Source organism: Hylobates moloch, unplaced genomic scaffold (assembly GCF_009828535.3).
Source record: "Hylobates moloch isolate HMO894 unplaced genomic scaffold, HMol_V3 SCAFFOLD_2, whole genome shotgun sequence".
NCBI classification, from domain to species: Eukaryota; Metazoa; Chordata; class Mammalia; order Primates; family Hylobatidae; genus Hylobates; species Hylobates moloch.
The window spans coordinates 82,565,137-82,637,225 of record NW_026652277.1 but is presented as its reverse complement, the minus strand read 5'-3'; the positions used below and the strand labels follow the sequence as shown (position 1 = coordinate 82,637,225).

Here is a 72,089-nt window from a genome sequence, read left to right as displayed (position 1 = left end):
AAACAAATTCACAAGAAAAAAACAACCCCATCAAAAAGTGGGCAAAGGATATGAACAGACACTTCTCAAAAGAGGACATGGCCAGGCATGGTGGCTCATGCCTGTAATCCCAGAACTTTGGGAGGCCAAGGCGGGTGGATCACAAGGTCAGGAGATCGAGACTATCCTGGCCAACATGGTGAAACACTGTCTCTACTAAAAATACAAAAATTAGCTGGGCATGGTGGCCTGTGCCTGTAATCTCAGCTACTCAGGAGGCTGAGGCAGGAGAATCACTTGAACCAGGGAGTCGGAGGTTGCAGTGAGCCCAGATCACGCCACTGCACTGCACTGCACTCCAGCCTGGTGACAGAGAATGACTCCTTCTAAAAAAAAAAAAAAAAAAAAAAAAAAAAAAGACATTTACATGGCCAACAAACATATAGAAAAAAACTCAACATCACTGATCATTAGAGAAATGCAAATCAAAACCACAACGAAATACCATCTCATGCCAGTCAGAATGGCGATTATTAAAAAGTTAGTAAACAATAGATGCTGGTGAGGCTATGGAGAAATAGGAACACTTTTGCACTGTTGGTGGGAATGTAAATTAGTTCAACTATTGTAAAAGACATTATGGTGATTCCTCAAGGATCTAGAACCAGAAGTACCATTTGACCCAGCAATCCCATTACTGGGTATATACCCAAAGGAATATAAATTATTCTACTATAAAGACACATGCACATGTATGTTTATTGCAGCACTATTTACAATAGCAAAGTCGTGGAACCAACCCAAATGCCCATCAATTATAGACAGGATAAAGAAAATGTGGCACATATACACCATGGACTACTATGCTGCCATAAAAAGGAATGAGATCATGTTCTTTGCAGGGACATGGATGAAGCTGGAAGCCATCATATTCAGCAAACTAACACAGGAACAGAAAACCAAACACCCTATGTTCTCACTCATAAGTGGGAGTTGAACAATGAAAGCACGTGGACACTGAGGGGAACAACACACACTAGGGCCTTTTGGGGGTGGGGGATGAGGGGGAGAACTTAGAGGATGGGTCAATAGGTGCAGCAAACCACCATGGCACACGTATACGTATGTAACAAAACTGCACGTTCTGCATATGTGTCCCGTTGTTGTTGTTGTTGTTGTTTTAGAATAAATTAAAAAAAAAAAAGAAAGGGAAGATGAATGACACATCAACAACGCAAGAGTGAGATGCTGATGGTCCAAGCCCTAATCCTGCTTGAAGAAAAGCATGCCCTGCTCCATTTATGAACATTTATGGATAGAGGCCCTTTCAATAAAGAATAAGCCTCTGAAAGACATGCGCCTCACTGTGAACACAACATTTGATTAGCATGGAGACCACCTGGATCATTTCTGGCACTGTCACTGTCTATGACACTCAGCAGGTGCTCTGGCCTTATTTTGGTCCCCTAAGGCACCAACACAGCTCACTGGTAACTCAGAAAGTGACTGCTGGATTTCACATGAGCATCCAGCGGATCCCTCTGAGATCTGCTGGGCACTCCTGAGACAGTGTCTCCAGCACCTGCCTGGTGTCCTGATCCCCCAGGCTCTTCAATAGAAACACTCTTGGTTTACAGGTTTGTGCTGTGATGCATGATTAGAGATGATTTTCTTGTCTCATGGACAATAGGAATCAGAAAATTAAACAGGAGTTTGGAGTTCTTTATGAACTCACTGCTTCCAAAATAATTGTCAAGACAGTTGTGTCTTGAATAATTTGGGGTTTATTTCAAACTGCATTTATTAGCATTTCGTGAAGTAGTTACATACTTTCAGTTCATATCCATAGATCCTTTCATAGATCTTTACATATTGATTTCTGACTCACTTGGTCCGTGTGCATGCCACACTCTCATATCCACCACTGCCCTGTCACATACAAAATGTAGACAACATTACTTAATAATGAAATCTGAATTTCTTATTCATAGAAACATAGTGGCTCCCACAATTTTTTATCAATTGAATTAGTAAAAACATCCCTATTCTTCATATTCTCACTATTAAGGTATTTATAATCCTAGAAGCCCACTCTAAAAAATAGTTCTTATTGCCTTAATTTATATGAATGCTTCAGATATAATAGTGTATTTAAGGGCACATCAGCAACTTGAACACATATTTTGGCTTTTTTTCTGACAAAGGAAGACCCAGCCCCTGAGAGGAAACCTCCTCCCCGGCCTCCTGTGCACCTGCTCTGGGGCTGGAACCCATAATGGGTGGCTTCTGAGTGCTCCCTTTAGCCCAGCCCTTGCCTTGCAAGGAGGTTCCTGTCAGGGCTCACAAAGCATTTTCCCCCAGCTTCTCTAGCCCAGCATGAAACAGCTGTGTCCTGCTTTAGAATACTCCTTTGGTGACACCATACACTGCTGACACCATCTTTGAAAAAATTTATCATCTTTACTAAACCTATTGATCTCTGCAGGAAGACCCAAAGCAAGGATTCTGACACAGGAGGGAGCCCCTTCTCTGAAGTTCCAGATGCACTGAATCAGTGGTGGACCCAATATGAATCCAAAAATGTGTAGGAGTTTTGGGAGTTCCTTGTTTCTTCATTGATCTCTTGCAGTTGAATGTTATACCTGAGAATACCAGCAGGTGCAGATACATTCAGATTAAAGCTCACTCCATGTCTTCTATTCCAATAACACACATTTTCCCTTCTTCCTAGTATCTAGCCTACAGAAAGTGCCTCCTACACTGACACTAGGCCCAGGTACCTGACTTCTTTCTCCTAGAGATCTAAAGCAAACAGGTGACAAGTGATGACTTGGGAAGTGCATGCAGGTTGTTATTTTCCTTTTCTCAGCTAGGACCCCAGAAAAGGCCCCGTGACAAAAGAACCTAAGGTCAATGAAGAAGTTTCCAAGACCTTGGTCTTAAAAATGTTGATGTCAGGGGCTTCAGATTGCTCTATTGTCCTTTTCTTATTCTCTGCCATTGTCTTTCTGTTCCCTATGTGTTCCTCCTCAGATAGAGTCTGTTCATTGTCACACTTTCATCTTTAATCCAGAGACATCATACTGGTGAGAATGTATTGTACAGTGCAAGTAAGCACTGTCTGTTCTTACAATGGAAACCTAGAAACTCGATCGGCTTCCTCCCCTGGGCTGTGACATTTACCAGGCGTCTCCAGGGGAAAACCTCATTTGGGGCCGTTACTCCCTTTTGTGGTTTCAGAGTCCTTGAACTATTTAATTACATCTTACTCCTACTGGCTAACTACTCATTCATAAAATAATGGAAGAATGGGGTAGAAATCTGAAATCTGGAATGAAGTTATTTTTGTTTGTTTTTTGTTTTGTTTTGTTTTGTTTTCCACACAGGATAAGGTTCTGGAAACGTCCTTCCCTGTAGATTCTTCTGGGGAAAGCTCCTGATATATTTCTCAGTAATTAATCTTCTCCAGTTCTTAACCATAGGAAATGTATTTGGATTGTATTTTGTAGAGTCTGGGGGTTTCTGGAGAGAAAGTCCAGAAAATTGAGAAGTATAAGTCTCTGAAACTGCCACCTTTACCTAGTCCACATCTGTGGTTCAGACATCTATAGTGCTTAGCATGTAGGTGCCCTCAACAACTTGTGTCTTCTGCAGCTTACGTTCCATTTAAGCAAGTGTCAACTGCAATTCTGGACATGCCTATCTCTCCAGTTTTGGGAGTGGGTAATTTTTCTTGCAATTTCAGTTATTTAATAGATTCCAAAAGGTATTGACATTCAGATTGTGCAGATGTTTCTTGACATAAAAATGAATTTTATAATTTACATGTAGGAGCAAAAACCAAAAATACAATCATAGGTCATCTTTGATGTGTTACTGGAGGCAGAATTCTGATCTCATTACAAATAAGTGCACCTGGTCTGACATAAATGAACAGGCAAGGGCACAGAGGAAGGACATGGCACAACATTTATGAAAAAGTCTTAGCAATTTTAATATTCTTCTGAGGAAGCTGAAATTGTGAAAGTAAAACAGTGTGAACTGGTCATGCCTCAGGTGATGTTGCATTCTGGAAAGTATCTCCAGGCCTGGGCTGGATCCAGTAGGTGCACCTGGGCACTCAAACCTGAAACAGGGACTCTTATTCCTTAAACATAAGACATTCCAATGAGAAAGCTGTTCTCAGGTGAGTTGCAGAGCAGGGAGGAGGATATGGAGGTGTCCTTGGCTTCCCAGAATTGCTGAAACTGAAAAACCAAGGCCATCTCTGAGGGGCAGAGATCCACCTATGAGTACATCACATTAGTGCTGTCTTCAGGAATCTTTGGCTGTGGGGGAGAATAAGGAATGATTTCTTTCTTTCTGCTAACTAAATGTGCTTCAGAAGAAATGAAATGAAAATTCAATAAATATGTTTGTTGCCATTAAAAAAAAACCAGAAACAAAGCCTTTAACTTTCTTCCAGTCAGTTGAATAAAGATCAAGGCTGTTAATATGAGAGTTTAATATAATTTTATGTGACATTTAAATCAATCTATTTTCTAAATAAAATATGGACTGTGTAGATTTGTAGATTTTTATACTTGAAGAATACAGAAAAGAATTTCTAGTGACTATGGACCTCCCTTTAAGAAAACTTAGTCCTTACCTCAAGTGATCCGCCCACCTTGGCCTCCCAACATGGTGAAACCCTGTCTCTACTAAAAATACAAAAAGTAGCCGGGCTACTCAGGAGGCTGAGCAGGAGAATTGCTTGAACCCGGGAGGTGGAGGTTGCAGTGAGCCAAGATTGCACCACTGCACTCCAGCCTAGGCGACAAGAGCGAAACTCTGTGTCAAGAAAAAAAAAATACAGAAAAAGAAAACTTAGTCTACTCCCAGTAGCTGAATATCAAGACACGCCACACCTCAAGTATTTTCAGCCAGAAGAAATCTCCTCACATTTTGATTATGTTTCATGCAATTTATTCATGCAATGCCCCTAAAGATGGAGGGTAATGCCAGAATATTGTCTTAGATTTTTTAGTGAAATTAATCTTGATAAATATAATGATGTCATGAGAAGTTATTTTCCTATATTTTGGAATTTTGAAAAATTTTATTAACAAGGACTGCTTTTGACTTTTTTCACTGATATTTAATAGTTGTACATATTTATAAGAAACGTGATATTTTCTTCTTCATTTTTCTCTTCAACATTCATATTCTTCTTTAAAATCATTATTTCATAATGGTTGTATGCCCTGCTAGTCATTGGAAATACAAAGGGAAAACAAATATATCTGAATCCAAGCTTAACACTTCATTCATTATTATCTACTTCCATTCTCCATCTTTTCACCTACTACTAGCTGACCTTTAAAAAAAAAAAAACTTTCCTGGTGTTATTTTAAATTCACAAGTAAGGTCCAGAGTTCAGCTAAGCTTTGATGATAGGGGAGAGATTTCAACAAAAAGGGTAGAATCACTCACAACGATATACTTAAAATGAATGAGTAACAATTTTTCCAGGCTTCTAATATTTCCTTTCATGTGAAGGGAATTCCAATAGACAAGAAGAAACTCAACCTGAAGCAGTACACTTAGAAGGAGAAACTAAGTGTGTGTGACTCTTATTCACTTTTTCCTAGAAGCCAAGGTGCCGAGAGAGCTCTGTTCTTCCAGGTTGTATGGCCTCTAAGTTGTCTACATGTGGAAGCCTACGATTATTAGTGCAGCTTGTGCCAGTGACCAAGCTATTTTATGGAGGTTTGATGTTAAGAATCATACGCTAAGTCTATTCTCCAATATTACTTTTATCAGTATGAAGCTAACTTTTTTGCCTCATTTATCAGTTGGTAGGAAACTTGAGTGGATGGATAAAAACATAGAATATATTGAGCCTTCTCAAACAATACATTTTTCTTTGATCTTTAACCCCACCCCACCCCACCCCACCCCCATTCAAAAGTTTAGAACTAGGCCTCCAGAAACAATCTTCATTTATATTTTGAGAATACCCAATTGAAGTTTTAATTCTTCAATGTGAGATTACGTTACATTTCAGTACAAAATTCCCACCCACCACCACCCAAAAAACTCATAAATATCCCAGATATTCTCTCTCAGTTATAAAATCAGTAGAACCCTAGTTAGTCAGGGTATCTCATAAATGAAAAGTGGAATTCCAAAGATTACTAATGTTTGAAACACTAAATAAACATTTACTTTGTAAAGCTGACCCAGCCAGCATATATCTAGGTGACCTTATGAGCTCTACACTTCTACCAGCTGTAGTTTGAGACTGAAATAGCAATCCCATTAGAAAAAAATGCAGGCAAGTTAATATTTATTATTTTCTGTGGTATTTCTTTTCTCTTTATTTCATTCAAATATGTCACATTCCAAAGATAGTGTCCATAATCTATTAACATAGGTATTAGAACAAACAGATTACAACCATAATTGAGGGATGGGGGGTTTGGAGGAGGCCAGAATCATCATTGCTTCTATTATGAGCTTTTTAGACCCAAAACTATGGAAACTGGAAAATGCTATTGACATGTATGCTGATTGGTAAGCCAATATCTGTTTATTCTCATTGCCAATGACTCTTTAGTCAAAAGGGTAGAAACTACCACAGAGGTGGAAGGAAAAGGAAAAGACAATTCCATTCCTCTGGCTTAGGGAGTTTGGGGAGAAGGAACATTTTTTTAAAAAGAGTCAGGAATGAGACTTTATTTATTGGATTACTTACTTGCCCCTCAGATTTATATCAGAGTGAATGAAGATCATTCTTCATTCTTCATGTTACGAGAAATAGGGCACGGGTTGGGGGAGGGAGTTGACGGGGGAGGGAGTTTTAGTCTGCTATGAATGTGGAAGCCTGGGAGAAGTTGGCCTCATGGGCTGCCTCTGACCCATGTGGAACCAGGCAAGAGGAGGAACATTAAAGCAAACTCATAGATAGAGTTAAGTAGGTAGTTGTAGGATCTGACTTAACTTTCCCAGATTCTCTTCAATCCCATATAGCATGCATGAGACACTAAACTTCTCTCTCTGTTTCCTACATAGATGCACATTGCCACAGTTGTATTTTGTGTTTGTTGTTCTATATCTGCCATCTGTATGCTTCATTTTACTGACATGCTAGCTCAGTGTTTACATTTTGAATAATCCTCATGACATTTCTACCTTAATAGGCAAATCTGGAGTTGTTAGACGTTAAACATCTTTTTCTCCTATCTCTTCTCTCACCCTAGCAACCAGTTACCTATCCTTAATTTTGCTGAAAATACCAAGAGGGAAGAGTGTCCAATCCAGAGTCCTCCTGAATGACTCTGTGGTGACTTAAGCACTTAAGGTCAATTATTTCTAAACATGAGTCCTTCTATTGCCTCTAAAACAGAAAAGCCCTCATGTGCCCTTGAGACTATTCATTAGTCGGAGGTGTAACTAAAAATGTGGGCACTCAGAGCCATTGGTCCCTCAAATTTCACAAGGACATATACAAGAGCCAATAGATCATAAGCCTGATGATTCAGTGAAGGTCACTGGGATACCAGAGTTCACATTACTTTACTTCCGAATTTTAGTAACTCAGCTGAGAACCACTTGCCAATGACAGCCCTGAGACGGCTGTACAAACTGAAGGCTACTAAAAAGAGATCCTGCAACTTCCTTTAGGCAAATGCCAGCCTCCCAAGGGCTCACAAATGTTACATCTTCTTTTTGTCACACTTGACAAGGGTTTTTAACATGTATATATAAAAATGCCACAAGCCTTATAGACTTTGGTTAGCAAGAGCTCTGAAAATTTATTCTGAAACTTCACTATCAGCTGATACCTGAAATACTCTCTATTTTCAGTAAAATCTATAGAAATTAAAAAAGAAAGACAAAATATTTCAACATTTTAAGTGCTGATTTAAAAATTCTTTGGATGACTTAAAACACCAGTTTCCCCATGATTAGTTTCTCACTGGAAAGCAGGTGGAAGTTCTTAAAATGTCTTCACCATTCCAACAGCCTCTTGGCTGCTTTCTGTGCTTCCATACTTGCCCTGCTCCTGGCTGTTTTCAGTATGGTAGCCAGTGCTTCATTTCTTTAAATATAGGTCAGATTAAGTTGCTACTTTACTGAAAACCACCTCACAGCTTCTTATCACACTTAAAATCTCGAGTTCTTACCACGACCTACATGGTTCTACAGTAGCTCCCCTGACAATTCACCACTTATCTCTTTGCTGTACCTTTAACACACCAAGCACACTCCACTCTCAAGCCATTTGTACTTGCTACTCCCTCTGCCTAGAATTATCTTTCCCTAGATATGGGCATGCTCACCCCCTTACTTTATTTGGGTCTTTGTCCAAATTATCATCTCAAAGAAGGAGATCCTGACCAATGCCCTTAAAAGAACATACTCCTCTTACTTTGCTCTATTTCAATGCACAACCACTGTCTGACATTAAAATATATGTATTTTTTTAAATTAATGTATTCCCCAAAACAGAACAAAAATTCTGTAGATCAAGAAATTTATTTGATTTCCAGTGTATAAAATAGTACAATAGTAGTCACTCAATATTTTTGACTAAATTAATTTTAGTTTACTCAAATGTAAATAAAATCACTGTATTTATGTGATGTGATCTTGTTGCCTGATTTGTAAAGTTTCAAGCATTTCTACCATTGGTAGACATAAGAGCATACCATCTGTACCTTATCAAATCAGTTTTATAAGTGGCAAGTCAATTTGCCATTTTTTTAAAAATTATAACCTTGATGGCATTTGTGATGAATTCAATAAAGAATTGGTGATGTCAATTTACACATAGATTTTTCCATGGAGAATCTGTGTCTTTTATTTTAAAAATTGTGAGCCAGAGGTTTCATTTGACACAGTAAAAGAATATAAACCAGAGAGTAATCAAAAGAGACAAAGAAGGCCATTACATAATGGTAAAGGGATCAATTCAACAAGAAGAGCTAACTATCCTAAACATATATGCACCCAATACAGGAGCACCTGGATTCATAAAGCAAGTCCTGAGTGACCTACAAAGAGACTTAGACTCCCACACAATAATAATGGGAGACTTTAACACCCCACTGTCAACATTAGACAGATCAATGGGACAGAAAGTTAACAAGGATACCCAGGAATTGAACTCAGCTCTGCACCAAGCAGACCTAATAGACATCTACAGAACTCTCTACCCCAAATCAACAGAATATACATTTTTTTCAGCACCACACCACACATATTCCAAAATTGACCACAGAGTTGGAAGGAAAGCTCTCCTCAGCAAATGTAAAAGAATAGAAATTATAACAAACTGTCTCTCAGACCACAGTGCAATCAAACTAGAACTCAGGATTAAGAAACTCACTCAAAACCGCTCAACTACATGGAAACTGAACAACCTGCTCCTGAATGACTACTGGCTACATAACGAAATGAAAGCAGAAATAAAGATGTTCTTTGAAACCATTGAGAACAAAGACACAACATACCAGAATCTCTGGGACATATTCAAAGCAGTGTGTAGAGGGAAATTTATAGCACTAAATGCCCACAAGAGAAAGCAGGAAAGATCTAAAATGGACACCCTAACATCACAATTAAAAGAACTAGAAAAGCAAGAGCAAACACATTCAAAAGCTAGCAGAAGGCAAGAAATAACTAAAATCAGAGCAGAACTGAAGGAAATAGAGACACAAAAAACCCTTCAAACAATTGATGAATCCAGGAGCTGGTTTTTTGAAAGGATCAACAAAATTGATAGACCGATAGCAAGACTAATAAAGAAGAAAAGAGAGAAGAATCAAATAGACCAATAAAAAATGATAAAGGGGATATCACCAGCGATCCCACAGAAATACAATCTACCATCAGAGAATACTACAAACACCTCTATGCAAATAAACTAGAAAATCTAGAAGAAATGGGTAAATTCCTCGACACATACACCCTCCCAAGACTAAACCAGGAAGAAGTTGATTCTCTGAATAGACCAATAGCAGGCTCTGAAATTGTGGCAATAATCAATAGCTTACCAACCAAAAGGAGTCCAGGACCAGATGGATTCACAGCCGAATTCTACCAGAGGTACAAGGAGGAATTGGTACCATTCCTTCTGAAACTATTCCAATCAATAGAAAAAGAGGGAATCCTCCCGAACTCATTTTATGAGGCCAGCATCATCCTGATACCAAAGCCAGGCAGAGACACAATGAAAAAAGAGAATTTTAGACCAATATCCTTGATGAACATTGATGCAAAAATCCTCAATAAAATACTGGCAAACCAAATCCAGCAGCACATCCAAAAGCTTATCCACCATGATCAAGTGGGCTTCATCCCTGGGATGCAAGGCTGGTTCAACATATGCAAATCCATAAATGTAATCCAGCATATAAACAGAACCAAAGACAAAGACCACATGATTATCTCAATAGATGCAGAAAAGGCCTTTGACAAAATTCAACAATTCTTCATGCTAAAAACTCTCAATAAATTAGATATTGATGGGATGTATCTCAAAATAATAAGAGCTATCTACGACAAACCCACAGCCAATATCATACTGAACAGGCAAAAACTGGAAGCATTCCCTTTGAAAATGGATACAAGACAGGGATGCCCTCTCTCACCACTCCTATTCAACATAGGGTTGGAAGTTCTGGCCAGGGCAATTAGGCAGGAGAAGGAAATAAAAGGTATTCAATTAGGAAAAGAGGAAGTCAAATTGTCCCTGTTTGCAGATGACATGATTGTATATCTAGAAAACCCCATTGTCTCAGCCCAAAATCTCCTTAAGCTGATAAACAAAGTCTCAGGATACAAAATCAATGTACAAAAATCACAAGCATTCTTATACACTAATAACAGACAAACAGAGAGCCAAATCATGAGTGAACTCCCATTCACAATTGCTTCCAAGAGAATAAAATACCTAGGAATCCAACTTACAAGGGACGTGAAGGAACTCTTCAAGGAGAACTACAAACCACTGCTCAATGAAATAAAAGAGGATACAAACAAATGGAAGAACATTCCACGCTCATGGGTTGGAAGAATCAATATTATGAAAATGGCCATACTGCCCAAGGTAATTTATAGATTCAATGCCATCCCCATCAAGCTACCAATGACTTTCTTCACAGAATTGGAAAAAAACTACTTTAAAGTTCATATGGAACCAAAAAAGAGCCCGCATCGCCAAGTCAATCCTAAGCCAAAAGAACAAAGCCAGAGGCATCACCCTACCTGAGTTCAAACTACACTGCAAGGCTACAGTAATCAAAACAGCACAGTACTTGTACCAAGACAGAGATATAGATCAATGGAACAGAACAAAGCCCTCAGAAATAACGCCGCATATCTACAACTATCTGATCTTTGACAAACCTGACAAAAACAAGCAATGGGGAAAAGATTCCCTATTTAATAAATGGTGCTGGGAAAACTGGCTAGCCATATATAGAAAGCTGAAACTGGATCCCTTCCTTACACCTTATACAAAAATTCATTCAAGATGGATTAAAGGCTTACATGTTAGACCTAAAACCATAAAAACCCTAGAAGAAAACCTAGGCATTACCATTCAGGACATAGGCATGGGCAAGGACTTCATGTCTAAAACACCAAAAGCAATGGCAACAAAACCCAAAATTGACAAATGGGATCTAATTAAACTAAAGAGCTTCTGCACAGCAAAAGAAACTACCATCAGAGTGAACAGGCAACCTACAAAATGGGAGAAAATTTTTGCAACCTACTCATCTGACAAAGGGCTAATATCCAGAATCTACAATGAACTCAAACAAATTTACAAGAAAAAAACAAACAACCCCATCAAAAGCTGGGCGAAGGATATGAACAGACACTTCTCAAAAGAAGATATTTATGCAGCCAAAGAACACATGAAAAAATGCTCCTCATCACTGGCCATCAGAGAAATGCAAATCAAAACCACAATGAGATACCATCTCACACCAGTTAGAATGGCCATCATCCAAAAGTCAGGAAACAACAGGTGCTGGAGAGGATGTGGAGAAATAGGAACACTTTTACACTGTTGGTGGGACTGTAAACTAGTTCAACCATTGTGGAAGTCAGTGTGGCGATTCCTCAGGGATCTAGAACTAGAAATAGCATTTGACCCAGCCATCCCATTACTGGGTATATACCCAAAGGTCTATAAATCATGCTGCTGTAAAGACACATGCACACGTATGTTTATTGCAGCACTATTCACAATAGCAAAGACTTGGAACCGACCCAAATGTCCAACAATGATAGACTGGATTAAGAAAATGTGGCACATACACACCATGGAATACTATGCAGCCATAAAAAATGATGAGTTCATGTCTTTTGTAGGGACATGGATGAAAGTGGAAATCATCATTCTCAGTAAACTATCACAACAAAAAACCAAACACTGCATGTTCTCAGTCATAGGTGGGAATTGAACAATGAGAACACATGGACCCAGGAAGGGGAACATCACACTCTGGGGACTGTTGTGGGGTGGGGGAAGGGGGGAGGGATAGCATTAGGAGATATACGTAATGCTAAATGACGAGTTAATGGGTGCAGCACACCAACATGGCACATGTATACATATGTAACAAACCTGCACATTGTGCACATGTACCCTAAAACTTAAAGTATAATAATAATAATAATCATCATCATCATCATCATAATAAAACAGACAGTGCTTGGAAAGGATCATTGGGATCATTGTTCTTTGACTTTAACATAAATTTTTTGACATGTTTGATGGCAGATTTCCTTCTCATTTACATTTTTATTTACTTAATATTACAAATAAATAAATATTTTTCCAATTCATATTAGTTTACATAAAGCAAAGTCTTTGGAGATAGGCTAATTCTGTATTAGGGACTCAATTCCAGCATGTAGTGAGTTGTATATTTCCATCTTCAACTCCAGTCTGTTTTCTCATCTGTTAGATGGGGATCAAAATACCCACATTGCAGTGTTTGAGAGTGGATAGTTACTGAATTAACTTTCTATAATGAATGTAGCCTACTACCTGACTTATGGTAGGGGCCAATTTCTTTCCCCTTCTCTTCCATTTCTCTTTCCCTTACCTGTGCCTAACCCAAACCTTGTTGGGAAAGTAAGAGCAGACTCACTCAGAATTTTTCAGACACTATAGAAAAGTTACTTCCTGTATTTGAATGATATGAGAGTCATGTATTCCTAAGTAACTTGAATCATCTTTTTTCTAATGTGTTTGCCTTTTTAGAGTGAGAAGTTTGGCACGTTGATATCAATCTTTTTTTTTTTTTCCTACATCCATCTTCACAAATGCAACATTTTCTGTGGCTTTAAAGTTGTCAGCAGATGTTACAGTAAGACTTGATGTATTGGACACATTTGGTGACCTTGGCCATCCACATATAATTCTGATTAACATATTCTGGCTAATCCACTGCCCATGTTCACTGCTAGAACTCAAAATCCAAGTACATACCATTCCACTGTATCATTCCAAGAGATTCAAGGGATTATATTTAATTACAGGAAACATAAATTTTCAGTGTCGTTGCTCTTAATCTGTTGAAGTTTTGCTAGATATTTTAGATTGGTTGCTTTGCCTATGATTTTGAATGTATGCAAACTTAATCTAAATATAAATGAAAACTGTTAAGTATTAGTTATATCCCTTGTTCTACAAAAACAGTATCTACTTATAATGAATTAAAATTGAACTATACTAGTTTGATATGCATCAATAAAATATATTATAACAGTTCTACTAGCCTGTTTCTATTGATCTAAATTACTTAAAATTAATAAATGTATGTAGGAATACAGAAAATTGAGCATGATATATATTTTTAGTGAGAAAAAGGGAATTAATACTCAAACTCAGCTCATTTTAAGTACTTTGTGATTCATAAGTGTGTGCATGTGTCTGTGTCTGTATACATATATATAAAATTAGATTAAGTTTGCATACATTATATATATCTATATATATATATGTATAAAATTAGATATTCTATGTGCTAAGCCAAGAAGAAATAATAAAGAAATTATTATGGTCACTTTAGAAATGAGAAAATTTTGGTTAAAATATGTAAATAATTTATTCAATATTATATATTTCTGAGTGCAAAGAGGTAAGCTTTCTTATCCAGTGCTCTTTCTAAGACACTAATGGCTTAAATATCTAGAATCTAAAAAATGATAGGAAGGCAAAAGTGTGATGTGGAAAAATACAGGAGTATCAGAAATCACTTCTGATTGTAAGCCTCTTGAGGAAAGGGAGAAAAAGGGCTGTCATCAAAAAGAATAACACACACACACAGGCACACACACACACAGACACACACACATTTGTTAGTTCTATCTATCTGCCAAGAGGGCTAGAAGCAAGTGACATTCTAAAAGTACAATCACACCCAGATCTTGGGTTCTAAATGCCACTTTTAAATAAAGGGAAGTAGGCCTGCTTGAAGTATGGCTTGATACCACAGTTGAGAGAGGGAAAATACAAAATGTGCTTGGAGCATCTTATGGTGCCAGAAATAAAGTACTCTGAAAAAATCAAAGAAAGAAAGAAAAGAAAAAGGGTAGGTAATGAAAAGACACAGGAAACAACCTGAACCAGCTTCCAATGGTCAAGATCATTAAAACAAAAAGCAAGGATAGAATGAGAAACTATCATGAAATTATCACAGGTTGTACAAGCCCAAGAAGATATGAAAATGAAATGCAATGTACTATCCTAGATTTGTATTAAATCCTAGATAGATAAGGAACTTAACTTAGAAAACATTGTGAAATCTGAGTAAAGTCTGTAGTTTAGTCAATAATTTTGTACTAATGTTAAATTTTTAGTTTTGACAAATGTACTGAGGCTATGTAAAATGTTAACTTTAGGGGAAGCTGGATGAAGGGCATGTGGAAATTCTATTCTATTTTTACAATTTTTCCATAAACATAACATTGTTCCAAAATAAAAAGTTAAAAATCATTCAGCTTTTTTTTCTTGCTTATTTCTGTCTAAATGACTCATGATTCTAATCAACAGATTATCCACACTCTCATTCAATGGAAGACTGTGCCCTCACATTGGAGAATTTTATTGCCCACCATCCTGAAAACACAATCTCAAATACTCTGAGTGTTTAACCTAATGTTGGTTTATGGAACTGGTGGAGAAAAGATATAGGTTGTTTCCTGAATGCTATGTGGACTGAGTCTACGGAATTTTAAACATAGGTATTTCTAGCTTCCCTAAGGCATCCATCAAACATAACATCCTGCTGTAGAGGAACTCATTGTAATAGTACATAAAATAAAAGAAAGTCACATTTTAAATACTTAAATTTCTCACACAATTAATATTTATGAAGCATTTGTTATGTTCCAAGTACTCTACTAGAGAGTAGGAATATAGTGTTAAGTGAAGCAGACATTGTTCCTATCTTTAAGCAGTTTACTGTAAATAGAATGACTGTGAAATACCCTTCACTTTAGTCTCCAAGGCCAGAAGCTATTTTGTTTATGACTGTTGCACTCCTCTTGTCTTTAACTGAGAGTCCAAAATCTATTTAATATTAATCAATTTAAAGGCAGAACTAGAAATGTGAGGGACCTACCTGCAAGGTTGAGTCAATCTTTTCTTCATTACCTTTCCCATAATATTGCTGATTCACTGTTTATTAATGCCAACCCAGCTAATTTCGTTAAAAATGTTACTCCTGCTGCTGCTTCAAAAAGTATGGGGAGCAAAGTTCATGAGACTGTAGAAAAAATTTAAATGTTAAAAGTTAGCTTTTACTTTCAAGGAGAAAGATCAATAAGAGGAAAATTTGATGCCAAGTATAGAATTTCCTTAATAAACAAAGTTTCATTTAAACTACATACTTCTTTCTAAGATAATAATTTCAGTGGTTATTAAACATATATAATTGGCTTAATTCTAAAAAGTTTAGATTGTGTTGCCATGCTATTATTTCTATATGATTGTATATGCCTTTTACAATCTTCTGGTTTTTATAAAAAGTTAAATTTTTAATTATTTTGGGTACATATAGTTGCATTTATGAGGTAGGTGTGATGTTTAGATACAGGCATGTAAATAAGGATAATTGGGTTATTCATCATTTCAAGCATTTATCATATCTTTGTGTTACAAACATTCCAATTCCACTATTAGTTATTTTACAATACACAATAAACCATTGTTAACTATAGTCACCCTATTCTGCTGCCAAATACTAGATCTTATTTATTCTAACTATATTTTTCTACCCATTAACCATCCCTGCTGTATTTCCCCATCTCCCTACAATTCCCAGCCTCTGGTAACTGTCATTCTATTCTCTATCTCCACAAGTTCAATTTTTAAAACTTTTCATTGCCACACATGAGTGAGAACATGTGAAATTTCTCTTTCTGTGCCTTCCTTATTTCACTTAACTTAATGTCTTCCAGTTCCATCCAGGGTGCAAATGATAAAATTTTATTCTTTTTAGGGCTAAATAATAGTTTTTTTGTGTATATGCACCACATTTTCTTTATCCATTCATCTGTTAATGGATATTTAGGTTGATCCTATACACTGACTATTGTGAATAGTGCTGAAATATTAAGGAAATGCAGATATCTCTACAATAAACTGATTTTTTTTCTTTTGAATTTCTTTTGACCCAGCAGTGGGATTGCTGGATCATATGGTAGTTCTATTTTTAGTTGTTTTAGAAACCTTGATGCTGTCCTCCATGGTGGCTGTACAAATTTAATTCCTACCAAGAGTATAAAAGGGATCCACTTTCTCCACATTCTCATCAGCATTAATTACTTGTCTTTTGGATAAAAGCCATTTTAAATGGGGTGAGAGGATATGTCATTGTAGTTTTGATTTGCATATCTCTGGTGATAAGTTATGTTGGACATTTTCTAATATACTGGTTGGCCATTTTGAGAAATATCTATTCAAATCTATTGCCCATTTTTAAATATGATTATTAGATTGTTTTCCTATTGAGTTGTTTGAGTTCCTTTTATTTTCTGGTTATTAATCTTTTGACACATGGGTGGTTTACAAATAATTTATCACATTCTCTAGGTTGTTTCTTCATTCTATTGGGTTTTTTTCCTTATTATGTGAAGCATTTTAGCTTGATGTGATCCCATTTGTCCATTTTTACTTTGATTGCCAGGGCTTTTCAAGTCTTACTTAAGAAACATTTTCCCGGACCAATGTGCTGGAGTGTTTTCCCAGGGTTTTCTTCTAGTAGTTTAATAGTTTAGGTGTTAGACAGTGTTAGATTTAAGTCTTTAATCCATTTTGTTTTATATATATATAAAATATCATATATATTATATATAACATATATTATATATTATATATAAAATATATATTAAATATATATTTAATCCATTTTGTTTTATATATATAACAAAATGGATTAAAGAGATATATATATATACATATAATATACATATTTCAAGAGATAGAGATCTAGTTTCATTATTCTACATTTGGATATCCAGTTTTCCCAGCACCATTTATTGAAAAGACTGTCCTTTCCCCAATTTATGTTCTTGGCATCATTGTCAAAAATGAGTTCACTGTAAATGTGTGGATTTATGTATGGGTTCTCTATTGCGTCTCATTGGTCTATGTGTCTTGGTGTTTTTTTTTTGGCAGTACCATGCTATTTTTGTGACTACAGTTTTATAGTATGATCCGATGTCAGGTAATGTGACTCTTCCAGTTTTGTTCTTTTTGCTCAGGATGGCTTTGGCTAATTCTGGCTCCTTTGTGATTTCATAGAAGTTTTAGGATTTTTTTTATTTGAAGAATGTAATAGCTATTTTCATAGGGATTACATTGAATGTGTAGATTGATTTGGGTCATATGGACATTTTGACAATATTGATTCCTCCAATCCATAAACATAGACCATATTTTCATTTTTCGTATGTATCCTCTTAAATTTCTTTCATCAGTATTGTATAGTCTTCATTATAGAGATATTTTACTACTTTCTTAAGTTTATTTCTAGAAATTTTATTTTATCGCTATTGTAAATGGGATTATTAGGGGGGTCAGATTGTTTGCAGTTGGCATATAGAAATACTATTTTTTTGTATGTTTATTTTGTAGTCTGCAACTTTACTAAATTTATTTAACATTTCAAATTGTTTTTTGAAGGAGTCTTTAGGTTTTCCTAAATGTAAGATCACATTGCCTGCAAACAAGAATAATTTGACTTTTTTTTTCTTTCCAATTTGGATTCTGTTTATTTCTTTCTCATGTCTAATTGCTTCATCTAGGACTTTCTGTACCATGTTGAATAACAGGGGTTAAAGTGGCCATCCTTGTCATGTTTCAGTTCTTAGAGGAAAGGCTTTCAGTTTTCCCCCATTTTGTATGATATTAGCTGTGGATCTGAGGTATATGGTTTTTATCATGATGAGGTATGTTTCTTCTGTACTCAAGTTTTTCGAGAGCTTTTAACCATAAAGAGATATTGAATTTTACTGAGTGCTTTTTTAGCATCAGTTGAAATGATCTTATGGTTTTTGCCCATCATTCTGTTGATGTTATGTTTTATGTATCACATTTGCTGATCTGCATGTGTTGAGCCATGCTTGCATTCCTGGGATGAATCTGACTTGTTCATGATGAATTATTGTTTTAAGGTTTGTTGAATTAAGTTTGCTAGTATTTTGATGGAGATTTTTTGTCTATGTGGACTCAGTTGCCATTAATAAAAGCATAGGTTAGATGTCTCACATTTAAGCCCAATTTTTAAAAAAAGAGGGGGGTGGAATTTGTCATAATAATATTTGAATGTCTCTCATATAATCAAGTAATAATATCTGGTCTTCAGGACCTCTATACCTTTCTGCATGTCTTCTTTCTCTCTCTCTCTCTAATCATGGCTACCAGTGGCTTCAAACTTGGGTTTGAACATGGTGCTGCCATTTATCAGCTTTTTCCCCTTGAAAAAGTTATTTAATTTCTCAGTACTTAATTTTGTTAATGTATAAAATGGGTTTGAAAATAGTAGCACTTACTTGATTGGGTTATTACAAAGACTGAATCAGTTGCTGCATATAAAACACATAGAACAGTTGCCTGGCATAGCAAGCATTCTAGAAGTGTTAGTAATTGTTATTTGTATTCCAAGATCACCACCAAAATTTTACTCATAGCCATTAACTTTTAAAATAAGAAAAATAAAGATTTTCCTGAAATAGTTCCCTAAAGGATGATGATTACCACAATAATTTTTACTATCTAATTTAATTAGCAAAATTAAAGCAACATTTTATTTTTTAAAAAATTGATGAAGGCTCTAGAATGTGGACAGAGTCATTCTACATTGTTATGTCAATGTTTTGCCATACTAAACATCTTCATACAGCTGTCTGGATCACAGTAACCTTGGGACAACCTTGAGTGGCTATGAAAAATCGGTGCTACAGCATACACTAGAAGTTAACTAAGTGAATGAGAACAAATAGAAGGCAAGAACAGGAATGTAAACTAGATGCCTCACCTGCCACGTATGTGCAAACTATGGCCACAAATTCTAAAATGGGGCATCAGGAAATATGGAAAAACAAAAATTGGTATTTTGCTCTGTTCTGCTTTGTTTTTGTCCTTGTGTTCTTCCCAGGGTTCTGTCTTACTGAATTTGATCCTTTACTTAGCCCATTAAATAACTCTGAAGGAGAAGCAATAGGGCCTCTTAGATTATCTTATGTCCAATCTTATGTACATTGTCAAACCTTGTATTTTACTGTATTTCACTGTATTTCTTGACCGTTAGTTTAAATATGAATATTTCAAGTATAGCAAAAATAATGAACAAGCAAAATAAAGAGGCTGAATGAACAAGTCAAAAAAAAAGGGATTTCAATAGTGGGTACATTAAGGAATGACAGAGTTAAGAGAAAAATTCAGGTTGAGAAAAGGAGACAAAAAGAGAACATTATAGTTGTTGAAGGATGCTTGCTACTTAATTCAAATGTTTTATAGGGTTTGACACACCTAGGATTTGGAGGGAAAGTTATAAAGCTAGCCACATGTATTGGCTCTTACAATGTCAAAGTACTCTTCTACCAGCTTCATATGTACCAATTTATTTTATTCTCATTACTTTATGCATAATACCTCATTCCCACTACAATTGAGGAAGCTAAGCCCAGAATAGCTAGGTAAGTTTTATAAAGTCACACAGCTAGTAAGAAACAGAGCCAGGACTTGAAAATTTGATAATATATAGGAAGCCCAAGGCCTTTAAATCTATCTTTTATTATTCTACTTTGAAAAATAACTAGATTGGAAGCCGAATATTATCAAGTAAAACTCAAGAGCTAAACTAAAAGCATGAGAATAAAGGGAGCCAAAAATTGCTCGTATTTATGGCCAATAATTATGAAACAGAGTGTGAGGAGATATTAATAAACAAAAGCTTATATTCTGTTCTATTTTGTTTTTGTCCTTATATTCTTCCAAGGACACATTTAAATGAATGCTATTGAGGTTTTTTAAGAAAGTCCTATACGAGAATGAGAGTATGACCTCTATGATTACATTTGCCAGCATAAGAAAAGACATAAGTAGGTATTATTATAGTACTTTTTTACAAGGTCTTGGATTTAAAAATAGAATTCTCTTAAAAAGAATAGAATTTTTTCTTATCATGTTTAGAAAAACACTATGGAATATTTTTAGCTTTTGAGAATCATGGATTCAACTAAACAGAAAACTCAGAGACAATTGAATAAATGAAAACAAGATATTTGCATGATTCATTTCAAGTTTCAATTTTAAATAAAAACAGCAAAGACTTAAGGAGAAAAATAACATTATATTACCAATAGGCAGAATTTACCCCCTGGTATAGAAATATGGATTAAAATTCAGAAGGTACAGAATATCAATATGTGAAAGTATTTTTAAAAATCATATGATAGTCATAATATATGCCACAAGTTATTTGGTAAGATCCAATATTCATGACTAAAAACAACTGTTAAACATTATAAATGAAAACATATTTTAGCATGTTAAGAATTCATGTTTAAAACCAATAATCAGCATTCTTCCTAATAAAGAAAATACTAAGAATGTGATGAAGCACTTAATATTGTTTTAAAATCAGGAAGAACAATAAAATGCCCATGGTGTTGTGAAATAGAAACTAGTCATATGATTGTTGATAACTGATATGGTTTGGATTTGTGTTCCCACTCAAATCTCGTTGAATTGTAGGAGGGGCCCTGATTAGATCATAGGTATGAATTTCCCCCTTGCTCTTCTCATTATAATGAATGAGTTCTCATGAAATCTGATGGTTTAAAAGTGTGCAGCACTTCCGTCTTAGCATTCTCATTATCCTGCTGCCATGTGAACAAAGTGCTAGCTTACGCTTCACCTTCTAACATGATTGTTAAGTTTCCTGAGGACTCCCAGTCATGCTTCCTGTTAAGTCTATGGAACTGTGAGTCAATCAAACCTCTTTTCTTCATAAATTACCAGGCTTCAGGTAACTCTTTATAGCAGTGTGAGAATAGACTAATTCAGAAAATTGGCACCAGAAGAATGGGGCACTGCTATAAAGATACCTGAAGATGTGGAAGGGACTTTGGAACTGAGTATTGGGCAGAGCTTGGAACAGTTTGGAGGGCTCAGAAGAAGACAGGAAGATATGGGAAAGTCTGGAACTTCCTAGAGACTTGTTGAATGGTTTTGACCAAAATGCTGATAGTGATATGGACAACGAAGTCTAGGGTGAGGTGATCTCAGAGAGAGATGAGGAACTTATTGGGAAATGGAGTAAAGGTCACTCTTCCTATGCTTTAGCAAAGAGACGGGTGGCATTTTGTCCCTGCCCTAGAGATCTGTGGAAACTTGAACTTAAGAAATATGATTTAGAGTACCTGGTGGAAGAAATTTCTAAGCAGCAAAGCACTCAAGATGTGACCTGGCTGTTTCTAAAAGTGTTCACTTATATGTGTGGACAAAGAGAGGATCTAAAACTGAAATCTACATTTAAAAGGGAAGCAGAGGATAGAAGTTTAGAAAATTTGCAGCCTTGTCATGTTGTGGAAAAGAAAAATTTGTTTTCTGGAAAGAAATTCAAGCCTACTGCAGAAATTTGCATAAGTAAGGAGGAGATGAATATTAACAGCCATGACAATAGAGAAAATGTCTCCAGGCCATATGAGAGACCAGCAGCCCCTACCATCACAGATCCAGAGGCCTATGAGAAAAAAATAGTTTTATGGGCCAGGCCCAGGATCCAGCAGCTCTATGCAGCCTCAGGACATGGCACCCTGCATCCCAGCCATTCCAGGTCTAGCCTTGGCTAAAAAGGGGCCAAGGTACACATTGGGTCCCAAGCCTTGGCAGCGTTGGGTGTTGGGTGTTGGTGCTGGGCCTGCACGTGTGCAGAAGGCAAGAATTAAGGTTTGGGAGCCTCCTCTTAAATTTCAGAGGATGTATGGAAATGCCTGGATGTCCAGGCAGAAGTTTTCTGCAGAGACGGAGCCATCATGGAGAACCTCTACTAGGGCAGTGTGGAGGAGAAATGTGGGGTTGGAGGTACTACACAGAGCCTCCACTGGGATACTGCCTAATGGAGCTGTCAGAAGAGGGCCACCATCCTCCAGACCCCAGAATGGTAGAGTCACTGAGAGCTTACACTGTGTCCCTGGAAATGACTCAGGCACTCAATGTCAGCCCATGAAAGCAGCCACATAGGCTATATTCTGAAGAGCAACAGGGACAGAGATGCGCAAGGCCTTGGGAGCCCATCTCTTGCATCAGTGTGCCCTGGATGTGACACCTGGAGTCAAAGGAGATTGTTTTGTAGTTTTAAGATTTAATTACTACCCTGAGGGTTTTCAGACTTGTACAGGAACTGTAGCCCCTTTGTTTTAGTGGATTTCTCCTATTTGGAATAGGGGCATTTACCCAATTCCTGTACCTTCCTTGTATTTTGGAGGCTACTAAATTGTTTCTTATTTTGCAGGCTCATAGGTGGAAGGGACTACTTTGTCTCAGAAGAGACTTTGGACTATGGAGTTAATTTTTTGAGTTAATGCTGAAATGAGTCAAGACTGGGGGACTGTTGAGAAGAGATATTTGTATTTTGCAATATGATGACATGAGCTTTGAGAGGGTCCAGGGGCAGAATGATATGGTTTGGATCTCTGTCCCTGCCCAATTCTCATGTCGAATTTGAGGAGGGGCCTGGTGGAGGGTGATTGGATCATGGGGGTAATTTCCCCCTTTCTGTTCTCATGATAGTGACTGAGTTCTCATGAGATCTGATGGCTTAAGAGTGTGTAGCACTTCCCACTTCGTGATCTCTCTCTCTCTCCTTCCACCACATGAAGAAGGTGTTAGCTTCTCCTTCACCTTCCACCATGAAATTTTTTATAGCAGTGTGGGAACAAACTAATACAATAACTATAGACATAAATACACTAGAACTTCACCATTGCCCACTAAACCTCATTAAAATGTTTAGAGCTAATAAAATAATTTGGTAAATTATCTGGTTATAATATACAAATATCAATAGCTATCTTCTGTATCAACAACAATTGATATGACCTATTTCGCATTGGCAACCATAATCCTAAATCATCTAAAAATTAGCTTTCCTTAGAGGCTGGTAGGGAGAAAACTATAAAAGTCTACTGCAAGAGATAGAGCACTTTAATAATTGGAGGCATATGCCAAGATCCTAGAGAGTAAGTTTGAATATTTTGAAGATATTATTTTACCAAATTAATTTTATGTTTAATATGAGTCTAATAAAAATTCCAATGGGATTGTTTTCGGTCTTGATGAAATGCTTCAAAGTTCCTATGCCACAATAATGGACAAGATTTTCTAAAATATTTTTAAAAGATAAGTAACTAGGGGGAACTAGCTTATAGCTATTAAAAGATACTGGAAATCTATATTGTCTTTTATGGCTGCTCTGTTTTTGATATTTAGTGATAATTCACATATTTTATAGTAAAGTTTTGTTCATAAAAATAATACTGTGTATACGATTTTGTCTAAATTACTTACATATATTAAAATAAAGTGACCAAAGAGTTAACACACAGAAAATTAGTATTTCAGGCATTATAGACTCACATTGATTTGAAATATATGCCACTTAGGAATAGTATATAGAAATGCATCATAGCTGTTTTTGCTACTGCCCAAATTCAGGTACCTTTCATCTCTCCCCTGACTATTGAAATAATTTTTTAACTGTTATACTCAGTTTCTGCAATACATCATTCACAGAGCTGAGAAAGTTACCTGTACAAAAATAAATAACACACTTCTTCCAACCATTGGTGTTTCCCTGTTAGCCACTCAGCTTACATCTGTCAGTATGGCTCATTGCACAGCTCTAACCGCACTCCCTCCACCTTTCTGCTATGAACTTATGTCCCAGCTGCCCAGAATATCTTATCCACATTCTTTTATTTATATCATGGTCACTGTTCTTTGCACATAACTTTCCTTCTGACTAGAATGCTATTGCAATATTCTATTCAAACACATCCCAATACTGTGCGTCTTAATTTAGATGTCAAATTTTTCATTATTTTTATTTTTATTTTTGCTATTTCATGGAAGGTCTATGAAGGCAGTGGCTAGGTGGCCTCCCTCTCCATCTCCAATACCTAGACCAGGGCCTGCCACATAGTAAAAGCTCAGTAAATATCTGTTACGTGAATGAACATCTACTACAGCTATATCACATTTTTTATAATTATTTGCTTAATTTTTTTATGCTATTTGAGAATAAGAATGTGTTTGGAGGGTTTCTTGTTTTAAGTTTGTTCTCAATGCCTGAGCACGTGGTCAACTATTGCTGAAGTGGAGCAGGTAGTCTTAAAAAAAGGTTAAATGACTAAATAAATAAATTTAAAAATATAATAGTACAACAAAGAATACAGGCATTACAACTAGCACAAACTAAATGGTAACTATTTGTTAAAAGAGCCAGTGAATATGAATATATATGTATATATACATATATATCAGTAATATATAGTTATATATATAGTTATTTATATATTATTTTATAATTACTTGATATTTGTTGCTATTGCAGGCAAATATGCTTAGATATTTTCACAGCATTCTTTTTACATATTACATTATAACAAAATGACAATTATGACTCTTCAGCAGTCATTTTCTACTGTAATGCAAGTGTTAAGCACTGATGCTGTTTCATCACTTGCATTACCCATTTTAACCTAATAAGGGCTTTCTGGAGAGCAGCCTTTCTTAAGGGTCCTTTTATTGTACAGAATCTTGAGCTTCAGTGCTAATTTTGTAATATCTTTTTGTCAAACACTTAGCATTACTTGTATATCACTCCCTAGGGAATTGTTTCCTGAGTAAACAAAAATGCAAATTAACACTCAAGAAAAATGTTAAAAATAACATTTTTGAGCACTCTCAACAATATCGCATATATATGTGTGTATATATATATCAGTCTAATTACAAATCCCACATATATCTTTTATAAAAATTTTATTAAGATATCTCTGTACAGAAAAATGAATATATTCGCTTTCTATCTGTATAGTTATTTGGGGGCAATAAGTCTGACAGTTTTTTAAAGAATTCTGTCATTAAAAAAACCAAACACCGCATGTTCTCGCTCATAGGTGGGAATTGAACAATGAGAACTCATGGACACAAGAAGGGGAACATCACACTCCAGGGACTGTTGTGGGGTGGGGGGAAGGGGGAGGGACAGCATTAGGAGATATACCTAATGCTAAATGATGAGTTAATGGGTGCAGCACACCAACATGGCACATGGATACATATGTAACAAACCTGCACATTGTGCACATGTACCCTAAAACCTAAAGTATAATTAAAAAAATTGTCTTTAATTCAGATTATTCAAATCAGCCTAAATTACCAATATTTATTTTATAGACATACCTTGTTTTATTGTGCTTTGCTTTATTGTACTTTGCAGATATTGTGTTTTTTACAAATTGAAGGTTTGTCACAATCCTGTGTCAGCAAGACTTTCCTGTAAGTGCCATTCTTCCAACAGCATGTGTTCATTTCATGTCTCTGTCATATTTTGGTAAGTCTTGTAATATTTTAAACTTTTTCACTATTACTGTATCTGTTATAATGATATGTGATCAGTGATCTTTGAAGTTACTACTGTAATTGTAATTTTGGTGCACCACAAACCGTGCCCATATAATCGATAAATGTATGTGTTCTGAGTACTTCATTGACCAGCCTTTCCTCTATCTCTCTCCCACTACTCATGCCTCCTTATTCCCTCTAAAACAACAGTATTGAACTTAGCCCAATAAATAATTCTACCATGGCCTCTAAGTGTTCAAGTGAAAGGAAGAGTTGCATATAATTTACTTAAAATAAGAAGCTAGAAATAATTAAGCTTAGTGAGGAGCACATGTTGAAAACCCAGATAGCCAAGAGACTCTTGAAGGAAATTAAAAGTGTGACTCCAGTGAAGCCATGAATGACAAAAAAAATTGAAATAGCCTATTACCAATATGGAGAAAGTTTTAGCAGTCTTAGTAGAAGATCAAACCAGCTGCAACATGTCCTTAAGCCATAGTTTAATCCACTGCAAGACTCTAACTCTCTTCGATTCTATGAAGGCAAAAAGAGGTGAGGAAACTGAAGAAAAGTTTCAAGCTAGCAGAGGTTAGTTTATGAGGTTGAAGAAAAGAAGCCATCTCCATAACATAAAAATGCAAGGTGAAGCAGCAAAGTTGCAGCAAGTTATGAAGAAGATCTAGTTAAGATAATTGATCATTGAAGTTGGGTACACTAAACAACAAATTTCCCACTGCAGATGAAACAGTGTTATATTAGAAAAAGGTGTTATCTAGGATTTTCACGGCTCAAGAGGAGAAGTCAATGCTTGGCTTCATAGCTTCAAAGGACAGCCTGACTTTCTTGTTATAGGCTAATGTATCTAATGACTTGAAGTTGAAGCCAATGCTCGTTTATCATTCTGAAAATTCTAAGAGCCTTAAGAATTATGCTAAAACTACTCTGCCTATGCCCTAGAAATGAAACAACAATGCTTGGATAACAGAGCATCTGTTTACAGTATGGTTTACTGAATAGTTATAGCTCATTGTTGAAACCTAATGCTAAAAAACAAAGATTCCTTTCAAAATACTACTGTTCATTGAAAATGTACTAGGTCACCCAAGAGCTCTGATGAAGATGTACATAGAGATTAATGTTGTTTCCAAGCCTGCAAACACAAGGTCCATTCTGAAGCCCATAGATCAAGAAATAATTTTAACTTTCAAATCCTATTATTTAAGAATTACATTTTGCCAGGCTAGAGCTGCCATAGACAATGATTCCTCTGATGTAGCTGGACAAAGGAAATTGGAAATCTTCTGGAAAAGATTTGCTATTCTAGATGCCATTAAGAACATGTGTGATTCATGGGAGGAGATCAAAATATCATTACAGGAGTTTGGAAGAACTGGATTCCAACCTTCATGAATGACTTTGAGGGGTCCAAGACTTCAGTGGAGGAAAATAACTGCAGATGTGGTAGGAAGAGTAAGACAAGTAGAATTAGAAGTGGAGCTTTGAAGATGTGACTGAATTGATGCAATCTCATGATACAGCTTGAATGATGAGGTGTTGCCTCATATAGATGAGCAAAGAAAGTGGTTTATTGAAATAGAATCGATTCCTGGTAAAGATGCTATGAATGTTGTTGAAATGACAACGAAAGATTTAGAATATCACGTAAAGTTAGTTTACAAAGCAATGGCAGTGTTTGGGGGGACTGACCCCAACTTTAAAAAAAGTTCCACTGTGGATAAAATGCTGCCAAACATCCTTACATGCTACAGAGAAAACTTTTGAGAAAGAGTCAATCAATGCAGAAAAGTTCATTGTTATCTTATTTTAAGAAATCGTCATTACCACCTGGTTTGCCTGTATTTACAGGATTCAGGTAGCTTATCACTCTTTGTTACAAATTGTTTTTTCATGTGGCAAACTGTTCTGTTAATGAGCAGATTTATACATCTAGATTTTCTTTTTTTTTTTCTTTGAGACGGAGTCTTGCTCTGTCGCCCAGGCTGGAGTGCAGTGGCGCGATCTCAGCTCACTGCAAGCCCTGCCTCCCGGGTTCATGCCATTCTTGTCTCAGCCTCCCCAGTAACTGGGACTACAGGCACCCACCACCACTCCAGTTTAATTTTTTGTATTTTTAGTAGAGACGGGGTTTCACCATGTTAGTCAGGATGGTATTGATCTCCTGACCTTGTGATCCACCTGCCTTGGCCTCCCAAAGTGCTGGTATTACAGGCGTGAGCCACCGCACCTGGCCTAGATTTTTTTACTTAAAAAAATATTTTACGGGAGACACGACTATAACACGAGTTTGAATTTGGGATTAAGTTTGCTCATACTGAAGTAAATAGAAAGCAAATAAACAGAAAACGTCACACAACATTCAAATAAAAATAGAATGAGAGTATACATTTGGATATTTACCTTCCTTTGACAGTTCTCTGATTATAATCAGTAAAACATTCCCAAATCATTACCATCAATTTATACCACTTTCTCACGTAAAACCTAAGAAGGTGGTGCTTAGTAAAAAGAAGAGAGAGAGAGAGAGAGAAAAAAAAGACTTTCTAAAAGTAGCTCATATATAAGAAAATATATAAGGGAATGTAGCACGGTATCCAGCAAAACTCTTTGAGAACACAAATTATTTATATATCCTTATATTTATTTAGTTTTATTAATTTAAAAAATATTTACTTGGTTTAAAATGTGAATTAAACAATTAGAGGATCGAACTTACCTATATTCATTACAATAACACAAATCCATTTTGTCCTTTTTTCTAGTCATATAATTCGATTTAGCATGAGGACACACACTTAAACAGACACCAGTAGCTACAGAAAATGCTTATACTGAGAACAATTTCACTCAAGACCCCTGTTTTCTTTTTAAAAGTACAAAATGTCATAGAAATTGAGTGTTTCAAATGTCGCTAATGACACACAGAGGTTCAATTATTAATCTCTTGAAGAAAATGCAAAGTACTAGGCCTTTTATCTTCTGAAATTATGAAAGGCCATCTCCGCCTTTCCCTGGTGTTCTATGCCCTGGCCTTTAATCTTATTGCCTGAAGAGATTGCTATACCTCACGTAATGGATCACTTTAACATAGAGGAAAAACAAAAGCTACCAGTAGCTACCCAAGCAAGAAGCCCTGGAGACAAATTATAAAAACGCAATTGTTAATTATCAAAGAACAACTTCTACCATTATGCCAAAATATGGTAAATGTTTCCTTTGCTTTATGTCTCCTTTTTTATTTATTATTTATTTATTTATTTGTCTATGGTAGCCAAATTCCCTAATTGGGTTGTCTGCTTGGAAAGAGTTAAAAGTCTGATGTGTTTGTATCTGCCTTAATTCTGCTTCCATGCTCATGGATAGGAAGAATCAATATCGTGAAAATGGCAATACTGCCCAAGGTAATGTATAGATTCAATACCATCCCCATCAAGCTGCCAATGATTTTCTTCAAAGAATTGGGAAAAACAACTTTAAAGTTCATCTGGAACCAAAAAAGAGCCCACATTGCCAAGAAAATCTAAGCCAAAAGAACAAAGCCAGAGGAATCACGTTACCTGACTTCCAACTATACTACAAGGCTACAGTAACCAAAACAGCATGGTACTGGTACCAAAACAGAGATATAGACCAACGGAACAGAACGGAGCCCTCAGAAATAATACCACACATGTACAACCATCTGATCTTTGACAAACCTGACAAAAACAAGCAATGGGTAAAGGATTCCCTATTTAATAAATGGTGCTGGGAAAACTGGCTAGTCATATGTAGAAAGCTGAAACTGGATCCCTTCCTTACACCTTATATAAAAATTAATTCAAGATGGATTAAAGACTTACATGTTGGACCTAAAACCATATAAACCCTAGAAGAAAACCTAGGCAATACCATTCAGGACATAGGCCTGGGCAAGGACTTCATGACTAAAACACCAAAAGCAATGGCAACAAAAGCCAAAATTGACAAATGGGATCTAATTAAACTAAAAAGCTTCTGCACAGCAAAAGAAACTACCATCAGAGTGAACAGGCAACCTACAGAATGGGAGAAGATTTTTACAATCTACCCGTCTGACAGAGGGCTAATATCCAGAATCTACAAAGAACTTAAGCAAATTTACAAGAAAAAAATCAAACAACCCCATCAAAAAGTGGGCGAAGGATATGAACAGATACTTCTCAAAAGAAGACACTCATGCAGCCAACAGACCCATGAAAAAATGTTCATCATCACTGGCCATCAGAGAAATGCAAATCAAAACCACAATGAGATACCATCTCACACCAGTTAGAATGGTGATCATTAAAAAGTCAGGAAACAACAGGTGCTGGAGAGGATGTGGAGAAATAGGAACACTTTTAAGTCAACCATTGTGGAAGACAGTGTGGCGATTCCTCAAGGATCTAGAACTAGAAATACCATTTGACCCAGCCATCACATTACTGGGTATATACCCAAAGGACTATAAATCATGCTGCTGTAAAGACACCTGCACACGTATGTTTATTGTGGCACTATTCACAATAGCAAAGACTGGGAACCAACCCAAATGTCCATCAATGATAGACTGGATTAAGAAAATGTGGCACATATACACCATGGAATACTATGTAGCTGTAAAAAAGGATGAGTTCATGTCCTTTGTAGGGACATGGATGAAGCTGGAAACCATCATTCTGAGCAAACTATCACAAGGACAGAAAACCAAACACCGCATGTTCTCACTCACAGGTGGGAACTGAACAATGAAAACACTTGGACACAGGACGGTGAACATTACATACCCGGGCCTGTGGTTGGGTGGGGGGACGGGGAGGGATAGCATTAAGAGATATACCTAATGTAAATAACGAGTTAATGGATGCAGCACACCACAAACCTGCACGTTGTGCACATGTACCCTAGAACTTAAAGTATTAAAAAAAAATTTGCTTAGCTTCTCAAAAGTCTAACTGGTAAACACAAAGATAATGCAATACTTGTTACATTGATGAACTGCATTGATTTCAAATGTTGCCAAAGGGGACAGAAACAAGAGAGCAAGTGAAAGCATCCAGATGAAGCTGATAGGATAGATGAAACTGCTTCTGGGAATGGGTTGCATACTCAGGACTTATTTGTGCTGAGACCAGGTGTTTTGCCTCAGTTCTGTTATGGAAGAGCTAAGACAGCTTAGGATTGCTTCAACTGGAGCCTACGCACTGCAATGCCGTGACCACAAACCCCTATACCAGTTTTGAACAGTGGCAAATTAGCAGGTTTCAGATTAGGCTAAGGACTAAGTTATCATACCAGCTCATTCAAGATTTACATCAGAACTCAAACTTTGTAAAAATCAGATTTAACCTCTTCCAAAAGAACCTTTAGCATGTAATAATAGCTGCCTCTAAAGACCGAAAAATAAAGGGCCTGGACACAGCTTCTGAAGTAGCTGATGAGCATCAATGTTGCTACCAGTGAAAGCCCAGCAACTTGAATTTGGCAAATAACTTTGTTGAGAAAATAAGCATTGCCAAAAAGGGATTTTGGCTGCGGATTAAATTTTTTCCCTTTGCACTTGATACACTTTGAAAATAGACATAGAAAGCCCTTGGTTGAACCCAATAAAATCTGTACATATCAGATTATTGGTCTCATGTTGACTTCTGGGTATATTTTTGAGGATAGCATCCACCTTAAGGCATTTTTCAATTAGGGCTTTTTCATGAATGTGGTAAAAATGGAATTTATAACAAGGTCACTAATAGAATGTACTTGCATGACTCATTTATCCTTTTATAGGACATGCATGGCCAGACACAAGGGTGTTATCTACAGAGTTTCTAAAATTACCTCTCTGGAACTTTCTTCCAGCCCTAAGAAACTTCAAAGTAAGAGTAAGAGAGACATATTTCTCTTGGGTAAATTTAAAAACAAGTAAATGATTTTTAAATGAAAGAAAGAGAATCTCTTGGGTGCTGTGTGCATGAATCCGCACTTTAACAAGCACTTGAAGTGGCAATAACAGAAAAATTGTGGAAAAATCAAATTCAAATGGAAACTTTAAAATTTTAAGAATACAAAACAGTTTTTACGTATTAAAGAATATAAGGCAATGTTTCTTCAATATTGTATGTTTTTATGATAACTATAACCTGAAAACAAGACAAAAATAAAATAAAAACTTTGATTTTAAGGAAGAAGCAATTTGAGTTAGCAATGGCTCTATAATGGAGCAATTTCTCCCCCTCCCAGATACTGAGTGATAAGAAAAACCTTGGGCCAAACAGGTAAACTTTCTGCAGGCTACTTGAACATTTTTAAATGTCTTATTTATTTATTTATTTATTTATTTATTTATTTAGAGACTGAGTCTCACTCTGTCACCCATGCTAGAGTGCAGTGGCACGACCTCAGCTCACTGCAACCTCCACCTCCCGGGTTCAAGTGATTCTCCTGCCTCAGCCTCCTAAGTAGCTGGAACTATAGGCGCCTGCCACCAAGCCTGGCTAATTTTTTGTATTTTTAGTAGACACAGGGTTTCACCACGTTACCCAGGATGGTCTCAATCTCCTGACCTCGTGATCTGCCTGCCTTGGCCTCCCAAAGTGCTGGGATTACAGGCGTGAGCTGCCATAATTTTACAACCATATATATAAAAAAATAAGATAGCCAGCCTATGGCATTGGTGCATTAACACTTCAGGTGTAATACTATTCTTTCTCTGCTTGTCTTTGTAAGTTTTAATTATTATGGTATCAGAACTAAAAAAAGAAATAAATAACTCATGGAGACAGAGAGTAGAATAATGGTTACCAGAGGCTAGAAAGGGTAGTTGGAGCAGGGGATAAAAAGGGAATGGTTAATGGGTAAAAGTATACAGTCAGAGAGAAGGAATAAGATCTAGAGCTTCGTTCCACAATAGGGTGACTATAGTTAGGAATAATTTATTGCATATTTAAAAATAACTAAAAAGTGGAATTAGAATGTTCCGTTTGCATTTTGAAATTTCATTTGCTGTTGGGCATTCAGTCATCATCAACACTGGTCCTACCTATTATCAATCAAATGGAGAGAATTAATTCATTGAACAAAGTATGGAAGAGCCCATGCAAACTGCTTATTTTCTTCATCAAGTTAGGGATTATATTTTATTTCCTTCCAAGTATGAAATTTCTGCTGGTTTCTGGTTATTTGAAGCTTGAGGTAGGAAGCCACATAGAAAATTTTTTAAAGTGAAGTTAACTGTCAAGCTCAAGGGCAGCTTTACTTCAAAATGAGTTGGGCATGAGCCTCGGGCTCTGAGACATCTGAGAAGCCTCTGATAAGGAACACCGGTCCTCCCAGTTCCTGACTCCTTGAGCAGTTCCCATAGTTCTGAGCAACCTTGACAGGCTGAGGTCACAGGGAAAGAAGGAGCTGTATTTAGCCTCACCTCCACAGCCTGGAAGAAAAACCAAGACCCTGGAGCATGTTTCTTTCCAAAAATAAATGAACATAGAAAAATTAGAATGATAGTAGATAATCCTACAAAATGCAGGAGGCAAAAGGCAGGGCCGTGCACCGTCTGAAGGTCCTCCTTCTGTGTAGGCCCAAAGTCAATCTCCAAATCTTTATAATATCAAATCTGCCATCTGCAGTTCTAGGATCTAAGACCTACAACACATCCTTTCATCCATAACAGAGAATTTTGGTACACCTGTCCCGGGAAGTCAGCTCAGACATAGCCTGCTATTCAGTCTTTGCCTGAAACTTGGTTGAAATATTTGATATTTGAAAGAGTTGGTATAAAGGATAGGTTAAATATCCATTTCTCCGGCTTTATCTCTGTTTTAAGTTATATCCTAAGAAAGTCATGTTGCTACACTATATTATCTTAGCTCCTTGCGGAAATGCCTTCTAAAGGTTACGATTTAATGTTATGCCCTCAGCTTTTATAAAGGTACAATCAAAACCTTGGACATTTAACTGGCTACTCATTGTCCCGTTTGTAAGAATCTCCATCATAAATTCCTTCTAAAATTCATCAGGGAAAGTTTTTTCTTCAGATGGATTTTAATGCTACTTTTTATTGGTCAGAGAGAAACTGAATAAATCATTTTGTTTTTCTTTTTAAATTGCCTGCCAAATCCACAGTGAAGCTACAATAACTCAGCCATCTTAATTTCCCATTGTAATGAGCTAGCTCACTCTCCCTCTCCATATCCAATCAGTGTTACTTATACTTGAGCTCTGTAAATTACTTATTTCAAAATTACCTAGAAGTTCTTTGAAAAATACAGGTCCCTGAGCCACAACCCAGAGATTCTGATATAGTCCCTTGAAAGGGGCAGAGGAACACACACTTTATTCAAGCAAGTTTCATACTTAATAGGCACTCTTGAATTTGAAACTAGTCTAAGTGGTTCCAAATGGTCTTTTAGTGGTGTTAAGGGATTCACATTTTACTTGCTTTAATTGAATACTATGGCTGATATAAAATATTCACACACATAAGCCTGCTCTCTTTTGGTCAAAGAAGTAAGACGATAAAGTAACACATGACCAGAGAGAAAGAATAAACAAGAAGACCTTACACTGTTGACATGGTTAAAACTCACACAGAGGTGTGTTGCTCACCATTAAGATCATATTAAGAAAAAAAAAGTGCAGGAAGAAACCAAAAAATTCTGCAACAAAACCTAGCAAGTATTTTTGCAGAAAGGGATAAAACTTCAGAGTTCTAGTTTCCAGGTACTTAAGCACAGGATCTCACATTATTTGTAGGGTTTTTTTCTTTCAAGCTTTTTAATGCAAAAGGTTTTGTTTGGGTTGTAAACTAACTGCAGGAGTTTGATTACTAGATATTTTTTTAAATTGCCTCTGCAAATGGTTTTTACAAACATTAAAACCAGGGTATAGCCACTTTACAATGAATGTAATTGGTAGAAATCTTAGACATTTATAAAACAGCATTTTTTTTCTAGCACAATTGTTGATTCTGTCCAGTGTAGACACAAGCTAAAGGTATAGAAAGTTAGCATATAATTCAGTTTACCCAAGCAAATTAAAAAATAAGTTATACAAAGCATTGTTTTCAATAAATCATGGGTGCTTTATAGCATACTCAAAATTACACAATAGGTAATATAGACTAAATTTATTTTTAAAGCTATGTGAATACAATCTGATATATTCTTTATCAAATGAATCTTTCCTTTTTGTGGAGTTCACATAGTGAAGTATCTTACTCATTTCCATGAAGAATTATAAAAAACAAATGCCACTCACTTGTGATCACAACCTGTCAAGTTAGTTTGAAAATTCATACAAAATAAAAAGGTGGTAGTTAATGGTTTTAAAATCTCCATTTAGTCTTTTGAAAAATATGGCAGGATGAGCACAAATATCTGATCTCCTTCTGTTATAACTAACAGAAATAACCAAAATAGTACAAACATAGTAATAACTATTTTTTTAAAAAAATTCCAGTGGCACTGAAAACTAGGTAAGCTGACTCCCATAGGGCATAAAGCTCAAGCAATGTCTGCTTTGTATAGTACAAGTGGAATCAGGAAGAAAGGAGCTATTTGGAGGCAACTCAAAACTTCTTTTCCTAAGAAAGCAATACAGCTTCACAGAAAAACAGTAGACATATTAGGAGAAGCTCATTTATATTTCCTATTTTTAAGAAGCAAAGGTTAGAGAGCCCTGAAATAGGGAAGAATTCCTAGCACTGCTATAAATCAGAATCAGCTGAGGAAGAAACAGCTCAACCATGTCCAGCTATGCCTAAAGGAAAGCCAGCTACTTGCTGGTTTGGTCAATGAATTTTATAGTTGGATGAGGCCTTTATCTGAAACAGAAAGAACTAAAACCTATAATCAGAGAATATTTAGAAAAAAATAATAAAAAATACTTCACATAAAAATGTTGAGATGCAGCCAAAACTACTCTCCAAAAAGACATATTAATTTTTACTATTTTAGTGGTTGAACAGGAAGAAATAAAAATAAATTAACTAAATATCCAACTCAATAAATTACAACTAGAACAAGAAAATAAACCAGGATCAGCAGGAGAAATAAATAAAGGTTAATATTTGAGTTTTTACTTTTCTACTTTTTTGCATGAAGAATTTCACTTAATCCTACTTACTACTCAACAAAACAGATACTATTGATAATATTATTTTATAGATGAGGAAACTGAGATGCACAGAGTTCAGTTTAAAAATGCGAAAGTGGAACAATTGATAAAACAATACTTAGCAAAAATTAAAAACAAAAAGATTTTAAACATGTTATTAGGAATGCAAAAGATGATATGACTACAGATATAAAGATATTCATAAAGTTAAAAAGTGTATTATATTTGGCTCTCTTACGGAACATTGGAAATATCAAAAGAATTGATGAACTCTCCTGAAGCCATAAAAAATGATGAGTTCATGTCCTTTGTAGGGTCATGGATGAAGCTGGAAACCATCATTCTCAGCAAACTATCGCAAGGTCAAAAAACCAAACACCACATGTTCTCACTCATAGGTGGGAACTGAAGCACTTGCTGTCAGCTGACAACCCACCCAGACACACTAGCCTCCCAGTCAGCCTCTCTGTTGTTTTATTCCTAAAATTTTAATGAGTAATCCACGATGACCAGATATTTGAAGAAAGCCAGCAACATGAAAAGGAAAGACTGATCCTAAGCCAAAAGAACAAAGCTGGAGGCATCACGCTACCTGACTTCAAACTACACTACAAGGCTACAGTAAACAAAACAGCATGGTACTGGTACCAAAACAGAGATATAGAACAATGGAACAGAACAGAGCCCTCAGAAATAATGCCGCATACCTACAACTATCTGATCTTTGACAAACCTGACAAAAACAAGAAATGGGGAAAGGATTCCCTATTTAACAAATGGTGCTGGGAAAACTGGCTAGCCATATGTAGAAAGCTGAAACTGGATCCCTTCCTTACACCTTATACAAAAATTAATTCAAGATGGATTAAAGACTTACATGTTATACCTAAAACCATAAAAATCTTAGAAGAAAACCTAGGCAATACCATTCAGGACATAGGCATGGGCAAGGACTTCATGTCTAAAACACCAAAAGCAATGGCAACAAAAGCCAAAATTGACAAATGGGATCTAATTAAACTAAAGAGCTTCTGCACAGCAAAAGAAACTACCATCAGAGTGAACAGGCAGCCTACAGAATGGGAGAAAATTTTCACAACCTACTCATCTGACAAAGGGCTAATATCCAGAATCTACAATGAACTCAAACAAATTAACAGGAAAGAAACAAACAACCCCATTAAAAAGTGGGCAAAAGATATGAACAGACACTTCTCAAAAGAAGACATTTATGTAGCCAAAAAACACATGAAAAAAATGCTCATTATCACTGGCCATCAGAGAAATGCAAATCAAAACCACTGTGAGATATCATCTCACACCAGTTAGAATGGCCATCATTAAAAAGTCAGGAAACAACAGGTGCTGGAGAGGATGTGGAGAAATAGGAACATTTTTACACTGTTGGTGGGACTGTAAACTAGTTCAACCATTGTGGAAGTCAGTGTGGCGATTCCTCGGGGATCTAGAACTAGAAATACCATTTGACCCAGCCATCTCATTACTGGGTATATACCAAAAGGATTATAAATCATGCTGCTATAAAGACACATGCACACATATGTTTATTGCGGCACTATTCACAATAGCAAAGACTTGGAACCAACCCAAATGTCCAACAATGATAGACTGGATTAAGAAAATGTGGCACACACACACCATGGAATACTGTGCAGCCATAAAAAATGATGAGTTCATGTCCTTTGTAGGAACATGGATGAAGCTGGAAACCATCATTCTCAGCAAACTATCAGAAGGACAAAAAACCAAACACCGCATGTCCTCACTCATAGGTGGGAATTGAACAATGAGAACTCATGGACACAGGAAGCAGGACATCACACTCCAGGGACTGTGGTGGGGTGGGGGAGGGGGGAGAGACAGCATTAGGAGATATACCTAATGCTAAATGAAGAGTTAATGGGTGCAGCACACCAACATGGCACATGTATACATATGTAACAAACCTGCACATTGGGCACATGTACCCTAAAACTTAAAGTATAATAATAATAATAATAATAAAAAGAAACTGCCAAAAAAAAAGTATAGCAGAGGAAAGGGCAGTAGTTTGGAGAAAAGTAGAAAAAAAAATAAACTATTCTCAAAATCAGTTTCTCTCAGATTACCTATACAGGATGGGAGAAATGCTAACATTTGATAAAATTGGAATGCAGATGGTAGATTCAACAAATGCTTTGTATCAATGATAAATTTACTGAAGTTGATAGCTGTACTGCAAGAATATATAATTCTTAAGACACATATGCTGAAATATTTAGGGGCAAAGAGCTACACTATAGCTGTGTGTGTGTGTGTGTGTGTGTGTGTGTGTGTATACACACACAACCTTCTGTATCTGTTGGCTCTGCATCCATGAATTTAACCAACAATTGTTCAAAAATATAAAAAAGGATGCTTACATTAATACTGAACATGCACCCACTATTTTTCTTATTATTTCCTAAAAAATACAGTATAACAACTATTTTCCTTCCATTTACATTGTATTAAGTGTTATGTTACCTAGAGATGATTTAAAGTATACCAGAGGATATGTATAGGTTATATGCAGATACCACACCATTTTATATAAGGATCTTGGGCTTCATTGATTTGGTTATCTGTGTGAGATTCGGGAACCAATTCCTCATGGATATCAGGGAACAGCTGTACACACAAAAACACACACACACACACACACACACACAGAGAGAGAGAGAGAGAAAACAACAAATCAAAATAGTAATGGTAATAATAGATAATTCTGGATAGAGTATAAAAATATTCTTTGTACTTTTCTTGCCCTTGAAATTTTTCTGTAACTTTGGAATTATTTGATTGTACACAGAAGGTTTGAAATTTTAAAAAACGTACCCCCCATGCAAATTTCTCAGGAAGGTATTGGAGTATGTGCTCCCCAAAATTAAGAAAGTAAACTAAGGAAAATGAAGATATGAATACAAAAGACTGGATCTGTATTATACAAGAGTGGCAAAGAAAATGATCAGATCTAGAGAAAGAAGATTACTGATTAGAGGAAGACAAAATCTCAGAAAAGAATTATTTTAAGAAATTAAAACTCATGGAATGCTTCACACATCTGAATCTATTGAGGGAAAATTTAGAAAACTTGGATAATTTGGAGTCTAACTAGTAAGTATATATATTTAGAAAACTAAGTAAACAAAAAAAGTCCACATGATTAATAACCACAGAGAAACAGTGTTTTGTAAAGGATACGTAATGTTAATTTCTGCATGGCTTTGTAGTGAAAAGTGTTTACATAGAAAAATAAAGTAAATGAATATTAATCTTAAAATATTGAAAAGATAAAGGGCTCATGTTATATGATGTGTGAGCAGGAGGATGAAAAGAAGCTCACTCTCTTTTATCATTTTTGGAAAGTAAAATTGGAAAAACATCATGAAGCAGCTAGATGAAGATGTTATTCAGAGATTCTTTACGTAAATATCGAAAGAATTAGACAAGAGAGTTAAAAGCCGCCGCTTACAAAATGTGAAATTAAAATGGAGGTAAGCAGTGAACTACTAGTTTGCATAAAGAACATCATAAAACTACTTGACTTTAAACTTTGTGCGTACATAACCTGAACAAAAATAAAATTAATGGAAAGACAGCTAGAGAAGGGTATGTAGGGAAAATGGGGAGAGGAAATGAGAATGATATAAGTGCTAATGTCTGTTGTATAAGAGTGGAGACTTACAGATCCTATACACGGCTGATGGAAAAAGAAACAGAGATGTGAGTTCATGGTTGAAAATACATAGGTTCTCTAGAACAAAACATGGGCTACAGCTATATTGAGAATATGGGGTGCTGGTAGGTAGAAGGCAGTGAATATGGCAAAGTTCTCAGCAACTCAATAGATAATATCTAAGTTAATAAATGAAGAAACAGTATTAATAAAAATGAGAGAAACTTCTGGAAAGTATAGAACAGACATAGGTAAAAGGGAATACCTCTGGAGAACAAGACTCAGAGTGAGGAAGGGTGGATAAGGACATGGTTAGATTTTATTAAAAGCCCTTTCTTAAAATTTAAATTTGTGTTGGTACACTCGTATATTTTAATTACAGTGAAATTTTTAAAAACCTATTTTAAAAGCATTAAACAAGATAGAAAGCCCTGTAATACATTTTGCAGCTAGAATAACCCTGATATCAATAAAGAATAATATTTAAATTACAAACAAATATGCTTATGAATATAAATGAGAAAATTCTAAATAAAATATATTACTGGTAAATTTGACTCAAAATGGTATTTTTAAAGTTAACATAGTGTGACTGTCTTAGTTCGTTTTCTGTTGTTATAGCAAGATGCCATAGACTGGGTAATATACAAATTTATTTCTTATGGTGCTGGAGACTGGGAAGTCCTAGCACCTGATGCTGGCACCTGGTAAGGGCCTCATTGCTGTATCATAACATGGCAGCCGAGGGCCTCGTGTGGCAAGAGGGCAAAACCATGATTGTCAGCTCAGATTTCTCTTCCTCTTCTTATAAAGCCACCAGTCCTACAATGGGGGGTCCCACCATGATTACCTTATCTAATCTTAATTACCTCCCAAAGGCCCTACCTCCAATCAACAAATAAATTTGACAATTAAGTTTATAACACAAGACATTTGGAGAACACATTCTAACCATAGCAGTTACCATGCATAACTTTTTCTAAAAATTCTTTGCTGATTTAACATTTGAGAACATATTAACACAATTTATCCTATAAAGACATCAAAAGAATAAGCCAGCCAATCATTGTGCAAGATTGTAAAATAGCATTTGCTAATACTGAATAGCCTTCTTATTAAGCAAAAAGATGTTTTAGGATAACAGAACAACTGTAGCACCCTCTAGATCAGGTTAATCATGTGCATCTACATTTGTCGAGTCAGCCAATATAACTAAGTATAATACCATGCTATGGTGCTGGATATTTAGCAATGAACAAGAAAATGTCCTTGAACTTTTTGAACTTGCCTTCTTGTGAGAAAGTTGGCAAATAAACAAAAAGTAACATAATATCTAGTTTTCCTAAGTTATAAATAAATTAAATAGAATAAGGGATAGAAAGCAATGAGATTCCTATTTTATAGGAATTGCTGAGTGTCTTGATTTGTTGAAGCAGTGACATCTAAGGAGAGAGTGTACCACAGGATTATCCAGGAACAAGCAATTCAGACAAAGGAACAGCATGAGCTCTTGGGGAATGAGTGAGAAGAGTGGTAATGAGTATATTTGTGAGAGAGAGCCAGATGCCAAATGATGTGTAGTCTTGCAGGCCACAGTGGACTTGCTGAATGAATTGTTCCACGTGCCAAATGGCAGCATCTTGGTCCAGCTCCTCTCTTAGGTCTTTCAAAACACAATGAAAGTTTATCTTTTAAAAAATAAATAAATAATATTTTGTCTATGCTTCTGCCTTATTCTATTCCATATGTGTCCTTCACATGTGTCTCTCTAACTGTGCCTGTCACCTTTTCACTGCTTCAGAGCCATCCGTAATGCTTTTCCCACTCCTACTTCTGCTCCCATCGCCAGACTGCTCAGTCTGAACACAGCTGTGCTGACACCTCTTCATGGGCATGGCATCACTGTTACCAGCTGTGGTCCTGTTCTCAAGAGGCTGCATAAAGGTTTTTGCCTTCCCTTATTAACTTCCTTAACTTATAATATTTGCACATAATACTTTCACTACATGGAAAGCCTAAGAAAATGAACCAAAAACTATTAGAATTCTCTACAAAGTAGCAACAAAGATGATCTTAAAACTTCACATTCAAAATCAATGTTTTCTTATGATAATAACTCACCATTCAAAAAAATTCCATTGCCATAAACACTATAAATGATTTACAAATGAATTCAACAATAAATATACATTTTACTAAGACCAAATAGAAGATGAGTTGAGAAGACATGCATATTCCTGCATAGAGAAAGCAAAAGTTCAAAAGTCTTTTTGAACTGAAGTGAACTTAAATTTTCTTTGAAGGAAAATAAAGTTTTTCTTCAGTAAAAATGTTTTCTGTGTTGTTCCTATGGGCAATATAGGAAAATATTCATAAAGAAGCTTGCAGAGACCAGACTTTCTCACAGCTATATATAGATGTGTGTGTGTGTGTGTGTGTGTGTGTGTGTGTGTGTGTAGACATACACACAAATAACATTCATATACATGTGTATAAGTATGCATTTATTATGTTAATTTAGTAATTATTTAGTATTTTAAACTGCATAACTAGCAAAAGAATACATCAAAAGATCAGTGCTGTGGAATATACAACCCAAGAGGTAAACTGATAATATAAAACTTGTTAGGAGTTATTTCTAACTGGAAATAATTTGTAAACCAGAGTGTTGATCGATTGGATTTTCTGGAAAATAGACATTGTGATAGATTTAGGAGCACAAAGTTTATTGAGGAGTAACACTTTGGAAGGAAAAAGTAGGAAGTAGGATTTGGCAGGAGAAGTTGTCAGGCCATGATAGAGACATATCTGGTTTCTGCCAGCCCAAAGGGGAGCGATGGAGCACACACTGCTCATTAGAAGAGTCTCTATTGAGTGGAAAAAGCCAGGCACTTACACAACTGCCCTGCTCCTCATTGGCCAGGAGCCATCATCCCAAGAAGAGTGTGACCTTGGCTTGAAAGCTGAGGTGAACTCTGGAGGAGCTAACTGCTGGAGGCTGTCAGCTAACCACAATTCTCCCAGCTGAGCAGTGAATCCTCTCTGTAAGACGGATACTAACAGTGCCTATCTGTATCTGTTGAAACCAGTGTAAAAAAAAAAAAAAAAGTTATATTTCTACCACACTCCATAGGCTAAAATCAATTCCAGATGGAGTGAAAAGCATTAAAGGTAAAATGCAAAACAATGAAAGAAAGAGATAACTTTTTCAAGACTTGTAAAATACTCAGCTGGGCAAAGGCATAACATGAAAAGTACAAGTAGAAAGGGAAAATAATAAATAAATTACATAAAAATCACAAACCCCATATATCTTAAAACAACATAAACCAAATTTGAAGGCAAATGATAAGTTTGAATTAAATAACTAAAGCAAATATTAAAGATAATGGTCATTTATTTTGAATAAGGTCTTGTTGCAACTCAGTGAGAAAAAGATAAATATTCCAACAAACATGGCTAAAGACGTGAATATGTTGTTGTTAAAGAAGAAAACCAAAAGTAATAAACATGAAAAAATATAGTCATTATCATAATAAAATAATACAAATTTAAGAAAGACACATTTTCCTACCAGATTGGCACAATATATCCAGAGTTGGCAAAGACAGCAAAATGAAGACTTGCATATATCACCTTAGAACTTTTTTTTGAACAATAAAATATCAAAACTAAAATTCCACTTTTTGGTCATAACAAAATATATTCATGAAGACAGAGTCATGTTAATTGTTTTCTGAGAGCTAATGATATATCATTGACTAAAATATATTTAAAATATAAAATAATTATACAAAGTTAATATAATAAATAATATGTAGTTTAAAAATGAATAATCCTCAAGTTTAGATTATGCTTGTAGACAATGTGGATTGTGACCTAGTGACCTAAAATAACTGATCCTAACAGGCTTTGAGAAGGCAGCAATAAATAAAGCAATAGGAAGGAGAATCGATGTTCCTCTTTGTAACCTCAGAAAGGTGAAAGAGGGTCCATAGGAATTAGCTGAGAAAAAAAAAAAAATACATGATTCTTCAATAGGAAGAACTGATGCTGATGTAAAGGGAAAAGTAATAAGGCGGCAGTGTGGTGCAGTGTAAAAAAACACTATGGTTGGAGTCTGGCCTCCATTCTAGGACTAGGAGGCAGATTTCCTGGAGTGAATTGCTGGAGTCCTCCTGTTTCCTCAGTTATTGCCACCTAATGTCCTGATGTCCCTTCTCTTATTCTTATCTTCCCACCAATTATTCTTCATATCACTGCTAAAAGAATCTCCTCTGATTTCTCCAAAGAAGAAACTTCCTGAGCATCTTGCATCTTTGTATCACTCTGGCTGCATGCTCTTGCCATAAAGAACTACTTACAGTTTCATTAATGTATTAGAGGCTCTCACTCTTCCTTGATTTTACTCATGCTATTTGCTCCCCGGGATTTCTTTTCCTTACATTAGTAAACTATTAAATTTTGCTTATCCTTAAAATGCAGATCAAGTATCACATCTGCCTCAGAACCGAGACGTTTCCTTTAATAACACTTGTGCGTGATTTGGGGATCAATTATATACTTAATTAACCTATCGAAATCCAGTTATATGCATGCAATCAAGAGAAGGAAAGAATTTAAATAGTGCAACTAAGTGAGCCACCTATCATTCTATTCTACAAGTATCAGCCACAGAGTGACAATAACATGGAAAACCTGAATCTGTTCTTCTTCAGTGGGTCTCAGAACCTAGATATTGCTTACAGGTTGGACAGCCTGCATTGCTGAATGTGGTGCTATTTTTAAATGGGCATATTTCATAAACTCTGGCAATGGATACAAATTAACTTCATCTGATGCTCAACTGAAAAAAAAAAACTATCTGTTCTAAATGCTTGAGGAAAAGCAGGCTGGTTGTTTAAATTCACTGCAAAAAGGTATGTAAGTCACCAACCTAACATCTTCTGTCGTGTTTTTAAGGATAATTTTGTTTACATAAACTTTTTGACTTATGTGTTAACTTTATATTCTAACCCTACTGAAGATGTGACTTTTCTTTACCAATTTTATAGTTTTTTTCCATCATACTGAATTTTTTATTTATATGGTTATGAGCTCATTGAGGAATCTGTCCAGAATACACCAGGTGTTCAATAAATGTTTGTAAAGTGAATGAACAAATTGTGTGGCTTATGATCTCAAGGACTGGCCCTCTGCTAGAAAACAGCTACGTAACCTGACAAGTATATATGTCAAGACGTGAAATAATGCCAAGCAGTGCTCTTTAGGAAGCTCTCAGATAACAGAAGCTTTCAAAAGACATGTCCCCCAAATTGTCATCATGTCAAATTATTGTGTCATGGCAAAAATATTTAGAATAATGAAGGTCCGAGCTCTCTTTAATTCAAACAGAACAAATATTCACTTATTTTTCCCAGTCTTAGACCAAGCTATGCAAGCTGTTCATAAATAATAACACTGATCTTTCAAAGCATTTAACTTATCATTTAATAAAAAGTTTATTTGCAACTGTACTGACAGCTCTGTATGAATGGCAGTATGGATGTTTTAGAATTTTTCAAAGGAGTTGAAAATTTTATTTATTTTATACTTATTTTATGTATGTAACAGTAAATCCACCCAGGACTGCATAGATGTATAATATGATGAATTAACTTTAAAATATATGGATGTATTACATATGGAGGAATTTGTTAATACTAGAAAAATAAAATGATCATGACATTAAGTTGAAAAGTAATTATCCAATTCACCAAGAAATGTAAAATAAATCATTTCTGCACATCAAGTCATACTTACCTCCCAGGGTTATTGTGAGGGTTTAGTTAATATTTGTGTGTATTATAACATCTATAAATGCTTAGAACATATTGTTACGGACATTATTAGCATTGTAACGAACAGTTATCTGCTTTATAAATATAGAAAGGACTAGAGTTTGTTTTTTTCTGTTTTCTTTTTAAACGCCTGTCAATCAAATAGTCATTTGTTCTGCATGAAAAGATTTAGGGATTTTTACATTTGAGATTCTAACTGCCAAACTACAGGGTAGACTTTATGATATGTTTCTTTAGCCACAGAAGAAAGAGGTTATGCCTTCCAAAAGTGCTGTTTATTTGTTCTATTTAAACTTCATTAAAACACTTCTTTCTCACTATGGCGTTGTTCCATCAAAATTGTTACAGAGAATATTATGCATACTAGTTTGAAGGAAAGATAGCAATTTTATGCAGTTTTCTAGAATATTAAATATGTATTATAAAAAGGAAAGAGAAGAGTCAGTCACAAAAGATTATTTTGAAATATGAGAAAGGCATATTTAACAATAAAGAAAATTGAACTGAAAGTAAGGCCTGAGGGTCACTCTTGTTGAGACGCCTTGTAGTCCATACTGAAAGATTCATATGCTGAACAATCACGAGAGTGACTACTATGCCCAGAATGTAAAATTTGATGTTCCTCATATCAAATTTTACTTTGATATGGCTTGCTTTGCCCCTCTACAAACTGACCTGGTCATTAACTCCCCTGTGATCACAGCTGTAAAAAATATTATTTGTAAATTGCTTCTAAAGATATTCCTTATACTTGAAACAGTTAAGAAAGTGTCTAGTTGTCCTATTCTTGTATATTTAAAGGATATCACCTTTGTGAACTTTCCTAGAATAAGACGAGTCTTCTTTTACAGTCCAGAGGCACCTGCTAACTTATTTTATGGAATAAAAGGAAATCACTAATTTAACCTTTAGAAGGGCATCCCATTCTACATTTACGTGGCATAAGTTCAGAGATTATGTAGATGGCCTTGGCCCTTGTACTATTTGAACAAGGATGGTATAACAAAAATAATGATGGTAGTGGGAGGATGGTCAATTCGATGGGGATGGTAGGGATTGGTCCCCACAGCTGTGAGAGGGCATTCACGGGTTTTTTTTTTTCTATTTTTCAAATGTTCTCCCTAGGGGAAGAAAATGCTATTTTTATTTAGTTGTCAAACAAACTGAGCCAACAAATTGTGCTGGTTATACATATATTTATTTGTACAGCTATATTTCTTGTGTTGTGGGAATTGCTACACACTTTCTAAAATATCATGATGTGATGTCACAAGAAGATTAGGACAAGTTGTGGTATGTGTATTTGTGTGTAGGAGGGAGGTCATTATAGTGAAGGGGAAGGATGGAAACATACTTCCCATTACACCTAAAACTATGCATTTAGTGACAATGCTATTTCTTTCTTTTACATAATGGCCCAATATGTAAATGATATTATAATATTAGGTTGGTACAAATGTAATTGTGGTTCTTGCCATTAAAAGTAATGGCCATTAAACTTAATTAAAACTTTAATGCCTTTAAAAGTAATAGCAAAAAACCGCAATTATGTTTGCACCAACTCAATACATACAGGATATTAACTAAGGAAAGAAAATATTTAGTTTTTTTTTCTCTATAATACCTGATCCTAATTGCTATTCACCATAAAAATTATTTTGTGTCTTCTTTTGCTTACACACAAATAAAATGTAATTCTATAATGATCTCCCCTCCTTTTGAAGTCTAGAAGTTCTTTGAGGTCAAGGACTAGCTTATTTATACCAATTGAATCATAGAACTACATTGTAAACTCAATAAATGTTTACAAAAACTAGATGAAATTTAAAAACAACAATTTAAAGGTAATGGAAAGTATCCAAAAGCACACAAAATTAGAGGAAAGGTTTACTCTTAAGAAACTGTTATGTGAGAGTCAAGAACTGTGAATTTGTGGCTTTTTTTTTTCCCTCAAAAATGTTCCCCATAGAAAATTGCAAACTTACCAGCTCAAGGTGGCAGGTAACAGAGTTCATTCAGGCTAAGACTTCACACATAATACAAAGAAAGCATGAGCTCCAAAAGAAATATTTGATAAACTGGACTTCATTGGCAAATGAAAACATGTGCAACATTCATCAGGGGAATGTAAGTTAAAACACAGTGAGATACCACTAGACGCCTACTAGAATGGCAAATAAAAAACACAAAACCAACTTTTGCTAAGGATTTGAAGCAACTGGAACCCTTATAAACTTTTATTGAGACTGCAAAATGGTATTGATATTTTGGAAGGCAATTTGAGAGTTGTTGTTATATTTAAATGTAAAATAACCATATGACCCTGCAATTTCACTCCTATGTATTTACTGAAAAGAAATGTACTTTTATATAAGACTTGAAATAGAATGTTCATAGCAGCTTTCTTTACAATATTCAAAAACTAGAAAAAAGTGTCCATCCAGAAGTCAAGAGATAAACATCTGTATGATTAGATACTCTTCAGCAACATCAAGAACAAATTATTGACTAACATAACATGAATGGTGATATGGTTTGGCTTTGTGTCCCCATTCAAATCTCATTTTGAATTGTAATGCTACAATCCCTACATGTCCTTGGAGGGACCCGGGGGAGGTAATTGAATCATGGGTGCAGTTTCTCCAATGCTGTTCTCATGATAGTAAGTTCTTATGAGATCTGATGGTTTTATAAGCATATGGCATTTCCCCTGCTGGCACTCATTGTCTCTCCTGCCACCAAGTTTGCTTCCTCTTCTGCCAAGATTGTAAGTTTCCTGAGGCCTCCCAAGCCCTGCAGAACTGTGAGTCAATTAAACCTATTTTCTTCAGAAATTACCCACTCTTGGGCAGTTCTTTATAGCAACATGAGAATAAACTAATATAGTCAATAGTTACTGGTAGAATGGGGCGCTGCCATAAGGATACCTGAAAATGTGGAAACAACTTTGGAACTGGGTAATAGGCAGAGGCTGGAACAGTTTGGAGGGCTCAGAAGAAGACAGGAAAATATGGGAAAGTTTGAAACTTCCTAGAGACTTGGAGGGCTCAGAAGACAGAAAGATGTGGGAAAGTTTGGAACTTCCTAGACAGTTGTTGAATGGCTTTGACCAAAATGATGGTAGTGATATGAGCAATGAAGTCAGGCTGAGGCTGTCTCAGATGGAGATGAGGAACTTGTTGAGAACAGGAATAAATGTGATTCTTGTTTTGCTTCAGCAACAAGACTGTTGGCATTTTCCCCCTGCCCTAGAGATCTGTGGAACTTTGAACTTAAGAGAAATGATTTAGAGCATCTGGTGGAAGAAATTTCTAAGCAGCAAAGGATTCAAGAGGCACAAAGGATAAAAGTTTGGAAAATTTCAGCCATTTTCTGGGGAGAAATTCTAGCTCAATGCAGAAATTTGCATAATTAACAAGGAACCAAATGTTAACCACCAAGAAAATGGAGAAAATGTCTCCAGGGCATGTCAGAGATCTCCATAGCATCCCATCCCATCACAGACCCAGAGTCCTAGCAGGGAAAAATGTTTTCCTGAGCAGGGCCCAGGACATCCCTGCTCTGTACAGCCTTGGGACATGGTGCCCTGCATCCCAGCTGCTTCAGCTCCAGCTGTGGAGGGGCCAAGGTACAGCTTGGTCCATTGCTTCAAGGGATGAAAGCTCCACTAGGCAACTTCTACCTAGTATTGAGCCTGCAGGTACACAGAAGTCAAGAATTGAGGTTTGGGAATGTCAGCCTAGATTTCAGAGGATGTATGAAAATGTATGGATGTCCAGGCAGAAGCTTGCTGCAGGGGCAGAGCCCTCAGGAAGAATCTCTGCTAGGGCAGTGCAGAAGGGAAATGTGGGATCAGCGCTGCCACACACAGTCTCCACCAGGGCACTGCCTAGTGCATCTGTGAGAAAAGGCCACCATCCTCCAGATCCCAGAATAATAGATCGACCAACAGCTTGCACTGTGCACCTAGAAAAGCTGCAGACACTCAATGCCAGCCTGTGAAAGCAGCCAGGAGGGGTGCTGTATCCTGCAAAGCCACAGGGGCAAAGTTGCCCAAGGTTGTGGGAGCCCACCTCTTGCATCAGCATGACCCGGATGTCAGCCATGAAGTCAAAGGAGACCATTTTGAAACTTTAAGGTTTAGTGACTCCCCTATTGGATTTTAAACTTGCATGGGGACTGTAGCCCCTTTGTTTTGGCCAATTTCTTCCATTTGAAGTGGGTGTATTTACCCAATGCCTGTACCTCCATTGTATCTAGGAAGTAACTAACTTCCTTTTAATTTTGCATGCTCAGAGGCAGGAGGAACTTGCCTTGTCTCAGGTGAGACTTTGGACTTGGACTTTTGGGTTAATGGTAGAATTAGTTAAAATTTGGGGGGACTGTTGGAAGGGCATGATTGTCTTTCGAAATGTGAGGATATGAGATTTATGATGGGCCAGAGGTAGAATAATGGTTAAGCTTTGTTCCCCCACCCAAATTTCATCTTGAATTGTAATCCCATAATCCCCACATGTCATGGGAGGGACGTGGTGGGAGGTAATTGAATCATGAGGGAAGTTTCCCCCATGCTTTTCTCATGATGGTGAGTGAGTTTTCACAAGATCTGTGGTTTTATAAGCATCTGTCATTTCCCTTGCTGGCACTCATTCTCTCTCATGCAGCCATGTGAAGAAAGATGCGTTTGCTACTACTTTCACCATGATTGTAAATTTCCTGAGGACTCCCCAGCCCTGAGGAACTGTGAGTCAATTAAACCTTTTTCCTTTATATTCAATCTCAGCCAGTTCTTTATAAGAGCATGAGAATGGACTAATACAAATGGATTTAAAAGTCATACTGAGTAAAATAAACCACATGCAAAAGAGTACATACTGTCAGGTTCCCTTTGCATGAAGTTCTAGAAAATGCAAAGTAAATCTTAATGAGAGAACATAGATCACCATAGATTACTGGAACCCTAGAGTTCAGGGGTTGAGGTTGGAGTAACCAGGTGTGTGGAGAGGTGGTGGGGGTGCGTAGGACTATCAATTCCCAGGTATACTGGAGAGCTTTTATGGTGATGAAAATCTACACTTGATTGGGATGATGTTTACATGATTACCTTTGTCCAAGCTCATTTTACTGTATACTTAAAGTGTGTGCAGTTTATTGTATATAAACTATACATCAGCGTACTTTTTTTTTGAGACAAGGTCTCACTCTGTCACCCAGGCTGGAGTGCAGTAGCATACCTTCCAATGGATGTTAAATAGAATCCCAAGAGCTGGAATTCCAGGGCCCTGGGTATAACCTTTACAACCAAGCCCATAAACCTACCTCCATCTCTTATCCTGCTTAAGGGATAGTTGGCAAAAGTCAGGTGACAATTCTGTCTGCTGCTGGCCAGGCAAATGTTTGTTGTTGTTGTTGTTTGTTGTTTTTCAGTTTTTCCTCGCAAATATGGAAGACTTAGACATAAAGTCAAGGAAAGACATCCAGATTTTGGCCTCAGACCTAAGCTAATTTCCCCAGTCTAGCTTTACCAGTTAAACAAATAAACAAATAAGGCAGATGCTTAACTGAAGCCTGAGTCTATCTGAACTGTTTAAAAGTCATGGGGAGTCATGGGGTGTGATATGTGCCAACTTTACTGAATCATGGGGTGCCCAGGTATTTGGTTAAACATTATTCTGGCATGTCTGTGGGGTGTTTTTGATGATATTAACATTTGAATCCATAGACTAAGTAAGGCAGATTGCCCTCCCCAATGTGATAGGTAGCATACAATCCGTGAAAGGACTAAATGGAACAAAAGATTGAGTAAGGGAGAACATGGTCTCTCTGCCTGACTGTCTTTGAGCTGAGACATTGGTTTTTCTCCTGCCTTTGGACTCAGAGTAAGACTGGAATTTATACCATCAGTTCTCCTGCATCACCAGCTTGCAGACTGCATATCTTAGGACTTCTCAGCCTCCATGAGTGTGTGTGTATGTGTGTGTTTGTATATGTGTGTGTATGTTTGCAAATAAACAGTATCGTTCTGTTTGTCTGGAGAATTCAGACTAATACGTGGAATAAAGTAGTATAAACACCTGCCATGCCCGCCCCTCCCCACCACACCACTGAGGCCTGGAAACCCTATTCACATCTAATGCATACACAAATTGAAAATCAGTGGCTGGGGTAAAGTGCACTCAGGTCTCCATCCACAACAATTATTCATATTCTGCATTTGATACTCTTTGATATAGATGCTGAGCAAATAGAACTTTCAATAATATGAACGGACAGTCATTTGGAGTCCTAAAACCAAAAGAAATACCTGCCTTCATGTTGGGCTTATTCCATTCCTCAGGAATAAGTCATATTTAGAATAATTTTAAATTCAGGAATATAAGTATTTCAGACAGTCAAGATTTGCTCTAACCAAAGTGCCATTTAAAAAAAGAGAATGTCATAGTCGCAATTTTAAGCTCTTCAACACTATGTGGTAAACTGATTGATCTTTCTCTTTTCTGCTCCCCCACCAACCTACTTCACATATACCATGTGAGGTAAAATTACCAATTTCAAATTATTTTCTATATAGTTCCCATTTTTCCTTTGTGGGTGCCCTTATCCTTTAATACACTGCAAAAAAAAAAAAAAAGGAGTGACAGTCAAAACAAAAAGCATCATGAATTAGTCTATCTAAAAGAATAAACATGAGTTTTGAGGCATATGTATATTTTGCTCAAAATGTGTAAAATAAATTAGGAAGCCTTTATGTTGGTCTAATCTGTTCTAAAAGCATTACCATGCCATAAAAATATATAACTAAGTTATATATTTTGATTATTTAACTATCCTAGGGAGTATATCTTATGTAATACTTAAATCAAGTTTAAAGTTTAGTAAGAATTGTAAGAAATGTCTCTGTCATTCAATATTCCTTTTCTAAAAGGCATTGATGCAATAGTCTGTCTGATGATTGACAGCCAATTGCAAAGGGGCCGTACGTGTTGAGATGTTGGGCCTTTGAAGGACCCTCTTAGGCTCTACATCTTTTCTGTTAACATTCGTGAAACTGGATAATAGCTCCTTCTAACATCCCTTCTTGGTGGCCAAGGGGACTGTTTTTATTGGTAAATTCAGAAATAGTAATAAAATAGAAGATTTGAAAATCCTCAAAGAGAACCAGAGTGAACAGTCTCCCTGATTCAACCACTGTTTGCAAATATTTATTTTTCATCTCTAAACCTCAGAGTGTGTTTGATTTGAAGCACTAAAACAGAAATTGCTCTGACCCACAGAAAATTTTTATGCTGAATAAACCACCTCATAAACTGAAGCTTAAACATTTACTGTGGATGCCTTCACACAGTGTTTCCCCTGTGAAGCATCTGGAATTCTGGCTTTCAATTGACTTAATTGTCATGTCACTTTGGAAAACTTCCAAAGACCTTAAGGAATTTAGGCTTTACATTATTGTAGCAAAATTTTCCTAATTTTTATTTATTAAAAACGCAATATCTCCCTTATCATCAAATTCACATGCTAAAGCTGGAAGAGACCTTGGAGATCATCTCATTTCATCTTTTTATTTGATACGCGTTTTTTGTAGGAAGAGATCTGGGTATGTTTTAGTAACATACTTAGCTTGACTCAGTGAAGGAAATTCTTTCCTCTAAATGAGAGGCTCCAAATATTTCAGAGTATAGGCAAGTAACGGATCAAAGTTTTTGAATGAATATCATAAATTCTTCCATCCACATCCTAGTTCTCTCCCTACTCCTTGACAGAATCATAGTCTCACCACCCTAAAGAATTTTAACTCAGTTTTATCCCCCAAAGGCTGTACTGTGAAGATGTTTATTTTCTTTCTCTTTTCTTTTTTAAAATTATTTTATATTGACACATAATAATTGTACATATTTATGAAGTACATGTGGTATTTCGATATATGCATACAATGTATAATGAGAAATCAGGATATTCAGGATATCTATCATCTCAAACATTTATCTTTTTTTTGTGCTGAGAATATTTCACAAATTCTAACCATTTTGAAATACAACTGTAAATTATTTTTAACTATAGTGACTCTACTGTGCTATTGAACACTAGAACTTCTGTCTAACTATCTGTTTTTACCAATTAACTGATCTCTTTTCATCTCACCCTCCTCACTCTTTCCAGCACCTGGTAATCAACATTCTACTATTCTACTCTCTACCTCCATAAGATCATCATTATTTCTGTTTGTTTGTTTTAATTTAGAAACTAGGTCTTGCTATGTTGCCCAGATTGGCCTCAAATGCCTGGGCTCAAGAAATCCTCCTGCCTCAGCCTCATGAGTAGCTGGGACTATAGGTGCCACCACATCTGACAAAAAGAATGTTTTTGGCTCCCACATATGACTGAAAATATGTGGTATTTGTCTTTCTGTGCCTGGCCTTTTTCACTTAACATAATGACCTCAAGTTCCATTCATGTTGCTGCAAATGACGTTTCATTCCTTTTTGTAGTCAAATAGTATTCCATTGCATAAATGGCACATTTTCTTTATCCATTCATCTACTGATGGACATTTAGGTTGATTTTATATCTTTTCTATTGTGAATAGTGCTGCAATAAACATGTGAATGCAAATACACTTTTAATATACTAACTTCTTTTCCTCTGGATAAATATCCTGTAATGGGATTGTCATATCATATGGTAGTCTGATTTTCAGGTTTTTAAGACATCTTCATACTGTTTTCTGTAGAGACAGTATTGATTTACATTCCCACCAACAACGCATGTGTTCCTTTTTCTCCACATCTCAGCTAATTCATCAGTGATGTATAGAAACACTACTGATTTTTGTCTCTTTCTATCAGTCATTTTACCTGGAGTAAGATGACATATCATTGTGGTTTTGATTTGAATTTCCATGATGATTTGTGATATTGAGCATGTTTGTATTTCTTTTGAGAAATGTCTACTCAAATCCTTTGGCCATTTTTTGGTGGGATTATTAATTTTTTTTACTGTTGTTTAGTATCTTGCATATTCTGCATATTAGTCCCTTTTCAAATGATTCGTTTTTCAAATATTTTCCCCCATTCAACAGGTTGTTTCTTCACTCTCTTTTCTTGCTATGCAGAAGCCTTTGTAGTTAATATGGTCCAATTTATCTATTTTAGTTTCTGTTGTCTGTGTTTTTGAGGTCTTAGCCATAAAATCTTTGCCAAGACCAATATCTTGAATTGCTTCTACAATGTTTTCTTCTAGTAGTTTTATAGTTTCAGTTCTTAGGTTTAAGTCTTTAATCCGTCTTAAGTTGATTTTTGTATACGGTCAGAGTTAGGGGTCCAGTTTTATTCTTCTGCATTCCACAATTTTCCCGGCACCATTTACTGAAGAGGGTGTCATTACTCCAATGGATGTTCTTGGCGCCTTTGTTGAAAATCAGTTCACTGTAAACATATGGATTTATTTCTGGCTTCTCTATTCTGTTCCATTTGTAAGTGTGTCTGTTTTTATACCAGTAACATTTTATTTTGGTTACTAATTCCTTGTAATATATTTTGAGGTAAGGAAGTGTGATTCTTTGTTCTTTTTGCTCTAGATTGCTTTGGCTACCTGGGCTCTTTATTGGTTCTATGCAAATTTTTAAATACCTTTTTCTTTTTCTGTGAAACATGATATTGGTATTTTGACAGAGATTGCATTGACTCTTCAGATTGTTTTGAGTAGTTATTTTAAAGATATTAATTTCTCTGATTTATGAGCATGGGGTGTCTTTCCATTTTTTGTGTCCTCTTCATTTTCTATGATCAGAGTTTCATAATTTTGCTTGTAGAAATCTTTCACCTCCTTGGTTAAATTTATTCCTAGGTTTTTTTTAATTTAGAGAACTATTTTAAATGAAATTTCCTTTTGAATTTTCTCTCAGCTAATTCATCAGTGATGTATAGAGACACTACTGATTTTTGTATGTTGATTTGATATTCTGCAACTGTACTGGATTTGCTTACCAGATCTAATAGTTTTTTGGTAGAGTCTTTAGATTTTTATAGAAATAAGATTATATCATTGGCAAAAAGATACAATTTGATTTCCTCTTTCCAATGCAGATATATTTTTTTCTCTGTCTGATTTCTGTTACAAGGACTTTCAGTATTATGATGAATAAGAGTGGAGAAAGAGGGCATCCTTGTGTTGTCCTAGTTCTTAGAGAAAGTTCTTTCACCTTTTCCTCATTCAGTAGGATGTTACTTGTGGGTTTGTCATATATGGTCTTTATTATGTTGAGGCATTATTCTTCTATGCCTAATTTGTTGAGAGTTTTTATCATAAGAAGATGTTGAATTTTATAGAATGTGTTTTCTGCATCTACTGAGATAAATATATGGTCTTTGTACATCATTCTGTTCATGTAATGTATCACATTTATTCATTTGTGTATGTTGAACCATCCTAGCATCCCTGAAATAAATCCCACTTAATCATGGTGTATTTTTTTATGTGCTGTTGAAATTGTTTTCCTACTATTTTGTTCAATTATTTTGCATTTATATTCATCAGGAATATTGGCATTTAGTGCTTTTTCTTTCTTTCTCTTTTTTTTGTCATTCTTGTCTCATTTTAGTGTCAGGGTAATGTTGGCATTGTGAAATTAGGTAGGGAGACTTCCCTCCTATTCAATTGTTAGGAATAGTTTGAGGAAAATGATGTTAGTTATTCTTTGAAAATTTGGTAGAATTTAGCGATGAAGCCATCTGGTCCTGCACTTTTCTTTCTTAGGAGACTTATTATTACTGACTGAATTTTATTACTCATTATTGGCCTGTTCAGGTTATCTATTTCTTCCTGATTCCATATTGGTAGGTTGTGTGTGTCCAGAAATGTGTCCATTTCCTCTAGGTTTTCTAATTTGTTAGTGTATGGTTGTTCATAATACTATTTTATTATCTTTTTATTTCAGTGATATCAGTTGTAATGTTTCCTTTTTCATTTCTAATTTGTATATTTACATTTTCTTTCTATTTTCTTGGTTAGTCTAGCAAGTAGTTTATCAATTTGTTTACCTTTGAAAATAACCAATTTTTGTTTGATTGATCTTTTGTATTTATTTAGCTTTGCTCTGATCTTTATTATTTATTTTACTAATTTTGAGTCTGGTTTGTTCTTGTGTATCTAGCTTATAGAGTTGCATTTTTAGATTGCTTATTTGAAATCTTACTATTGTTTTCATGTAGGCATTTATTGCTGTAAACTTTCCTTCTTTTCTACATCCCATAGGTTTTGGTATGTTGTGTTTCAATTTTCATTTGTTGAAAGAATTGTTTTGATTTTCTCCTTAATTTTGTCCTTAACCCAATGATCATTCAAGAGCATGTTGTTTAGTTTCCATGTATTTATAGTTTCTCAAGTTTCTCTTGTTATTGACTTTGAGCTTTATTGCACTGTCATCTGAGAAAATACTTTATAAAATTTTGACTTTTAAAATTTGTTGAGATACTTGTTTTGTGTCCTAATGCATGGTCTATCCTACAGAATCCCATGCGATGATGAGAAAAAAATGTGTATCCTATACCTGTTGAATTAAATGTTCTGTAAATGTCTGTTATCTCCAATTGGTCTAACATGCAGCTTATTTTATTTATTTATTTATTTGTGTATTTGTATAAATTTAAGGGGTACTAGTACAATGTGGTTACATGGATATATTGCACAGTGGTGAAGTCTGGGTTCTTAGTGTGTCTATTATCTGAATAATGTACAGCGTACCCATAAAGTAATTATCACCAACCCCTCCCACCATTCCACCCCTCCTAGTCTCCAGTGTTTATTATTCTACACCCTATCTCCACTCATACACATTATTTAGCTCCCACTTACAATTGAGAACATGTTGCATTTTACTTTTTGTTTTGAGTTCTTTCACTTAAGATAATGGCTTCCAGTTATATACATGTTGATCCAAAAGACATTTTTCCTTTATTATGGCTGAATATTATCCCATTGTGTATATATACCATATTTTCTTTAGCCAACCACCCATTAATCAACACTTAGGTTGATTCCCTATCTTTTCTATTGTAAATACTGCTGTGATAAACATACAAGCGAAGATATATTTTGATATAATGATTTGTTTTCCTTTGGGTAGATACTCAATAATAGGATTGCTGGGTTGAATGGTAGTTCTATCTGTAGTCCTTTGAGAAATCTCCATACTGTTTCCATACTGTTGTACAGTTACATTCCCCTAGTGTATAAGTACTCCTTTTTTTCTGCATCCTTGCCAGCATATGTTAATTTTGACTTTTTAATAGTAGTCATTCTGACTAAGATGGTATCTCTTTATGGTCTTAATTTGCATTTCTGATGATTAGTGATGTTGAGCGTTTTTTCATATGTTCATTGATGATTTGTATGTCTTCTCTTTAAAAATTTTTATTCATGTTATTTGACTTCCTTTTATTATTTGTTGGGAGTTATTTGCTGATTTTGGGGTTGACTTCCTCATAAATTCTGGATATTAGTTTCTTGTCAGCTTTATGGTTTGCATATAATATCTTCCATTCTGCAGTTTGTCTGTTCACTCTATTGATTATTTCTTTTGCCATGCATAAGATTTTTAGTTTAATTAAGTCTATTTTTAGTTTGTATATTTGGGGGTTTTTTGCAGGAGCTTTTGAGGTCTTAATTATGAATTCTTTGCTTAGGCCAATGTCCAGAAGAGTCTTCCCTAGATTTTCTTCTAGTATGTTTGTAATTTCAGATCTTACATTTAAGTCTTTTATCTTTCTTGAATCGATTTATGTTTATAGTGACAGATAGGGGTTCTGTTTCATTCTTCTGCATATGGCATTCCAATTTTCCCAGCACTATATATTGAAAGGTGTACCATTTTCCCAATGTATGTTTTTGTCATTTTTGTTAAAGATTAGTTGGCAGCAGATACGTGACTTTATTTCTGGATTCTCTATTCTGTTCCATTTGTCTAGGCGTCTATTTTTATACTTGTACCATGCTGTTTTGCCTGCTCCAGCCTTGTATTATAATTTGAAGTTAGATAATGTTATGCCTCCAGCTCTGTTCTATTTGCTTAGGCTTACTTCATTATCTGGACTTATTTGAGTTTCCATATGAATTTTAGAATTATTTTTTCTTCTGTGAAAAATGACACTGAGATACTGATAAGGATTGCATTGAATAAATTCAATGTTTTTTTGTTAATTTTGTATCCAACTGATCTGTCTAATGCTGACAGTGTTAAAGTCCACAGCTATGATTGTATTGAAGTGTATCTCTCCTGTCACATTAATAATATTTTATTTAAATATCTAGATGCTCGGGTGTCAGGTATATTTAGAATTGTTATATCCTCTTGCTGAAGTGATCACTTTATCATTATATGTCATTACATATAAACCTTTTTGTTTTTGTCTCTTTTGCTGTTTTTGATTTAAAGGTCTCTTTTATCTGATATAAGTATAGCTGCTCCTGCTTTTTTCTTGTTCTGTTTACATGGAATATCTTTTTCCATCCTTTTACTTTCAGTCTGTGTCTTTACAGATAAGATGAGCTTCTTACTCATACACAGTGTATAATTGGGTCATTTTTTTAATCTTTTCTGCCAATCTATATTCTTTACACGGAAAATTTAATCAATTTACATTCAAGGTAATTATTGATGTGTGAGGGCTTATTTCTGTCATTTTATTAGTTAACTTCTGGTTGTTTTGTATATTATTTGTTCCTTTCTTTCTTTTTATTTTTCATTGTGAGTTGGTTGTTTCCTGTAGTGGTAATCTTTGAGTCTTTTATCTTTCTTTATGTGTTCATTCTATCAGTGGTTTTTATTTTTGTGTGTTTTAATGATGATAGATACTGTCCTTTCACTTTACCGGCACATATTTTTAGGACTGGTTCAGTGATAATGAATTCCCTCAGCTGCTGCTTATCTGAAAAAGACTTTATTTATCTTTCATTTATGAAGGATAACATTTCTGGGTATAGTATTCTTGGCTGATAGTTTTTTCTTTCAGCATTTTGAAAATATAATTCCGTTCTCTCTTGGTCTGTAAGGTTCTGCCTAGAAATCCACTGTTCATCTGATAGGGGTTCCTTTATAAGTAACTAGATACTTTTCTCTTGCTGTTTTTAGAATTTTTTTCCCTGTTTGTGACTTTTGATAGTTTTACTATAATGTGCCATGCAGAAGGCCTTTTTATATTGCATTTATTTGGGAATCTATAAGCCTCCTGTATCTGGATGTCTAACTCTCTTGCCAGATTCAGGAAATTTTTATCTATTATTTTGTTAAATAGAATTTCTAACTCTTTCATTTCTCATTGCTTTCTAGGACACTGCAAATGTGAATATTTGATAACTTTCTGGTGTTGTCCTGTATGTCATCTAGGTTTTGCTCACTCTTTTTTAATCTTTATGTTCATCTGATTTAGTTATTTCAAAAGTCCTGGTGTCAAGTTCTGATATTCTTTCTTCTGCTTGATGTAGTCTATTGTTGAATCTTTTGAATGTATTTTGTATTTTATCCAATGAATACTTCAGTTCCAGAATTTCTGTTTGCTTCTCTTTTTGATGTCTTTCTTTTTGGTAATTTCTTATTTTTATCATGAATTGTTTTTCTAATTTATTATATTATTCGTATTCTCTTGTATCTCACCGAGCTTCTTAAATATCAGTAATTTTTTTTTCTGGATTTCAAACATTTCTTTTTAACTGGGCTATGTGGCTGAAGATTATTGTATTTTTTGTTAAGTGTCATATTTCCTTTCTTTTTCATCTTTCCTTTGCCCTTACATTAATATCTCCATATCTGGGTTTAACGGCTGCTTCTTCTAAATTTTTGAATTTGCTTTCATAGGGAAAACATTTTCATGAAGATATATCTAAGGTGTTGGTTGAGTAGGGCACTTTGGCTTTTATTCTGGGTACATGCAGTAGTGTAGTCTGTATGATTTCTTCAGTTGTAAATAGTATCATTGGTGTCTTTGATTTCCTTGGTGATTTAACGTGATTGTTAGTGAAGGCTATGGTCAAACTTTGCTGAGGATTGTGACATCAGGTATGCTATTCTTTGGGTCTCATTGGTGGCAGTGGTTGGCTGAGTGAGCATTTCCTTAAGTCCCAAAGTAGGGAGACTCCCTGAAACTATTGCTACAGAATAAAAGATGAAATGCTCCTGATTGTTGTAAATACAAAATTGCATACAGGACTGTGTAAAGACAATGCCAGGTTGGACTGCCAGAATGAGCCAACAGCATGTGATGTGCTTCCCCCTCCAGAGAGCCTATGAATGGACGTGCAGTCAGGGAGGTTTCACATCACCAAGATTCCTATCCCAGAAAAGCAGAGGTTTATAGCTCTGGGAATGGAATGCAAACTTTGTGGAGAGCCTATAAATGGACGCATGGGGGGTGCCTGTCCATATGGATAAGATAGGGCTATAAACGCCCTCTTCTTGCCATGGCTCTTCTAGACCTCTTTAGGGTTAAGGCATACTCCCTTCTGAGAATTTCTGGTCTAACCGGTTGCCTAGCTTCATGTCCTGTTTCTATGGATTGTTCGTAACCAGCTTTTGCTGCAACTGTTACTGCTGATTAATATCTTGCTAATCATAGGTTATGGAAAGACTGTGTTTCTGTTTTAAGGCTCTGTTAGAAATTACTGATGCCCACACTATATTGTAAATTCTTATCCCTGTATACTGTACTTCTGCCTACAGATGTTAAAGAATTACTTCATCCCCATGTGATCATCTCACCTCATAATCAAATGACCCTAAATCCATCACTAACCTACCCCTGCCCTCACTAAACTTAATAATAAATGCCAGTATATCCAGTGCACTGTTGGCACTGTGGGACCAGAAGGCAGTGACCCCCTGGACCCAGTTTTCACTATCTTGTGTGTCTATTATTTCTCGACCTGCCGATCCACCTGGGAACAAAGAGAGAGCCCTGCTGCATTGCGGGTGCTGGCCAGATCCCGCAATACCCCAGGGCAGTGTATACTTGTACCAGTGTTGACGGGTCTAGGCAGAAAAATTACTGGGTCTCCAGGTGGCTTGCTCAGGCATCAGGAATGGCAGGGGTGGGCCAGTGGGTAGGTAGGTTCTTGAGCCCCTGGGCAGTAGGTGTGGCATGGCCACTAGCAGTAGTGTGGCAAGCCAGGTATCACTAACTCAGGCCTCCATTACAACTGTCCCAGCACTTACTAAGTAGCTAGGTTAAACATTAAAAGCTGATTGAACCAGTGTCTTTATATAAAGGCTGGAATGTAACAAAAGACCATAGAAAGTTATGCCTAGGCATTTCCTGGGCCTTAAAGCATGACAAAATAACAGGAATTCTTAACAGGACTCATTTAGGATTAAACAAGTTTCATTAGGCATCTGAAGAAACTCCCCAGGCCCCCACAAACAAGTTTATTGGAGATCCGAAGGAACTCCCCAAAGCTCCATGATTTAGCAGGAGTCAAGATGAGGGTAATCACCCCAGCACCTGGATGCATTTAGATTAAGTAAACTTATTGAGGATCCAGAAGAAGGTCTTCAGGGCTCTGGCCTTAGGTACAGATTAAAAGAAGTTAATCACTTATGTCTTTAGAAGAATGCAAACTTATGCATAGACGTATAACTTAGAAGGTATATGAGCTCTGGAGAACTTTGTAATTTTGAGTTGGTCTGGTGATAATTTCCAGGCCTTTTCCCTGTAACCAGTTACGGAAATAAAAACTGCCTTCCTTCCCAGTTCATCTGCATCTCATTATTGGGCCACAAGAAATAGCAGCCCGACCCTCAGTTTGGTCCTGGAACAGTAGCAGTGGTAGGATAATCCGCTGGGGCCCAAGTAGTCTGCTCTGGTGTTGTCAGTGGCTGTGATAGGCTGTGTGGGCCAGTCCCAATTCTGTGGGTGGCATGTGTGTGTAGGTGTCAGCTGTGGATACACACAGGTTGTATGAATCTGATCTCAGACCTTGGGATGAGTTCTCAGGTGCCAATGGTGGTGGACTTGGCTGGGCCATCCTCAGGGCCCTGGATGGCATGTTCTGCTACTAGAGAGTGCAGAGCCAGGCCAGGTAGACCTGCCTTCAGGATTCCAGGTGGTACCTGCAGGCAGGCACTAGCTGTGATAGGCAGGAGTGAAGTGATCCCCAGGCTTCTGGTGGAAGCAGTAGTGGCTGTGCTGTGGCCCTGCTACTAGCACTACCAGGAAGGGCAGAGTTTTCTTAAGTGGGAGCAGTCATGGGCAGGCAGCTATAGGGCCTGCACTTCACTTGCACCTCAGCCCCACAGAATCTTGAATTTTTTCCTCAGGGCATGTAAAAATGCATGGCTGTCCCTCTGCTGAGGAGGGTGGGGTCACTGCCAACGGCTCCTGCCTCAGCGCTGTTGCAGTAGCTGTGGGTGGAGAATGTTCACTGGGATCCAGGGATGTGGAGATTCAGGACAGGTTGGAACCCAGGGTAGGAGGCAATCTGATGAAAGCTGGGCTCTTACAATGGTGCTGTGCTGCAGCTGTTCAAGACTCTGGGATTTGTGGGACTCAGCCTGAGCTCCCTCTCTGGAGCAATGCCATTGCACTATCTTCAGGCAGCTGCCTATGATAGTCTCAGGGCCTGCAGGGGTTGGGGGGATCTCCCCTGGCTAAAATCATGGGAATCTGCAGTGAGAATGTAGACCACTTATACCCTCTTCTTACATTAGGGATCCTTTCCAGGCTCTCAGCTGATCCTGGTCAAACAAGTTGCCTTATTTCCCTCTCCTTCCTTGTAGGCCTTACATCTTTAAGGTGCAGTTTCTTATGAAACAAAGAGTATTATGAGATTTCTCTAGGATGAAATATGAAGTGTTTGCTCCTTTCTGAGTTAATTTGAAAGGGGAATGCAGAATGCTGGTACCTACTGGATATACCATGTCTCTTTATGTATAAAAGATAAGGAAAAAGCTGGACTAGTCTCTCTACCTCAATTTACTTCACAAAAATAAAAAATAAATAAATAAAATTAATCTCCAAAAGAAGAAACAAAATTTAAAGAAATTACAGTATTTTGAAAGCAACTCTTATATAGCAGTGAGCATAAATTATATATTTCCTGACTAAAAGATTAAATCCATTATTAAGCTGAACCAAGTGTCATAGTAGAGTGATCCCTCTCTGTACATTTTCTGTATTGCCTTTTTTTGGCTCCTAGAAACAAGATAATTCTTCCCAAATAGTCCTTGGATATCACTGAAAATTTGACAATTTATTATTAAAGCACAAAAGCTAATACTCTGCTGATGTTGTGTCAAGAAAATCAACACAATGAATAATTCCAGCTCTAAAATTGTATTATATCCTGCTAGTATGTGATAAGGCTAAAGATCTAGAAGAATCTAGGACAAATTGCAAGTAAATCCCCACCCAACCACTTTCCTCCACCCATTTCCCATAAACCCTGCCCCAGGAACACTTGTCCATTTTTCTTCAAATCATTTGTCAGATCCCCCAGTGAACTCCTGAGTATTTGAATACTCAAACATGAGAAAGATTAAGCAAATGTGGTTTTAATATTGGCTTGGCAAATCACATATGAAGAAAAATAGAAAGGGTCATTCTGAAAATTAATCACAGATTATTGGGTGATAAACAGTACAATGCCACACTTACTTTAGTTGAGCCAGACAGAGCACAAATATTTGACTTTTTAAATCTACAGTGATACAGAGTCTAGAGATATATGGAAGAAAAATTGCTCAGTTTTCGGTCCTCTTTTTTTTTCCTACTATTGCTGTCAGGGTAGACACTGGTGATTTATTTTAAGCTGAATTTCACACAATCAGCAAGAAGCCATAAACTAATGTTAAGATAATACACACTATGCTGAGCAAATTACTTTCAAATCAATGAGATCAATGAGTATGTTGTAACTGATGTTTTAATTATCAATATTTCTGTTCATGTCTCAGTTTTCCCTTACATACTACATATCCTATTTCAAACCAAATGCATCTTAAATCAAGCTAAAAATATTTAAATATTTTAGGATAGATGTTCTCCACAGACTTTTAAGTTACAGGCACTGAAAAAGCAAAAGAAGCAAGTCCATGTGTACTATGTCTACATATTTGATATAGTTTATGGCAAAAACTAAATATTTTCTGATTAGGCCATTATGTTTTTTATTTTCAAGTTTCTTTATATCCTAAGCCAGCTCTTCCAAGATGTTGAATATTTCCAAAGTTACTATAGGCATGCTCTTCTGTGAAAGTATTTCTTTCCTATAAAATGAGCCAATAGTGATTCTTTATTCTTTCATGATGAAAGCAGCACTGAGAACCATTATTTACAACCTGTCTCCTACAAGAGAAGAGAGAAAAGATAAGAGAGAAAGCTATTAGAGTTCTGTAAACCAAATATTCTTTTATAATGTGTTTTATTCAGCATCAGTTAAGCGAAACTCACACTGAAGACTACCAAGGGGAAAAGAAAGCATTCTAGTTGCCTGGAAATGAAGCTATCTTATGCCAGATGTATGAGGAATGTATTCTCTACCAGGAGAAAAACAAACTCAGAAATTCACAAGTCATTATTGGTACCTAACTTTACAATGGATTTCAATTCTTCCTAAGAAGGATGTGTTCTTTGTATCCTCACATATTCAGTCAGATTTATTCCCACTGAGTCTGTAGCAGCCAAATCTTGCCTTTTGAACTTCTAAAATAGTTTCTTATAAGTATTTTTCATCTTCCTTAACTGCAGAATTTCCTTTTCAAATGCTAGAATGTTCCCATTTTAGGATTGCGTGCTACTCTATCTTCACTGATAGTAGTTCAAAATAAAAACTTATTATTTGTCTACAGTCTTTGACTAAAGAAGAAGAAATATCGAGAAAAGAGTATTTGCATCTGACATCACCAAATTATTAAAGGCCAACATTTGTATCTGTTAGATAACTCATTTATCTTTCACTTACAAATTACTGTAAGCAAAATATATCAACACATGTTTGATCAGGAGATTGAGAAATATTTACTTTACTGCGATAAGTCAGGGTAAATAATCTTTGAGTAAAATATTGGCTCAAAAACATGTATCTTGGAATAGTTCCAGATTTTGGAGAAAATTAATTTATCAGAGAATATCCATGCTTTCTCAGGTACAGATTTTCATGAGGAGAAATTTAATATATTCCAAGAGCTTTTGTCCCCTATTAAGACTTACATGTTAGCATCAGGTTTCATGGGCCCTCCTCAACACACACAAAAAGGCAAACAGTTATGAGACCCTTGTATCACTTAGTAGTTACTCAATGAGGTTAGAGCTGATTATTCTCTTCCTCAAAGAGGAGATTAAACTCTTTTATAGATAAAAAGCCACAATGACAAAAAAAATCTATATATAAGCAATGTTACACAGTCTTAGAGCTCTTTACAACAGTAAGCTTTAATGTCAACCCCCTTCAAAAAAAAGGGGGGGGGTCAAATTTCTTACCTGCTCAGTTCACTTTTTTTAATGCTAAATTCCTACCATTTAATCCAAAATGATATAGTTGCAGTTCTTTTTATTTAGTGAAAATCTTAATTGGTTCCCATTAGAAATTTATATATGTGTATGTATTAACACCTAAACTACAATTTTCCTTTATTGTTTCGAAACTACTTCCTTATTTGTGACATAATTCCTCCTGCTTCCTTTTGGTATGAATAAGAAGACACTGGTAGCAAGGCCCTAGGCCAGTGCCTCATGTTTCTGAATGGACTCAGCCCTGAGCATTGTGGGAGACATAATCTGACACGGTACCAAACACCTTGGGAAAAGTTGTTAAACATGGACAGGGAACAAGGACTACTTGGGTTTCACACAGGCATCCAGTAAATCATTATTAAAACCCGCTGGTACAAAGAACTTAAAATTTTTTATTTATGCCCTAGCTTGACCCTATTAATTTATAAATATGGGCATGTCACCTGTCTCCATTCTTCTGTGTCTTCATTTTTCAATTACAAAGACATGTGTTCTGCCTGCGCCCTGTAGACATTCGGCATACCTGGGCCCCTGTTGCAACCTCTGGGCTGTTGTTAACATATAAGGAGATCATGTTCTCGAAAGTATTTGGAAAATAATTAAGTGCTATACCAGTGCAAGTGGGATTGTTTCCCACAAGTCACTGTGCTAGGTGCTATGATGGATACAAGGAATTCACAACCTAGCAAGGAAGATAATGCATGTATTGAGGGGGTGATACAAAATAATTAGCACTACATGGGAACCAACCAGTCATAGAGTGCCAGGGAATACCACCTAAATATCAGTCCTAAATGTCATATCAAAACAATGTATTATAAAGCACAAAGAGAAAGATCTTGATTCTTATTATGTTCATACTCTTTGTGATCTACTCTTTCATAAGTTATACATTGTCACTTCTATATTATAATGGCTGAATTCAGGCTTGCAGACAAAATGTAAAGAACTAGTCTTTGTAGCTCACACATGCTAGTCAATGGTCCAATTCAGCAGTATTCCATCTCTGTTTGTATAGCAATGTCTATTTGTGTAGTTAATAAAATATTTAACTGCATTTTGACTTACTGTTTTATACAAGTGGTAAAATATATAAAGGGAAACTGAAATTAGGAAGTATTGGGCCAGGCGCGGTGGCTCACGCCTGTAATCCCAGCACTTTGGGAGGCCGAAGCAGGCAGATCACAAGGTCAGGAGATTGAGACCATCCTGGCTAACACGGTGAAACCCCGTCTCTACTAAAAATACAAAAACATTAGTTGGGTGTGGTGGTGGGCGCCTGTAGTCCCAGCTTCTCAGGAGGCTGAGGCAGGAGAATGGTGTGAACCCCGGAAGCACAGCTTGCAGTGAGCCAAGATCACACCACTGCCCTCCAGCCTAGGTGACAGAGGGAGACTCTGTCTCAAAATAAATAAATAAATACATAAAAATAAAAGAAGTATTGGTCTCACATTCAATAAAATTGATGAAAATACATTATCACATGTGCAAAAATTTTAAATTATAGTTTAGACGTCTATAAAATAAACTGTCTTAGAAAATTAAGACAATAAACCAGATACTCAATGGTTAAATAAAAGAATAACATGCTTGGAAAATATTATCAAGATCATCATGTACTAAAGAGTGAAGTACATATTCAAATTTTACTATTTATAATATAGTTGGCACATTGGGAATGAAACATTTAATCCTGTTTTTTGACTTCTAGTACCATTGATTTTTTAACACGTTTTCAACAATGCATTGTGTGTAAAAGTAGGAGAAAACTGATAGAAAAGTGTTGTGACAATTGGCAACAGAAATACATTTATAGATGGGAGGATAAAAGCTGAGTCTCAGAAAAGAACTAGAATTCGAACTTACGAAAATGGGGAGGACATTCTAGGTGGAGAGAACTACTTAATCAAAAGCTTTAAGGTGGAAAAATACAGGGCATATATGAGGAACAGGCAGTCCTTGTTCCTGACAAGAGAAGGTGATGCTTTCTGGAACAAATCAAAAATAGAAAATTATAGTTGAGAAGTTAGAAATAGTCGCAAAATAGCAAATAAGATTTCAGAAACTCATCCTATCTTTTGCAACCATTCTTTTCATTCCTGCCTACATATGTATCTTTTCCCACAGCAAAAGACATTGACCATCAAAACACATGCTCAGATGTTCACTTTCAGCTTAAAAATATAATACTTAATTTGAGCAAGAGAAATTTAGGGGACTCAAGTCCAAAACACTGGGACCAGCATCAAATTACTCTGAGTATTAATGCATAAACACTTGCCATTTGTAAAATAAGTAAATTGTGAATCTTAATTCTGAACTGGCCTTCTAAACTGGCTCCTGCAAGTTGGGTCTCAATGGTAACATAAACCTGTCTTATTCCATGGTCAGAGTCACTTTTTTGATTACTTTCCTACTATAACCTGAATAGTGCTCCAAACCACTGGAACAGAGTTAGAATAGAGTTGTGTTTTTCCCTTTGTGCAGCTCAGCAATTTAGATCCTGCTACATGAATCACGGTTTTTATAGTACCAACTGCCTTTCTGTACCCAAGGATCTCTGACTATCACAGACTCTTAGATTCCCATAGCTTTTCTTTGCAAATTTGTTGACCCCCAGTTGTTCTCACTTGCTTGGTCATTGTGACCATTGCCTGGTCCTGAAGCTACCATATTCTTTCTGTTCTGGCCTTTTTTCTGGGGACAATCACAGTTAATTCAGTCCAGTACTAGGTCTTACTGCCCTAAACTGCTACAATTAATAGGGGTCATTTTCAGCCATGAACTAACAGATGATATATGTCTTCCTCCCTTTTTCTAACTTTTTTGTATTTAAAAAAATATATAGTGAGCACATTGTACCTTTTTTTGACGCTTCCTTGATAAACTACTAACCTCTTGCTATTTTTAAGAAAGGCACTAAAATTACACTTACCCTTTAAAAAAAGTTGTTGAGATGTGAACAAATGTATATCATTCAAACAAATGTATATCAATAAAAGAATCAGAAGCTGGGTTTTCAGATCACTGCCACTGGATGGCCCATTGCTCTGTCAGTGACAGGACAGTTTCTGCACTTGTGTTTCCAGGGACAGTCCTTACTCAGAGTGCGGAGGTGGACATAATTGATTGCATGTGTTCTACAAGTACATGATCATACTGCAGGGAATGAGGGTGAGTCAGTTGCTTGACCAAATTGCTCTAGCTGAAGGACAGAGAGTAGGCACTAAAAGCGCAGCAAAAGGGAGTAAGACACACTGCCTCCTTCCACAAACATTCAAGAGCTGTGATTGGCAATCCTGGAGGAGGATCAAGGTTAGATTGGAAGCTTTTAAAAGCGACAGATGCTCAGGCCATAACCCCAGAGTCTTGGAGTAAGGGCAGAAATTGTGACAATAAGTCAGAGTTGAGATTCATTGCTCTATGGTCAAATTGGGGAGTAAGCAAAGATTTACGTAATCAACATTCAAAGACAGGTTAATATGCACATCAGCCTGCAATGTTTGGTTTTAACAAAAACAAAACATGTGGGAGTTTAGGGAATTCTACTGTATAGATTGTCATTTGTTGTTCTTCATATCAGTTCAGAATTATCCAAACATTGTATAAATTAATAAATTCCAAAAAAATAAAATTTTTAAAACCTCAATTTTTTTAAATTACAAATTTCAGAGCCCTACCGTGGCCTCACTGCACCACAATTTTCAAGAAAAGACCCTGGGAAGCTGAATTTTAACAAATGTCCCAAGTGATTCTTATCATCAAGGAAGACTGGAAAACACTGATCTGGATACTGAAGACGTTGGACTTTGAATGGTCTGTGATATGGGGCTCGCATGCAGGTGACAAGCACATCATGACCCATATAATCATGAGTGGCATACCTGAGCATGAAGCTCTTCCATCACTTGTACTGCAGTCACCCAGACCCCTCACACTCCGTTGACTATTCCAATCCCATTCCTACTTCAGGGACTTTGCACTTGCTCTTGCCCAGTCAGCAAACTCTTTTCCTAACTCTTCGAGTGATTAAATTCTATTCATCTTTTGCTACATTCTCAAAATAGTCTCCCCAGTTCTGCTCAGTTAAACCAGGTTTCCTGTTAAAGTCTCTTTGCACTTTTTACTTTTCTTTATAATAATCATTGCTTTTGTGGTTATCATAATCTTGTGATAATGTTTTGGTATCTGTCTCCTGCACTAAACAGTAAGTTCCTTTGTGGTAGGGCATTATTCAGATGTTCACAACAGTATCCCCAGTTTATTGCCACAGCCAGTCTCATTAAAGACCTTATAAGAATTTGTTGAGTATATGAATAAACAAACGCGTACATCAACAAATGAATACATGAATGAATAAAGGTACTCAGTGGAAGCATGTAAAGATAGAGCAAGGTAGGAGGGTGAGATTTACTGAAATGATGGAGATGAATATGTGCAGAGGTGAAAAGCCACTCATGGAGTGACAAAGATTGTGCTGGGCCCCAAAGCAAACAGCAAGGAGACTGGCACAGCAGAGAGGAGCAGAAACATGCCAGGTGGGCAGCAGTCTCTGCAGATACCCTGGAGAAGTGAGACAGAATATGTGTGCCTAAACAAGGAGCCAGCCAGCTTGAATTAAGCAGACAGAACAATCAGGCTATGATGAAAGTGGAGGACACTTAGATAAAGAGTGACTCATATCAGTTTTGATTTGACGTAAGCAGAAACTCAGAGATCCCACAGGGTTCAGAGAAGGAGAGAGATGATCAAAACAATGCTTACAGAGGATGACTCATACCCTTTGTGTAGAACTGAATGAAGGGACAGGACTAAGATATGTGAAACCAGCTAAGTGGCTATAGCCATCAAGTTGCAGTGCCATTGGGAATCAAAATGTGTGCTCTGTTTTATGTGGAAACATCCTGCCTAGTGTCACGAGTTTGATGCACCTGGGTAGAAACATGACAATAGTTATAGACTAGAGGAAGAGCAGGGGTCTAATGAAAGAATCAGTTAGATTTGGACTGACTTTCATAGAGGAAGAGGGAAGTGAATTAATGAAGATATTAATTTGTACACCCAAAAGTCTGCATGCTGCGGAATGAGATGAAGAATTACAAACTCAGAGAAGTCTGAGAGTGGGAGAAAATAATGAATTTTGTTCTTAGCATGAAGTCATAGTATGACATTTAAGGAAGCTTATCCTCTGTTCCATGAGAATTACAGGACATTAAAGGGGCTGAGAATAAGAAAACCTCAGTTACCCAATGACTACAACCTCTGAAACATGAAGAGACACCCACAGCTATGGGGTGCCAGAGGGGATAGGAATGAATCTCCTAACTGGTCTCCCTACTCCTAATCTCCTGCCTTTCCATTTCATATTCATCTAGCAGGCAAAGTGCTCTTTTGTCATTCAGATATTAACTATGTCTGTCTCATGCCTAAAATCTTTAAGCAATTCCTTACAACATTCTGGATGAAGGGCAGGTAGATTCACTAGTACAAAAGGTCTTTGAGAATGTATCTCCTGTACTTCTCTTCTTTGTCTCTCTCGATAGGCAACTTGTGCTTTTCACTCCAGTCACTCCAGTAATTTTTTTACTTCCCTGAATGAGACATGTTCTTTTATGCCCTTCTACCTTTCTAAGTGGTGTTCTCTCTAGCTATCTTATCTTTATCAGCCTTTTGTTGCCTGGTGACTTTTATACTGTCTTCGAAACTTCAATCATCATCCCCTCTACAAAGCCTTCCCTGGATTCCCTCTGCATCTGCCTTATGTGATCCAATAGCTT

At 36.2% G+C, this 72,089-nt stretch overlaps 1 long non-coding RNA gene across 1 annotated transcript; it reads left to right on the top strand.

The window, feature by feature from the left end:
• Positions 1-26,021: 26,021 nt before the first annotated feature.
• Positions 26,022-70,242, top strand: LOC131382585 (uncharacterized). The gene is made up of 3 exons (XR_009212149.1): positions 26,022-26,117; positions 50,479-50,557; positions 69,985-70,242. It is a non-coding gene; the product is annotated as an uncharacterized LOC131382585 (long non-coding RNA).
• The last annotated feature ends 1,847 nt before the right edge of the window (positions 70,243-72,089 follow it).